The sequence below is a fragment of the Pyrus communis genome, chromosome 6 (genome assembly GCF_963583255.1).
Source record: "Pyrus communis chromosome 6, drPyrComm1.1, whole genome shotgun sequence".
NCBI classification, from domain to species: domain Eukaryota; kingdom Viridiplantae; phylum Streptophyta; class Magnoliopsida; order Rosales; family Rosaceae; genus Pyrus; species Pyrus communis.
Genome location: NC_084808.1, coordinates 22,677,519 through 22,748,088, shown reverse-complemented (window position 1 = coordinate 22,748,088; position 70,570 = coordinate 22,677,519). Strand labels below are relative to the sequence as shown.

The 70,570-nt window shown below is 38.1% G+C and overlaps 7 protein-coding genes and 1 pseudogene across 7 annotated transcripts; 3 read left to right on the top strand and 5 right to left on the bottom strand.

Annotated features, from left to right (window-relative positions):
* The first annotated feature begins 16,324 nt into the window (after positions 1-16,324).
* LOC137737413 (glucose-6-phosphate 1-dehydrogenase, chloroplastic-like) lies at positions 16,325-20,008 on the top strand. Its single transcript, XM_068476872.1, has 8 exons — positions 16,325-16,751; positions 16,892-17,124; positions 17,220-17,314; positions 17,917-18,031; positions 18,249-18,725; positions 18,815-19,044; positions 19,140-19,337; positions 19,516-20,008. The coding sequence occupies exons 1-8, from the start codon at positions 16,553-16,555 to the stop codon at positions 19,763-19,765; spliced, it is 1,797 nt and encodes a 598-aa protein (XP_068332973.1). The 5' UTR covers positions 16,325-16,552; the 3' UTR covers positions 19,766-20,008.
* Positions 20,009-24,809: 4,801 nt separating this feature from the next.
* On the top strand, positions 24,810-26,328 carry LOC137738049 (transcription factor TCP20-like). Its single transcript, XM_068477653.1, has 2 exons — positions 24,810-25,786; positions 26,158-26,328. Exon 1 carries the CDS (start codon positions 24,944-24,946, stop codon positions 25,691-25,693), a length of 750 nt encoding a protein of 249 aa, XP_068333754.1. The 5' UTR covers positions 24,810-24,943; the 3' UTR covers positions 25,694-25,786; positions 26,158-26,328.
* Positions 26,329-34,814: 8,486 nt separating this feature from the next.
* On the top strand, positions 34,815-37,560 carry LOC137737021 (ACT domain-containing protein ACR4-like). The gene is made up of 7 exons (XM_068476365.1): positions 34,815-35,113; positions 35,279-35,324; positions 35,455-35,569; positions 35,680-35,747; positions 36,102-36,698; positions 36,801-36,905; positions 36,994-37,560. The coding sequence occupies exons 1-7, from the start codon at positions 35,040-35,042 to the stop codon at positions 37,336-37,338; spliced, it is 1,350 nt and encodes a 449-aa protein (XP_068332466.1). The 5' UTR covers positions 34,815-35,039; the 3' UTR covers positions 37,339-37,560.
* A 2,885-nt stretch (positions 37,561-40,445) lies between these two features.
* On the bottom strand, positions 40,446-43,169 carry LOC137736723 (photosynthetic NDH subunit of lumenal location 5, chloroplastic-like). The gene is made up of 7 exons (XM_068475961.1): positions 43,010-43,169; positions 42,688-42,909; positions 42,428-42,578; positions 42,229-42,317; positions 41,398-41,452; positions 41,072-41,157; positions 40,446-40,837 (listed from the first exon to the last, which is right to left on the bottom strand). Exons 1-7 carry the CDS (start codon positions 43,031-43,033, stop codon positions 40,685-40,687), a joined length of 780 nt encoding a protein of 259 aa, XP_068332062.1. The 5' UTR covers positions 43,034-43,169; the 3' UTR covers positions 40,446-40,684.
* A 918-nt stretch (positions 43,170-44,087) lies between these two features.
* On the bottom strand, positions 44,088-51,153 carry LOC137737241 (uncharacterized). Its single transcript, XM_068476668.1, has 11 exons — positions 50,850-51,153; positions 50,151-50,213; positions 49,956-50,029; positions 48,819-49,667; positions 48,643-48,736; positions 48,437-48,562; positions 47,574-48,332; positions 45,305-47,479; positions 45,136-45,208; positions 44,874-45,016; positions 44,088-44,675 (listed from the first exon to the last, which is right to left on the bottom strand). The coding sequence occupies exons 1-11, from the start codon at positions 50,923-50,925 to the stop codon at positions 44,359-44,361; spliced, it is 4,749 nt and encodes a 1,582-aa protein (XP_068332769.1). The 5' UTR covers positions 50,926-51,153; the 3' UTR covers positions 44,088-44,358.
* Positions 51,154-52,961: 1,808 nt separating this feature from the next.
* Positions 52,962-54,763, bottom strand: LOC137738364 (BAG family molecular chaperone regulator 6-like). The gene has a single exon (XM_068478000.1). The coding sequence runs from the start codon at positions 54,376-54,378 to the stop codon at positions 53,362-53,364; it is 1,017 nt and encodes a 338-aa protein (XP_068334101.1). The 5' UTR covers positions 54,379-54,763; the 3' UTR covers positions 52,962-53,361.
* Positions 54,764-55,401: 638 nt separating this feature from the next.
* On the bottom strand, positions 55,402-56,950 carry LOC137736254 (probable sugar phosphate/phosphate translocator At5g25400; annotated as a pseudogene).
* A 6,542-nt stretch (positions 56,951-63,492) lies between these two features.
* Positions 63,493-64,660, bottom strand: LOC137738393 (indole-3-acetic acid-induced protein ARG7-like). Its single transcript, XM_068478028.1, has one exon. It carries the CDS (start codon positions 64,172-64,174, stop codon positions 63,713-63,715), a length of 462 nt encoding a protein of 153 aa, XP_068334129.1. The 5' UTR covers positions 64,175-64,660; the 3' UTR covers positions 63,493-63,712.
* Between the last annotated feature and the right edge of the window lie 5,910 nt (positions 64,661-70,570).

Genomic DNA, 70,570 nt, shown 5'->3' with positions numbered 1-70,570 from the left:
CACTATATATGCCTCCTCGTTTTACCTTCTTTATGTTCAGTCAGATGTGAATACAATTCCTCACTATATACCTTAACATAGACAAACTATCCATCTAAATTCCTCATACTTCCATTTGAGGAGTTAATGGATCCAATCAAGGCTGAAAGGCTTCGCGCCATGAAATGCCACAAGAAGAAGCAGACCTACTACAACAACAATAGTCAGTTTCTTTACAGTCTTTTTGTTCATTCCCTTATTGCAGTGACATGCAGTTTGCTTTGTTCATACTCTTATTCGTTTCCTTCTCTCTTCACTATCAAACACTTGCTATTTATGTCTCTTCCGAACTTTTGCTCGGGGTTTATCAACCCCAAGTGCCTCTTCATTGTGGTGAATTTTATAATCGTATTCCTTATTGGAGAATCAAGGCTCAGCGGTGGCAAGCAATTGTCTCCAGTCACCGAGATGTACAACGAGTATATTGAGAGAAGTCGAAGTCTCAGGAGACCACCTTCCACGTTTCAAGGGAAGAAAGAGGAGGGGACCGTGCCGGAAATGTTGAATCCGATAAACGAGGGCAATGCGGAGAGTAATGAAGATAAAGAAGTTGATGAAGGTAAAGAAGATGATGATCAAGATCATGAAGAAGAAGAAGACTTTAAAGAATGTGGAGATAATGATGAAGAAGAAGGGGAAGAAGAAAAGGGGGAAGAAAGAGAAGAAGAAAAAAAGGAAGAAACGGAGGAAGAAAAAGAAGAAGAAAAAAAGGAGGAAATAGAGGAAGAAAAGGAAGAAGAAAAGGCTGGAATACCTGCTGAGGAACTAAACAAAAGAGTTGAAGACTTCATTGCAAGGGTTAATAAGCAAAGGTGGCTTGAGGCTAGATTTTTGGTTTGTTGTAAAGCATGACCAATATGTTGAAGTACCCGAAAATTGGAGACTCGGTTAATGTAATAGATGAGGTATATAGTTATTCTATGGCATTAGTGGCTTGAAGCATGATTCTTGAGAAGAGGGGTTTTTTTTTATTTGTTCTTTTCTTTTGGGTACTTAAAATGTAATGTTATTTAATATTTGATTACAAATTTACAATAACAGTTTCTTGTGGTAATGTCACTTGAGGTCATGTATATTTAGTTATTGGAGAAATCAAGGCAAATGAAATGGGAAAAAATAACCACTACAACATGAGACGCCTCATGGGATCGATGCTCTGCCTGCATAATAAAGAAAGGATAATGCGCGTGTTCCTCTTGCGATGGAAGTTACTTGTCTCTCTCTTTTATGTTTAACGTATTTTCATCATATAAATATCATAATTAAAATTGTTTATTCTTTTTATCATCATGGTCTAAAAATTATATCTGTTAAAATTTATTCGATTTGGAGAGTCATTCATACGTGTTAAACCAATCAACAGTTTTGATAACAAGTAGCACCTTATGATGAATCGTCCATTTGAAATGCATAGAATTGCTAAAACATCTCTAAATTGAATACATATATAATCTTTAGATGAATCCTCCATTAGTTGATACTTGATAAGTAAATGCTTTCTTGGGACGAAATAAACACCAAGTTGATGTTTCTTTCTTGTGCGTTTTATTTGAATCATAATTGTCTGTTGCAGTCTTTTCCCCTCAATAACGACATGCTTATTAATAATTTTGTTGTTGAGATTCTTAAATTTCTTGAAATTAATGTTTAAATACTTGTTCCATTACCCGAACCCAAAAAAAAGGAGGAGAAACACTCAGACAAGTCATACTTCCTGTGTGCTCATTCTAATTTGGAGGAAAAAACAGTACTGTATTAGATTAGGGAATTTTGCAGGCTTTAGGGTGTCAAGTAGAAAGTAGCAAGTACCCTAACTACCACAGCACTCAGCACTCAGCACTCAGCATTATATGCATGGGTTTGATGTTGACGCTCATGTCCAGGGCTGAAATTCCTTCCTTAGCTCCGAAGAGATGGAAAAAAAAAATGAAGAAAACCAAGTTGTGAGAAGCTGAAAGTCTGCCTACCTTCTTACTTTTTTTTAACCAAACCTACCTTCTTTGTTAATATATGATAATTTACTCGCTGTGACATAGTCAAATACCTAATCAACATATAATTAAGCATCATATAATTCATGTGCTCGTGGAAATAATGCATGAATTTAAACCTTAAAGTTCTAATTGCGAAGCCCGACTGATCATTCAGGCGAAAGGCATCAGAACTTAATAACTATATATAGTCCAAAGTTAGAGAGTGAAAGGGAGAGGGAGAGGAGAAGGTGGGAAGTATAATCCCCCCGCACTAAAACAAAGAAACTTTAGTAATAAAATTAAGAAACTAAAGTTAAGAAATGAAAACGTCATTCATGTGCAGAGTCCCTTTTTTCTGAGACTCTGAGATATTTGATATATTTGTAGTAGTCTATTTTATCTAACAAGAAGGAGAGCGCCGGCGGCAAGGGGAGAGAGAGGAGAGATGTGTTTGTAGAATCATAGGGTAAGTGTATTGAGGATGTGTTATCCCCCTACGTAGTGCTTTTATTTATAGTAGTAAAAGGAGAGAAGAAATCCTTCATCCCCAAGGAATACAAGTCCATATAGGAAAGAATAACTAGAATCAAATCTAATCTAGGATTTACACAATCACACTTAAACTAGAAAAGTTCACAACACTTCCCCTTGAGTGTGTAAATACTCAAGGTAGATTCAACATCATGTAGAAGTTGAGGAAGTCGACTCGTAGGCACTGATTCTGGGAACAACGCTTATTCTCAATAAGGTAAGAACTTGCATAAAGAAGTAAGTCTCATAAAAAAACCCTAAGGCTATGGCAAAAACCCAAGTATGGACAAAATCCATAGTCTAAGGAAAAATGCGTGAGAAATGCAAAAGTCAAAAGAAACGTCTATGGGACGTCATCAAGGATATGACCAGCCCAAGGTGCGTGCCTCGTTAAAACCTAATTAGGCAGCAAAAACCCAGTAGGAAAAATGCTCCTAATCGTAGGGAAAAAGAGTACATTAAGATCAAGCAAGTATCTTCAGGATACTCCCCCTAAGTTTGACATAATTCCAAAGAGATTAGCTTCTTTGGTAGTGATTTGGTGAAGACGTCGGCCAGATTATCTTGTGAACGGATTTGTGTGACTTCAATCTTCTGATGTTTTTGTTGTTGATGTGAGAATAAGAACTTCGGCGCAATGTGTTTGGTGTTGTCTCATTTGATGTAACCTTTCTTAAGATGTTCAATGCATGCTGCGTTGTCTTCAAAAATCGTCGTCGGGACGTCTACAACGGGGTAGAGATCGCATGAGCTTCAAATATGGCTCATAATTGCTCTCAATCAAAAGCATTCCCGAGTTGCTTCATGTAAGGCGAGAATTTCAGCATGATTAAATGAAGTGGCAACTAAGGTCTATTTAGTTGACCTTTAAGAGATTGCGATGCCTCTAAAGGTAAAGACATAATCTGTTTGAAACGCTCATTGTGCAGATCAGATAAGTTTCATGTGTCAGTATAACCAACAAAGCGAGAATTGACTCGAGAAGCAAAGGGTGCGGCATCACCCGAGGATCCATAGGTATAGAACAAGCCTAAATCTGTAGTACCCTTAAGGTAACAAAAGATGTCTTTCACGCCATTCCAGTGTCTGCATGTTGGTGCATTATTGTACCTTGCTAAAAGATTAACAACGAAGGAGATGTCAGTTCTAGTGCATTGAGCTAAATACAATAAAACGCCTATCGCACTTAGATAAGGAACTTCAGGTTCCAAAATCTCTTCACCATCATCATTCGGATGGAAGGGATCTCGTTTTGCATCTAGCGATCGAACGACCATAAGAGTACTCTAAGGCTTTGTTTTATCCTCGTTAAAGTGGCACAACACCTTCTGGTTATAGTTCGTTTGATGTACTAGGATTCCATTTGAACGGTGCTCTACTCAAGACCGAGATAGTATCGAGTCTTTCCTAGATCTTGCATCTCAAATTCCTACTTCAAGTGCGCGGCAGTTCTTGCAAGCTCTTCAAGAGTTCCGATAAGGTTCATGTCATCGACATATACTGCAACTATCGCAAATCTGGAATGTGACTTCTTAATAAGCACACAAGGGCATAATTTGTTGTTCACATATCCCTGCCTAGTTAAATACTCACTCAGACGGTTATACCACATTTTTCCGGATTGCTTTAAATAGTAAAGTGAACGCCACACCTGAATTGAGAGCGTGTTCTGGGGTTTGGAAATATTTGATCCAATCAATGTAAGTCATTCGAGAACTTTCATATAAATTTTCGTATCAAGATCCCCATAGAGATATGCAGTTACTACGTCCATTAACTGCATACTCAGTTTTTCGGAAACTACCAAACTGATAAGGTAATGAAAACACATCCATAACGGGTGAATAAGTTTCATCATAATCAATCACGGGGCGTTGTGAGAAGCCTTGTGCAACAAGACAAGCTTTGTAACACACAATTTTGTTCTTTTCATTACGCTTCCGAACAAAAACCCACTTATAGCCAACAGGCTTCACTTGTGGAGGAGTATGAGTTACAGGTCTAAACACTTTACGTTTCGCAAGCGAATCGAGTTTGACTTGGATTGCTTGTTTCCAGTTTGACCAATCAGTTCTATGTCGACATTCATCAACGAAACGAGGTTCAATGTCATCGCTCAACATGATCACATTAGTTACTGCATATGTTAATACATCATCAACGATCATCTCATTTCTACACCACATGTCATCTAAGCTAGCATAATAGACTGAAATCTCACGATTCTCGGGATGAGGATTCGTCTCTTCAAGGACGCTTCCATAATGTAGAATTTCCTCATGAGTTAGATAGAATGAGTAAGCGACAGTTGGATTCACGGTAGGCTCTTCAGGTGCCTGTGCCATGGGTTTCCTTTTCTGAGGGTGTGAATCCTTTGAACAAAGAAGTCTGCAACGTTTTCGTTTAGAGCCAGATGTTTGGCTAATCGCTAATGTATGTGGATCACCAAGATTGGTGTCTCGGGCCTCAATATGAGATCTTGTCACGGGCATTAGATTGGTGAAAGCATCTGGCATGCTCTAAGTTATGCTCTAAAGATCTAATATGTGCTGCACTTTAGTTTCAAAATGAGCGGTGCGGGGATCTAAGTAAGAAAAAGTGAGAGTCGTCTATGATGATTCGCGCCGTTCTTTAGGAACGGTGACGTTCTTATCTCCCCCTAACGACGGGAAGATTGTCTCATAGAAGTGACAATCCGCGAAACGAACTGTAAACAGATCACCTGTCAAAGGTTCTAAGTAACGAATAATCGAAGGAGAATCATATCCGACATAGATTCTCATCCTTCGCTGAGGCCCTATTTTTGTACGCAAGGGCGGTGAAATTGGCACATAGACCGCATAACCAAAAACGCGTAGAAGTGATATGTCAAGTTCGTATCCGATAACCAATTGAATGACGTTATATGGTTGGGTCACAACAGGCCTCAGGTAGACTAACATAGCTGCGTGCAATATTGCATGGGGTACTGAGTGTTCAACTTCAACCCTAACCGACATGCAATAGTCATTAAAAGTTTTAGATATGCAATCATTTGTAAGTGCTTAATGAATGCCTCTACTAGGCCATTCTGGGTGTGAACATGGGGTACTGGATGTTCAAATTCAACCTCAACCGACATGCAATAGTCATCAAAAGTTTTAGATGTGAATTTTCCAGCATTATCCAATCGAATAAATTTGATTGGATAATCAGGGTAATAAGCCTTGAGCTTGATAACCTGAGCCAACAGTTTGGAGAATGCAGCGTTCCTTGTAAACAACAAGCACATGTGTGACCACCTTGTGGAAGCGTCAACCTAAACCATAAAATATCTAAATGGTCTGCATAGATGGTGAATCAATCCATAAATGTCCTTCTAAATCCGTTGTAGAAAAATGGGAGGATTCGAACGAATCTTGTCATAAGAAGGCGTAGTAATAAGTTTTCCCATAGAACATGTTTGACATGCGATTCCTTGAATCGGGTTAATGGATGCTCGTGTGATGATTTGAGGATACGGAGCATCGCTATTCGTCCAAGATGTCCCAAACGGTCATGCCAAAGTATAATTTCGTGCGCGGTCCTAGAGGTAGGGCCGGCCACATAGTGGCATTCTATGGGGCATATGGTCGTAGTATACAGACCACTCGAGATATGCTCTATCTTTTCTAGAATACGTTTCTGGCCATATTCATATGAAGTTATGCACAGAAATTTAACTTCATTTTCTACGTGGGTTTCAGTTTGGTAATTATTATCTCTAATGTCCTTATAGCTCAGCAACGTTCTTCTGAAACATAGAGAATAAAGAGCCTCATTAATGGTCAAGATTGTACTATTGGACAACATTGTACGCAATGTTCTAAAAAATGCTAGGCGCTAGTCGGGCGGTAGGCAGCGGTCTAGGTGGATTTAGATAAATTTATTGTGTATATTTTAACTTACAAAAAATTATACTTGTATGAAATCCATGGATAAGATAATAAAAGAATGATAAATTAATTAAATTTACTATATAATATATAAATAATATATCTTTTCTTTTAAAATAATATATGTTATGTTAGGGTTTAAATACATACTAATGTAAATGATCTTTACTAGTTTGTGTAAATCGTCTTAAAAGAAATAAAAGAATAAAAAAAATTGGTAAAAAAAGTTATTAGGACCAAGACCCGTGCAATCAAAAGAGAGGACATGGTGGGACCATAAAGAATTCACCTCACCCGTCTGTTTAAACTTTAAATTGAAAGTTAATATGATGGTCCCCACCTGTTCATCTTCTTCCTCGCGACCTGCTACATCATTTTTCCAGAAATATTTTCAAATCCCGGCGTCTTTTCATACACCCGCCTAGGCCCGCCTAGCTTCTGCCCAGACCCATATAGCTTCGCCTAGACCCGTCTAATCCCACCTAGGCATCCGCCTAATACATTTTCTAATTTTACGACCAATTAACAATTAATCGAAGCGGTCGGTCACCATCCAACGCCTAGGTGGCCGCCTAGGCCAATTTTTAGAACACTGATTATACGTGTCTTATTGTATCCTTTGATCAAGTTGGATGAGCCTGAAAGGGTTGTCAAAGGTGCATTATTAGGTATGAAGTTAGTGAAATAGGTGCGTTCACGTAAAACGGTGTGCGTGGTTGCACTATTTGCCAGACAACTAAGTTGCACTATTTGCCAAACAACTAACTTCCCCACTAGTCATACCTAGAATGATAATTAATTTGAATTGGTCACATGTATAAAAGTTCTAAAAACAAATATCCATTCAAAATAATTTTAAGTATTCAAGGACGGAAATTAATTTAAAAACTTAATATCCAAAAACAAATCACCAACAAATAATCTAAACATAAACGTAAGTTGTTCAAATTTAACCAAAAAACAAGGAAGGGTTCGGCCACTAGGTGGAATTCGGCCCCATTGCCTTATTTCAACTAAAAAAATAAGTCTATGTAGAAGATTCTAATCTTCCATATGTGTGATAGCCTCTTGAAAGTCAGAAACCTTCATCTTTGTACTCTCCAGATCGTCCACTTGCACAAAGTTTAATTCAAACTTCTTACAACGAGAATGATATTCAGTTACAACCTTTTGGGGGAGCTCGGCAAATACGGGACCAATGGTTCTTTGAACCATAGCAATAACACATATCTGCATTCATGGTTTTAGGTGCTTTGCCATTATTCTTGAAGTTTGGGGCCTTGGGAGCGAGGTTAGGGCTCTTCTGGGCTTTGTTCCCTCCCTTAAATGGGCCTTGACTCTCTTGACCTTGGCGATGTGGCTTCTGGTTGCCCCTACCACGCCTCTTTTGGCATTTTGGGCGTTGGTTTGTGTTATAGTGTGCTTCAGGCTCAGCAGTTGCCCCAGTAGGTCGAGCTTGATGATTCTTCATCAATAACTAGTTCTACTTTTCAGCTAGAGGTGGGTTGAAAAAAAAAAAAAAACTAGACCGAAAACCCAACCGAGACAAAAAAAAACCAACCAAAAAAAAAAAAATTGAACTGAATTTGGTTGGTTCGATTTTAGTTTCTAAGGTTCAAAAACCGAACCGAACCGATATATGTAAGTCATATATAAATACCCAAAACTTAGTGGCATGAGGATTCGAACCCTTTCCTTCTAGGTTGGGGATAGATGCTTCAAGCCAACTTGACTGTAGGCTTTGTGTTGGTATAATTGTACGAGTAAGTTATTTATAGGTATTCTAATCTTTAATGCTTTATAAAATTTCTAAGGTTTACAAACCCTAGTCGTCACTCCCATTTCAGTTTTCTTTTGATTTTCTCAAACACACACACTCTCTATCTCCCCTCCGCTGCTTTCTTCCTCTCTACTTCCTTAATCTCTCTCTCATTCATTTTTTCCTCAAAATCATTCACTATCTCCTCTCTGTTACAGTGGGGTACTGCATGAGGGAGCTAGGGTTTGGGAGATCCGATGAAGGGCACATAAGGGCCAGAGCATCATCGTACGTGAACGCCATGTTCGTGATCGATAGGCTTGAGGTCCTCCACGACGTGTTCTACTTGCTTGAAGATTTGGCCAATTGGGTATTTCCCCTTGATACTGATACAGAAGGAGATGGAAGTTTGGGGCTTTTGTCCTTCAAGATTCCGATCAAGGTAAACTTGCTTTTGATTCAATGTATAGTCTTTTACTTCGAATTGATTCAATGTAGAAGCTTTTATATGGAATTGATTCTGTCTGATATTTGTGTGAACATTGAGAGAAAAAGATTAAATTTTGTATTATAATTTGTATCTATTTGGGAAATTTTTAAAGAAAGTTGCAGACACTTCGTTTATGTAGTCTTCGATTTTTCATATTTATAAGAAATTTGATACACTGAGTTCTGCATATTATAATCTTCCAATTTGGTAGCAAGGAGAGAAAGCTGCCCCCAATCCACCATCTTTATTCTCGGTGCAACCATGGCAGCAAGGAGAAGAAGTTGCGCCAAGTTGCAACTAGTGAATGAGCAAATGCATAGGTGTTGCCATGGCTGACAAGAGGTTTGGATATGAGTGGGCATGTTTGAGAGAAATTTAGGTTGGATTTGAGATCTGTGTCATGGTTGAGGATAAGAGAAGGACGGATGAGTGGAATGTAGGGGAGATTCGTTGTTTGGTTACAGGTTTAGAGACATTCTCCTTACTATGTGAACTGACAAAAGTTTAAAAAAAATTAAAAAAAAATCAAAATCGAACAAAAAAAAAAATCGAAAAAACATGAACTGAACCGAAGCAAACTGAAATTTCAGTTCGATTTTAGTTTTGACAAAAAACCGAACCATTTTGAACCGAACCCAGCCCTATTTTCAGCGAGAAATAAAATAGAGATCAAATTCGAGAATTTAGTGAACTTCTGAGCTCTATATTGTTGTTGCAGGAAAATATTAATAGCAAAGAAGGTCGAATAAGTATTCTCAAGAGATTCTCTTCGGTCAAAGTTTCATTACAAAACTTGAGAAGTGTTCAGATTCGACAAACTTCAAAATTATATTCATTCATAGAATTAAAGTCTTAGAAGCACAAATGCTGCCAGTCGTGTCTTGATTCAAGCAAGAATATGTCATTTTGGTGATCAAAGCGATCAACCAAAGCAAACCATAGTGCACATGGATCCTCTTCAGCAAGATATTTAGTTTGCAGGGTATTATGGCTATGTCTTCGGATGAAGATCATAGCGGTGGCTTTCTCAGCTTTGCCAATAGGGTTGTCCGTCTCATCTTCAATGGCAAGACGCAAATTCTTTGCAGTAAGGTGGAGCTTCACATCTTGGATCTACTTGAGGCAATTTCTTCCAGATACCTCCAAAGCCTTGAAGTCAAGTTTGTTCAAATTCGACATGTTCCTATCACAAAATAAAGGGTAAATTACATTTTCATACCTCAGGTTTAGGGCATATTTCAACTCCTTACAACATCTTCAAAACATTTCACTTTCATACCTTAAGTACTATTTTATTTTAAAATAATACATCCATTTCATTTTCCATCCACGAATCCGTTAAATGCTGATGTGGCTGCCACATATATACCACGTGGCTGCCAAATGTCTGCCACGTTGCAAGTAAAATATTTTTTTAATTTTTTTTTTTTTAAAACTTGAATTTTCTTCTTCTTCTTCTTCTTCTTCTTCTGGGTTACAGGGTAAGGGTGGGCAAACGGGCCCTGGGCCCGCGGGTAAAGGCGGGTACTAGCGGTTCGGGATGGGTTGGGGCGGGTCCATATTATGTTATATACAAAACGGGGCGGGCGGGGCGGTTCCAATTTTCTAAAGACACGGGCCCCCGGCCCGGACCGTATCTAATGAACTAAATCTCCTCTCAGTTCACTTTCTTGAAGACTCCCAAACTCAGACTGAATCTCTTCTCTCTATCATCCCTCTTGTATCTAGATTTCCTTCCTCTCGATCTTTCTCTTCCAGAGTCCAGAATAACTCTCATCCCTGTCGATTTTCGGTCTCTTTCTATTGAACTCGAAAGGAAAAATGACAAACTCAGTATCTTTCTCTGTTGAACTCGAGGGGGCGAACAACGAAAGACAGCGGGCTCAATTAGATCAGAGAAGACGAACGTTGCAAGGCTTCAAATTGGAGAAGACGGTGGGCTCAAGCAGATCAAAGAAGACGAAGGTGAATAACTGGGCCGATTTTGTGGCGCTCAAACAGATCAGAGAAGATGAAGGTGAACAGATCGGAGTTAACCACTCAATCTGGTTCGACTCGCCAGATTATGTGGCTCTATTAACTCGATCGATTTCATTGAGCTTCCTCTCTCCGCCATTGACGGCTTACCTGAATCCGTCGAGTCCACCTTCGAGCTGCCAATCAACAAAGCCCCCTACCTCAAAATAGCCTACAACTTGCTCAAGCATGCAGTCACACATTTCGTCCAACACTCGGGCATCAAATTGGTCTTCCACGACTTGTTCTCAACCGTAGATTCTCTTCTATGCTGAGGAAGACGACCTCAACGAGGTCATCCCTCACCTTATGTGTTGGACAAAAAAAAAATTAATTGGTTGCAGTTGTTGATCTGAGGATGGACGCTTGCAGGATTTTCTTGCAGCGCCTAAGGAAAAAGTTTGATTTGATCTACGACGACGCCCTCTTCCCGTCCTGATTCGATTTCGAACTCGAATTCGGTTGGGAATCTGGGTTCTGGAATGCTGGAAATTAGAAGAAGAAAAGAAAAAAAAACAGGGTACTCGTAGGAACCGGCCCGTTTTATATGGGCCGAATTAGGTCCGGTTCTTAGTTTTAAAATAGTAAAATCCGGCTCGGCCCGGCCCATGCCCACCCCTATTGCAGAGGGTTCCTTTTTTTTTTTTTTTTTTTTTTTCTCTTCTTCTTCTTCTTCTTCTTCTTCTTCCTCCTCATTCTCCTCATCTTTCTTGTTCTTGTTCTTGTTCTTCTTCCTTCTTCTTCTTCTGGGTTGCAAGGGGTTCGGGTTCCTTCTTCTTTTCTTTTTTTCTTCTTCTTCTTCTTCTTTTTCTTCCTCTTTCTCCTCCTCCTTCTTCTTCTCTTCTTCTTCTTCCTCCTTCTTCTTCCCCTAGCGACCCACATCCCTGAAGAACGCAAAAACTTGCAAGAAGAAGAAAAAATAAATAAAAAGGGGACCTGAACCCCCTGCAAACTAGAACAAGAAGAAGAAGAAAAAGAAGGAAAAAGAAGGAGTAGGAGGAGGAAAAAGAAGAAGAACACAAAAAAAAAAAAAAAAAAAAAAAAAAAGGAACCCGAACCCCCTACAACCTAGAAAAAGAAAAAAAAATTGGAACTCAAACCCCTTGCAACCCAAAAGAAGAAGAAGAAGGAAGAAGGAAGAAGAAGAAGAAGAAGAAGAAGGATAAAAAAATAAAAAAAAACCCTCTGCAACCTAGAAGAAGAAGAGGAAGGAAGGAAGGAAGAAGGAGGAGGAAGAAGAAGAAGAAAAAAAAAAATTTCAGGTTTTTTAAAAAAATTAAAAAATTATTTTAGTTGCCACATGGCATATATGTGGCAGACACGTCAGCATTTAAATGATCCATGGATGGAAAATGTAATGAATGTATTATTTTGAAATAAAATAGTACTTAAGGTATGAAAGTGAAATGTTTTGAAGATGTTGTAAGGAATTGAAATAGAATCCAAACCTGAGTATGAAAGTGTAATTTAGACAAGATGTGATTAGTGCAATGGAGAAAAAAAAATCAATCCATTCACATAAGAGTAGAACATTCATGTTCTAATAGACAAGTATTGGTTAATATTCGCATGGAAAAAAAAAAAAACAACTTTGGATTTTCATGGGTGATTTTTTTAATGAAAAACTTTAGGTTTTCAAACATGGCATGTTTTTTTCAAAATAATTATGAACTTGAGGTTCATATGTTCCCCCAGGTAAACATAAATATACGCAAATATATACACAGAAATATGCAGCAAGAAAATATGCAAATAGAACTTCGGGTCTAAAATTATATTTGAATTAATTATTTTGACTTCAGGGCAAATTTAAAGTGTAGGCAAAAAATATAAAACCCATTGAGCCCAAAATAATTAGGCATGGAAAACTCGGGGCTCAAAATGTCGGACCGTGTAGCCCAGGCCCAAAAATTGGAATGCGGGTGTCTCGGGTGGGACTACAGGCCCACAGTGGAAGAGGAACAAAACGGGCCAGATCAAGAGAGGAGCCTAAACCTGACAATTTCTTACACGACATGTTAACACGACACGAAAATAACGGGTTTCGGGTCAACACGATAAATAATCGGGTCATTATCGGGTCACACGATAATAACTTGTTAATAATGGGTCCTTAATAGGTTTACACGAGAGTGACACGCTGGTAATGTTACATCCCGGCCCGGGCGGAACCCCATCCTTGGCCCGACTCCACTACCATAGCACGATATTGTCCGCTTTGGGCTTACCATTCCCTTACGGTTTTGTTTTTGGGAACTCACGAGCAACTTCCCAGTGGGTCACCCATCATGGGATTGCTCTAGCCCCCTTCTCGCTTAACTTCGGAGTTCCTACGGAACCCGAAGCCAGTGAGCTCCCAAAAGGCCTCGTGCTAGGTAGGGATGGGAATATACATTTAAGGATCACTCCCTTGGGCGATGTGGGATGTCACAATCCACCCCCCTTAGGGGCCCGACGTCCTCGTCGGCACACACGCGACCAGGGTTAGGCTCTGATACCAAATGTCACATCCCGGCCCGGGGGGAACCACATCCCTGGCCCGACTCCACTACCATAACACGATATTGTTCGCTTTGGGCTTACCATTCCCTCACGGTTTTGTTTTTGGGAACTCACGAGCAACTTCCCAGTGGGTCACCCATCATGGGATTGCTCTAGCCTCCTTTTCGCTTAACTTCGGAGTTCCTACGGAACCCGAAGCCAGTGAGCTCCCAAAAGGCCTCGTGCTAGGTAGGGATGGGAATATACATTTAAGGATCACTCCCCTGGGCGATGTGGGATGTCACAGGTAACCTGTTTCGACACAATAAGAAAAAAGTTATTTTGATGATTTTAATTTTTTAAAATACTAAAAAAAACTTACTATAAAATAAAATAGATATAATGAATATGTATATATTGTTTATTAATTATTATTCTATATAAATTTTAAAATTTAAGTTTTATTAATTTATTTATTTTTATAGTATATTATAGGCAAGGATTGAGATTAAAAATCATAAAACACATTAAAAATAAAAACATCAAGTAATTTGAAAATACGAAACACATTAAAAAAATTATAATAATTAATTTACATGTACGAAAAATAAAAAAAAATATGCAAATGCTTGTAGTCGCATCCTCTATGCTTTAAGGATGGGTATATGATCGTTTGAATTTTTAAAACCATACAAACTCTCATGAATATTATTTTTAAGGGAGTTCAAAATAAACAAAATTCATAATCATTAATGTATAAGTCTGAAAGATGTGAAAGCATAATAAACGTTTATAATTGCATCCTCAACACTTAGACGATGGTTACATGGTCTTTTATATTTTTAAAACCCTCCAAATCTCATGAACAATGTTTTTTATTTGAGTGCAAAATTAATAAAATTAATAAAAATTATTGTGGAAGTGCGAAAAATGTAATCACTCGTAATGAAAAACTTTACAACTTTCATGAAGGGGTCAACTCCGAAATTTAGTATGTATATACTAATTTAGTATTATGTTTTACATTTTTTTGGATCAAATTATGTTTTTCATTTTCATTTTTATTGATTTAAAATATATTTTTCTTAACGGAGAACGGGTCGAGTCATATTACCAGATAATATTAACAGGTTTATTTCGGATTGGGTCATATTACCCGTTTACTTTAACGGGTATTACACGACACGACCCGTTAAGCTATTTGGTATGACACGAAAACGACACGAACACGAGAAGCACGACACGAATGTCAGGTCTAGAGGAGCCCATGAAAATGGTCTAATCATGTGCGGCGCAAACAATGAAACTGGGGGGAGGTGCGATCCTGTGCATCGCAGTGTATGGGACACCGTAGCCCTCGGGCTGCTGTCACGCTTGGGCCGAGTTTCAATGTATGGGCTGCAATCTAGGAGCCCAGATTGTTATGTCTCTCCAATGGGCTTCAAACAGAACACCAAAGCCCAAAAGGCTGGTGTTAAGACCAAGTGCAGCCAAGTAGGTTTGGGTCATAACCAAAACATCCCAGTGTTTGCTGGGTAAGGTCGCTGGAGTGCCACCACTGTTAGTGGCCATGTTCTGGGTTGATTTTGGTCGGGAGAAGCACGAGTTCGATCTGGAATCTTATATTGAACAAAGAAAATTCAATTTCTCGACGTTTGGGTGTGAAAAATCATAGGGATTTCAAATCAAAATCCTTGAAAACCTAATGAAATTCAACGGGAATTTCAATAAACATTGTCGGAGATGATGAATTTGTCCAAAAAAGCACAACTTTAGGTTGTGGTTTGCCACAGAGGTAGGCATTGTTGCCATGACTTGGTTACGGGCGAGTGAAGGTTTTCTGGGGACGACGCCATGAACGATGTCATGTTGGTTTTCATGGAGAGGGAGAGCTGCTAGCACTCAGCTGGTGGCTCTCAGCCACACAAGTTGCGGGTCTGGGCGAGTCGAGGTCGTGGGTTCGAAGAACCCTAGCCACACCGATTGGTTTGTTTCCCTTTTTTTTTCACAATGCAATTCAATTTGATGCATATGCAATTTAATTTAATATTTTAATGTATGTACATATATTTGATGCAATTCATGGCAATATCAAATTCACATAATTTAATAATTATGAATATAATGCATACACAATTTATATAGAATCTAAAATTCGAAAAACGTAGAGTTGGGTCATACATTATGGTGAATGTTCATGCTATCAGGGCTGCAAAAATATCAAGATAAAAACCATTGTTTTGGAAGAACCTGATTGCGTAACAATATGGATGAACTGGTTTGAAGCAGAAAAAAAAAAAAGCTTCAACGTTTTAAGCACCACGGTAGGAGCGTGTTGATAATGTGTTGTAGTCTATTTCATCTAACAAGAAGGAGAGGGCCGACGACAAGGGGGAGAGAGAGAGGAGAGATGTGTTTGTAGAATCGTAGGGGAATTGTGTATTAAGGATGTGTTATCCCCCCCCCCCCCCCCAACATAGTGCCTTTATTTGTGGTAGTAAAAGGAGAGAATAAATCCTTCATCCCCAAGGAATAAAAGTCCATATAGGAAAAAATAACTAGAATCAAATCTAACCTAGGATTTACACAATCACACTTAAACTAGAAAAGTTCACAACAATCTTGTGATTTTCCACCAGATTTTGTTTTAGTCACTCTGGTTCCTATTTTTAATTCCTCATTCTTTGCTTTTTGTGAGTTTTCTTCAATGCACATCAAAGTCGCACATCTAGGTTATATAGTAAAACAAAAGCCGATAAATCATGTTGCATAATTTAGCAAAAATCTTGTTATGATTTACAACTTAAATGTGCACTTTTAACGTGAAACGAAGAAAACCTCTTACTTTCTAAAACCACTGGGTTGAAATTTCTCTTGAAAAGGAATTTGTCCATAGGAAAAAGACAGAAGCTAGGCCCACTACTATTTTTGGGCCAACAAAAGAGTTTGCCATTTGAGACTCGGGCCTACATCGCTTCAGCCATCAACTTTGCATTTTGCACTTCCCTGCAAAACTACAAAACTACAAAACTTATTAATTAATCATTTAATTACAAAGTTAAAACCTAATTAGAACAAGGAATCAAAGGGCAAGCAAAACTTGTCTATAGTTTGTCTTGGTAAGCTGTACGGTATTCCGCTCCTTGCAATCGTTGGATTGCTGGCACACCAAAAGACAAAACAGCCTTTCGGAGATCTCAAGGGTCCTCCATTACCCCGACCCTTTCGATACTTCCCATGTTTCTTCCTTGTTAACTCTCTCCGACCTCCTCACCCCAAAACCCAGCACCCCATTTCTCCACTGAATTCCGATCCCGACCAACAAACTAAAAAGCAGAGAGAGAGAGAGATGGCGACTCCTCCTTCCACCCATTTCTGCCACACCTACTCGCCGCCGCTGCCGCCGTCATCATCGTCGTCATCTGTTTCGTATTTACCTGTTTATTCATCTGTACACGGACGCCTACAACGCGTTTCAATTTCTTCGATTCCGAGACGTTTTGTTTCAGCTAAGGTTTCTCAGCAGAATGCTGTCGGCTTGCAAGACGGTAAGCTCCTTCAGCCTTCTAATCTTAATTTCATTGATTTGGATGTCATCAGAAATCAGATTTTTTATTTTTGTTCTGTCCTTTGTTTAATTTAGTTGTAAATTCACAGTCTTTTAATTTGGGTTTTTCCATCAATGTAGGCCCGCCGGCGCCGGCGGTCAACCCAATTGAGAACGAAGCTCCTTTCGAGAAACTGAAAGATGGGTTGCTTTCAGCTCCGTCTTCGAAGGAATCTAAAGACACGGCCGTGTTTAATGTTAATGAAAGTGAATCTACTGTCAGTATCACGGTGGTTGGAGCCTCCGGGGACCTTGCCAAGAAGAAGATTTTCCCCGCACTTTTCGCACTTTTCTACGAGGATTGCCTCCCGAAGGTGTGGACTATTTGTTCTTTATCTTTCGTTTGATTACTTGATTCTTAGATTTCGATTGATTGGCGAAAAATGAGTATGTAAATATTTTGTTGCAGCACTTCACTATTTATGGTTATGCTCGGAGTAAGATGACCGATGCCGAGCTCAGAGACATGGTTAGCAAGACGCTTACTTGCCGAATCGACAAGAGGTGAGCCAAAAGCTTTGGCCTTTGTTGTGAAATGTGGTTGCTTTGCATATTATGTATTGTTTGCTGAGAAAATTAGAATACATAACTATAATATCTAAGTGTTGGAGGGACAAAACAAGTAAACAAATTACTATATTACACTCACAAAATATTACAACATAGAAACTCTTGAAGAAAGGAGATACATAATACATAATACATTCTTTCTCCTATTTATAGGCTTGCTAATCCGACTTAATCATTGCTAGAATTTTCTAGCTAGTGCATTGATCATGCACTACCGCCGACCTAAGAAACCGCCATAATCTTGCGAGAGAATTGTCTAGCATAGTTAATATGCATGCACTGGTCGCTTAAATCTCATGCATGTTTGAACTAGAAAAATCTGGTTCCTTTGCACCTGACCAAAATGCAGTCTCTAGAAGGCACTGCCTTCTAAGCTTGCTGCTATACTTTGCCAGAGTTTTGTAGCAGAATTCATGCACCAACTTTGCGCTGGTGTTGATCTTTCAACATTGTTTGAAAAGATGGAAAAGTTATTGCTGGGTGTATAAAGTTTGAAGTTGATTAATGTGTGACGAATTGTTTTGTTGGAACTTCAGGGAGAATTGCAGTGAGAAAATGGACCAATTTCTTCAAAGATGTTTCTATCATTCTGGTCAGTATGATTCGCAGGATCATTTCGCAGAGCTGGACAAGAAGCTAAAGGAACATGAGGTAATAACTTGAGTGTATACCCTAACCTTAGTGATAGAGTGTTGAATACGATTTTATACTTTGCCTTCTGTTCAAGTTTTCTTGGTGCTGTTGTCTGTGGGAACTTTAAGCACTCTCTGTACTTTTGGACATTGCCCGTTTGAATGATGTTCAAGTAAGCTATTTTCTGGGTCTTGATTCTGCTTCCATTTAGATTGACAAGCAACTACATGTGTAGGCAGGAAGAGTTCCTAATCGCCTGTTTTATCTGTCTGTTCCTCCAAACATATTCATCGATGCTGTTCGCTGTGCTAGCTCGTCGGCTTCATCTTGTAATGGCTGGACTAGGGTTATTGTTGAGAAACCCTTTGGCCGAGATTCAGAATCATCTGCTACTTTGACCAGTGCCCTCAAACAGTACCTAGAAGAGGATCAAATTTTCAGGATAGACCACTATCTGGGCAAGGAGCTTGTGGAAAACCTATCAGTTCTCCGCTTCTCCAACCTTATTTTTGAGCCCTTGTGGTCAAGGCAGTATATAAGAAATGTACAGTTAATATTCTCTGAAGATTTTGGCACCGAAGGACGTGGAGGGTACTTTGACAACTATGGGATAATAAGAGATATAATGCAGAATCACTTGCTTCAGATACTGGCTCTCTTTGCAATGGAAACCCCTGTCAGTTTGGATGCAGAAGACATCAGAAACGAGAAGGTTTTACGAATACCTGAAATGGGGCTGCCTTCGTACTTTGTATTGCTTTCCTCTTTATTCTGATATTTATAGTGCTTACTTGTTGCCAGGTTAAAGTTTTACGCTCTATGAGGCCACTACAACTTGAAAATGTGGTCACAGGGCAATACAAGAGTCATGTTAGAGGTGGTATTACTTACCCGGCATACACTGATGACAAGACGGTACCCAAAGACAGCTTGACTCCAACATTTGCGGCAGCTGCTCTCTTCATAGACAATGCAAGATGGGATGGGGTGCCTTTCTTGATGAAGGCCGGGAAAGCATTACATAATAAGAGGTTTGTTCAATTAGAGATAAGATTCTCGTTCTTGTTTACCAGTCATGGTTTCAGATATACTAATTCATATTTGCTTCTTCTTCTTTTTTTTCCAGGGCTGAGATAAGGGTACAGTTTCGGCATGTGCCTGGAAACTTGTATCGAAATATTGGAACGGATCTTGATCGCACGACAAATGAGCTTGTTATCCGAGTACAGCCTGATGAAGCTATTGTCCTGAAGATCAATAACAAAGTCCCTGGTCTTGGAATGAGGTTGGACAGGAGCAATCTAAATCTCCACTACGCAGCCAGGTTAGGTTTAAAAAGTTGAAAGTTTATGTATAAATTGCACGAAAGAATTTAATGTGTCAATGAATAATCGTAAGTGTAATTAGTAATATAACATGCACCAGTGTGTTATCTTCTTTTGTACCCTTCAAAAAAATGATGAAATACCTAACCAAATTCGTTTGTTTTTTGTTATTTGTAGATATTCAAATGAGATTCCGGATGCTTATGAGAGGCTTCTGCTGGATGCTATTGAAGGGGAAAGGAGGCTGTTTATTCGGAGTGATGAACTTGATGCAGCTTGGGCACTCTTCACACCCTTATTGAAAGAGATTGAAGAGAAGAAGGTTATTCCCGAATACTATCCTTATGGAAGCAGAGGTCCTGTCGGGGCACACTATCTTGCAGCAAGATACAAAGTCCGGTGGGGTGATGTTGGTGTGGAGGTGTGAATTTGAGGAGGCCGGCCTCATTGCCATTGTTATCATAGCCAAACAGGGTAAGGTTTTTGTTTTGTAATTTGTTCACCGTAGATTAGGGTTGTGTTGTTTCCAGTCAACAAGAAATTAGAAGTAGGATTGAATTATCCTGGAGTTTTTGCGAATTCCTCTCGTTGTCAACGTAAAGAAATTTGAAGCAATTTCACTTCAGATTTCTTCATTTGAGACAATAGATGGAGTAGTTTTTCGTTGTTATTTTCACACTGCCACACGTTGACATCAATACAACCATGTTATCAAGTGTAGCACTTTATTAATAATAAATTCCAAGTCTTTGGCACGACATTCATTTTGTCCGCCAAAATTAGCAACATTGAGCGACAATGTCGCAAGTTCGGACTAGAAGACGGTGAACTTACAAACCTACAAATTAATAGGATATACTCGGATTCTGAAATTGTGAAGAGTTAACTGGAAACTTGACTTCAGTTATTGAAATTGAAGGTATTTTCATTGACGAATCGAGTTCGATTTTGCTCACCCCTTTTAACTCCAGTCGAGTCGCCTAGAATCGGTACACAAAGTTTACATGTTCATTTAATTATTGCACTACACAAACGGGATGTCTGAATCAAAAACTCGACGTCCAAATTTGTCGATCGAGAATAGACCACTGTTTACAAAGTTTAACGAAGTTGACAGACAATTGCTAGCGTTGTCGGGACCGTCATACATACCTGAATACAAATTCACAAGGAGGGATTGGCAGAGTAACAAAATCTGGCTCAAACATAGGAGGACAGACAGATTAATCGAACTAGTAGCCGTATACCTTTGGTGTCATTCGGTCTTTCGATTCTCTCAGTTATAGCTGTGCCAGTAGTTGATCCTGCCTCACGCAAAGATGTCATCCAAAGCATTATGGTCTGTTTAAACTCTTCCTCGTCGCGCAGATACACGAGATGAAGTCCACACTTTTGTACCCTCAAGCTTGGGCGATCACTTCCAGTTGAATCCTCCAGAACGCTACGCTCGTTAAACAACTGATCGGATTCCAGTTGAAACCACCCTCGCAGTGTGTTGGACAGCCAAATGAATCCTCCCAGCTCATACAACCACTCCAGTTCCTTATTACGCATGGGCAGGACGTTCCAGAAATGACATATAAGGTGGTGGCGGACGGTGGTGCGAAATTCCAGCTGGAATAGCCAAATTCTCTTCCTCCAAGTACGCACACAAGTAGGGCAATCCCAGCCAATGAGAACCGCCATTAAACAGATGTAGTGGCAGCGGCGTAGTGGCAGCGGCATTGTTGCTGAGTGACCAGTGCCGTGCTGCCCGAACCATTCCAGAATTTCGTCACTTGGAGGGAAGCAAGAATTGTATATCAACGGCAAAGTCCTGCAAAAAATACGTGTTAGGGACAGAGAGAGTAACACTTAACGTTGTATAATTGACATGAAATGCAACGGAGTGGTGGCTTCCCATTTAAATTGCTCTCCTGGTGAGAGATGAAATGTTTCAGGAACCAACCCAAGCATGTTCGGTGTTGGCTCTTAAATGGCACATGAGTTTGTAAGAAAGTCTTGAATCCAAAGTGTTGAGAACAGCAGTAGGATGCTCGATGGCTGAAAAAGGCAACACATTTATTATGCCACACAGAGAAAAAAATAGTATAGTTGAATTTGTTAAGATTCTCAATTGCATGTTCACTTCATTTAATTGCACCTTTTTAGTCAGACTGGTCTTGACATAATTTCATATTTTGGTCTTTGTTAATGAAAATCAATAGAAGTGGTCTCTGAATTTGTCCATTTAAATCATTTCAGTCACTCCGTGATTTTGTTAATATTCTCGTTAAGTAAAGATGTTGGTTTGACAAAAATACCCTTAAAAATGTTGTCACGTGATCGTTCACGTGACAATTTAACAAGAATATTGACAGATTTATCACGAAATGAGCAAAATGATTTACGGTGGACAAACTCAAAAATCACTTCTATCGATTTTCAATGTCAGGGATCAAAATTTTGACTTTTTGAGCTACTAAAAACAAACCATGTGAATAAAATTGTATGCATTGTTTTGTCGTAGTAGTTAAAGACACAGTAAACCCGTAGTAACAATGTACTTGTCTCATATAAGTTGTTTTCTCGTTTTCAATCATGGATTAGCCCTCGTCATACAAAAATACAAAACGATCCATGTGTCTGGGTGTTTGTCCGCAAGTCATGCACTAGATTTTATTTAAAAAGAGATGTAAACATGATCCACAGGTGTGAACATTGGTGTGAAAAGGAGAGAGGATTATCGCTGGATTCTTTTTGTGAGGATTTCGGGGATCCTCCAATTACATATGTTCATCATACATCGTACGACCAGTTTTTGTTAGGCATTGTTTATATTCAATTTTAAATATAAAAATTTACAATGATTTCTGACCGCACGATGTACGATGAACAGATGTGATTGGAGAATCCCTAAGATTCTTACAAAGATGATCCAGCGAGTATCCTCCTACGTAAAAAAGCTCTCTTAACTTCAAATGGAAGAAATTGATTGGATAATTAATGCTTTTAAAAAGAAAATTAGTGGGACAATGACGACGGATTTATCTTTAAACCTACTCATATCTAAAGCGTAAGAAGATTACCATCAACTTTAGAATTTGTGTGACTTTTTTGGGTGATTTGTCAATGCCGATATTATCAAAGATCGCTTTTGTCTCCTCCATGGCCAACACACGAGAAAACAACACAAGAATCGGACACATTTCTTGTACAACCTACCCATTCATTTCATTAAACTAAAATCATTTTGCGGAGCTCATGTGCTTTACTTACGCTAGAAATTATTAATTTTCGTCAAACATAGGATGGGGCTTTATTGTTACATAGTACTTAGTGTTATAGAGTGGTACGGATGTTTTAGCAGTTAGGTTTGATTTGCACATTTGTTAATCTTTTATTTTCAGTTTTAAATGTTTATTCTCTGTACCACTTACTGTTATATACGGCTAAACAAAAATTGCAAAAGCATACTACATTTATATATATATATATATATATATATATATATATGTTGTGATTTAAATGCGTTTGTAATTTATTGTGATTTAAATGCGTTTGAAATATAAATTACATAGATGGAGGTGATGAAGTATAAGATATGTTCAAATGCACCGGAATGCAACGATATATTGTAAAAATTCCTAAATTATATTTTAGCACAATTTAAACTTTTTGGCAGCAATGATAAAGTAATGAAATTTACTATAGTATTATAACAATAAAATTTTGGGGTTTCAATTATTTGCAATTGAACACCAAGCAAATTTTCACACTATCTGCTATGATTATAAAGTCACGTCATCTACTCATTATCGGAAATATTTTTGTTCACTATTATCAAGTGATGACGATGATTATCATTTTATTTATCACTATTATATGAGTTTAAATTTTAAGACTTGTGTAGTGGATAAACATAAATCTCAATATTTAAACTCATCTAATAATGATAAATAGAATAATGAGCATTACCACCAGTAGCGGATACATAATTCTAACATCGGGTGGTCTAATTATGGTACGATAAGCGCTAGTCGAGCGGCGAGTTAGGACCTAGGACCTAGCCCCTATGCACCTAGTATTTTAGTGAATTTTATGGTATGAGATGAATACTCAAGTGATTACGAGTTCAAGTACTTTCAAAATATTTTCTAGAGATTGTATGAATTTATAGTAAATTTATAAAAATAACGGTGTCAAACATATAGTACAAAAAGTGCTGGTTAAGTAATACACTATTTTTTTTATTAATTAAAATGCTAGGTGGCATAACTTGATTGGACAATCATTAAGAAAAATAGGAAATTGGTCACGTGGAAAACGGAGAGAGTCTTTCTTCTTAGTTGGAACCAAGGTTCAAGAACATCAAAGTCATAGTGGTCGTCTCTGTGTTCCTCTTCGTTTGAAAGTAAATATTTCTTCTTGGTTCAAAGCTTCTATTGCAGAGCATTTGCACAACCATGATGGTCTTCTCTCTTCCACCATCTGCTCAAACCGTTAAATGGTCTTCGGAGGTCCTCACTTGTGCTTCTTCGAACTTTTGGGTGGGCCCGAGACAACTCGGGTCCATATATGTATCCGCCCCTAATTAGAGTTTTGAGCAAAAATGCACCCATTTAGATCAATGGAGCTTTGGCCTTGGCTGTATCTCCCATTTTTTGAAGATTGAGTTGTCGATTAGTAAAAGAAAATAGGGACAATAATGCCTCATTGAAGAAGGCATGGCCTACTTAATTATTATTTGCACCGAACACTTTGACCATTCTGGAACCATTGTGTTGAGTTAGGTATTGTCAGTCTGGAATAGTCGGTACTCTGATGTTTCATTCATGTAGACTGAGCGACTGACCGTACATTTGCATTTACTAGCATGCCAAGCCAATCAGTTACTAGTTTTCAGGCACAACAGACGGAGTGATTTTTTGGTCTGATCGCCGCTGGTACGTGTTTTTATTAATTTATTCATGTTATAATACGTAAAGTTTCATTACAAAGATAAGAGATGCTTACATAAGAAGCATGATCAAAATAAATTGGATCAAGATTACCTGTTAAACTCAAGTTGGCCAGCTCATTAACAACAAAGTTGATCTTGCGATAAATATTTTTGAATTCACATACTCAATTAATGTGTAAACGATCACGGCAAGTGCACTCGCCATAAATTAGGTCTGATATATCTCACTATGTCATGTATTCCAATCGTAACATGTAACTTGATAGTATAACTGTCACACTCAAAAACTTTTCTAGACAACCTCTTATCGTTGCCAAAAATTCAACTAGAAGACGGTGTGACAATGGACTATAAGACTTACAAATCACCAGAATCTAGTCGTTGATCTACAGCTGCAAATTACGACATTGTGAGATGTGGCATTACAAGTAGCATGAACTTTACTTGGGAACTTTATGGCTTCAATAATTGAAGTTGAAAATATTTCCATTGACAAATCTAGGCGTGCCAATAAAAATACAACCCCACCTTCAAAACCCAAAACTCAATCACCCCCAAAGTTTCCACTAAACCCTAAGAGCTTAGGGCTTATCATTACATCACCGTCCACGAAGAGGTGCCCACCATTTTCGGGTCCTCAGCACTGATCCCACAAAAGCAGACATGGCAGAGAACAACAAGCCTCCAGCACAAATCAAAGACCTACAGATTATGATTGCAAACAAAGAGAAGGATGAAAGCAAGAAGCAATTAGCACCAAAGAGGAGCTCCACCAAGGACAGGCACAAGAAAGTGGATGGCAGGGGGAGAAGAATAAGGATGCCGGCGCTCTGCGCTGCGAGGGTTTTTCAGCTCACCAGAGAATTGGGTCACAAGTCCGACGGTGAGACAATCCAGTGGCTTTTACAGCAAGCAGAACCGTCAATTGTTGCTGCTACTGGCTCCGGGACCATGCCGGCGTCAGCTCTGGCAGCGGCTGCAGAGTCCTCTGTTTCTGAACAGGGGAACTCTGTTTCCTCTGGATTAATGAGCTTTGGCCATCTGGGGAGATCTAATGCAGCAACTGGGATTTGGCCTTTCGTCAGTGGGATTAGGTCAAGTTTTGATCACAATTCTGGTCAGCAAACGTTGAATTTTGGGGGTGAGAACTTGAATTTCATGCATAAGTTTGGTTTCCAAGGATTTGATGCTCCTAGTAATTTGGGATCAATGAGTTTTCCTACAACTCTGAGTGGAAGCAATCAGCAAGTTCCAGGTCTGGAGCTTGGACTTTCTCAGGATGGTCACATTGGGTTGGTGAATTCTCAAGCTTTGAGTTTGACCCAATTTCTTCAGAACAAGGTGCAGAGGCCTAGGGGTGTTGGTTCCTTCAATCAGCAGCAGCAGCAACAACAATCGAATACGAACGAATGATTTTCGAGGAACGGAGACAGTAGAGAAGTTCAAAATAGCTAAGATACTGGCTTTGCAGGGTTACCCTTCTTTCAACATTCTTCATTTTATCAGGTACTGTACTTATCTCGTTCTTCCAGGCTACATTTAGCATGTAGGATCTAACACGATTAGCTAATTCGCTAGTTTCAAGGTACGTTGAAGCGAGAAATGAAAGTCTGCTTCCAAATTTTGTCCAGGTTGAACGAATAAGACGGATTAGTTATAAGGTTCTGCTATCTTACCATTTTATGCATACTGGAAGGATAAGCTTCGTCCATGACTAATCCATTTTATCTCTTCAACTTGAATAAAATTCGGAAATCGAGCATTCATTCAACGTACTTCGACTTAAAATCTAATCTTAGATACCAAGCGTGGCCTCGAGTCTTCCTCGAGTTCTTTGTTCGAATTTAGGTTTGAATGTTTAATTTTGTGACATGCAGGATAACTATGGAGAAGAAAATGGCTTGGAGATTGGGTTTGCTTTCTATTTCTTGTTGATTTGTTTAGAATTATGTGTGCTGCTGGCTTGCATCAAACAACAAAAAGTTGTAGAATGCTGAGCAATTATATAGTAAATGGATTTCGTGCAGGTATGCAATTTCAATTAGATATCATGATCTGGATTTTGTATTTTGTATTTATAGAGAGCTTTTTCTATATGTGTCCCATATAATATCCCATGCTGAGCATTATCTACTAAATAGGGAGCTTTTTTACTCTAGACGTTCTCCCTCTACTCTCTCAAAACGGAGAGCTTTATTGGCTTGGGTTGTCCTTTTTTCTTTCTGCGTCTGGATGAGTTTCTGAATACCACGTTGCAGCTTTTTGCAATTTCATTTTGTAAGTTAAAAGAGTTATTTTACTGCAAACTTGGCAATGATGTTTTTTCTTCTTGACAAATGATAGAGTAATTACACTGAAGAGAGTTTTTTTACTCTAGACGTTCTCCCTCGACTCTCTCAAAGCGGAGAGCCTTATTGGCTTGGGTCGTCCTTTTTTCTTTCTGCGTCTGGATGAGTTTCTGAATACCTCGCTGCAGCTTTTTGCAATTTCATTTTGCAAGTTAAAAGAGTTATTTTACTGCAAACTTGGCAATGGTGTTTTTTCTTCTTGACAAATGATAGAGTAATTACACTGAATTCATTTAAATTTACGGGGTGAAATTTCGAACTTCAGTGTAGACGGTGGAGCACATTGTTGTAGCCAGCATAGCTTAAACCCTAATCTGTAAACTTGGCAATGGTTTTACACTTGCTTGGAAGTTTTGGTGTCTTTTTTTATTGTTACATAATAGGTGTTAGTCTTGGATTTGTTGATAGCCGAAGTGAAGTCAGTAATCAGCATTAGTTTGGAAATTAGTCACAGGATAATCAAACCATTGTTAACAGATCTCCCTAAACATTGTAGTGTTTAGGTTAAATGTTATTTTTCAAACACAATTTTTCGTAACGCAAAGATATCGATCAAGTACATTCGTGTATGGTATGTTGGAGTTTTAAAAACATGTAATTTACAAATCGATAAGACATCTACGAAAAATATAAATATTTTTAAAAAATTATGTACATATATGTTTAACACGCAAATTTTCTAACTACATTTTGAAACAAACAGCAGCAGGGCCGTCAACCCAAGTTAGGGTCCCGATTTCTCCTTTCAGCCCAAAGAGTGAAGCATAAGATGCTCAACGGACCCAAACCCATTTCAGACATTGAGCGTAACGTTGCCAAAAAAAAAAAAAAAAATCCCTCCTTGGCAGCATGAGGCTGTTTCTCATGCTCAAATGGAGAAATTTTGGTATAGTTGCTTATTTAGGACAGTTTTCACGCCGAGTAAGGACGGATGAAACTAAAATACGGAGAGTCATATTTTTGTGAAACGTATTCAAGGAACGTGATCGGACACTCTTAGCTACTAATGTTTTACAGCACACATTGACGTGTAAAAGTTTCACAAGTACGGACGATACGTTGCAATTGTGGCAGTGAGCTTAATTAATTTAATAGACAAAGTTTAGATGGTCCACTCCAAGTGACTTATTGGACCACCCCAGCATCCAAATCAAATATTGGGTGTGGTTCCAGCTGCAGCCAGTGCTCAAAAAAGCCTCCAACCAAATTTGGGAGCCATGTAAAACTGTACGGACTATAAAAGTAATCCATTCACAATCCATAAAACGAAATAAATATAAAAAATGTGAAGGAGATTTTCTTAAAAATGAAAAATTTTATGAATTCTTTGTCGCCTTATATTTTTTACACAATCCAACATTATAAAATATTGTATCAAAAATATGAAGTGATAGAAAGTCAATTGAGAGTCTCATTTTGAGAGAGTCTTCTTAGCATTTCTCAATAACTAGATGCTCGTCAGAATTTTTATGGACTCTTTGCCACCTTTTGTTTTTTACACAATTCTCACGCCAACATTATAAAACATTGTGCCAAAAATATGAGATGACGAAGAGTCAATAGAGAGTCATATTTTGAGAGTTTCCTTAGCATTTCTCAATAAATAGATGCTCGTCATACCCACATTCACCTTTTCTATAATTTCTTTGGCTGAAATAAAAAATATGTGACTTAAATGTTACGTATCACTCAATGTTATGAGTGTTTTAGTAATTGGATTTGATTTTTACAACTGTTGAGATTTTATATTTTTGCTCTTAGTCATTGATTTCTCGTATTATTCAATGCTACATGCTAAAAAGGTAGGGTCAAAGAAACAAATTTTATACACTTTTTGTCACCTTTATCCACCCCAATAGTATTCTAGTGCACTTGGGACTCATTCGGTGGGCTAGATGAGATTGAGTTTTAGTGATAAGATTTATTGACAAGAACATGTGAGACATGACTAGTAACCCATGTATAAGGATAAGTTAGATAACTCACTCTATTGTGGATTCATAACTTATCATGTCTAATCTTGTCCATTTCACATCTTAACATAACAAATAAAGGACTAGGCTCAAGTCCATTTTAATTGTCACCCCATATCTCAACCAGCCTACCAAACAGACCCTTAAAATTATTAAGTAATTAATGTAGTCCCATCATATAAATTTTTGTTTGTTATATACTAAAGAAAAAGGGTGTAAGTATAAAATATAATTAAGCATAAGTCAATGTTATGAGTAGCATCATCATTCGCTTTTCTGCGAAATTGTTTTGTTGTTGGTAAGCACCCGCCCGGAGTCTCGGACTTGTGGAAGATGCATGCAATGCAAGTGGAGCACTGAGACATGAGAGAGGACCGAAAGGAATTAGGGTTTAACTAGTCTGCTGAGTGGGCGTGCACAACCCGGCCAGGGCCACTGCGTGCGGTTGGATGAGCTTTTGTCTTTGTGATGCATGTACGTGTTTATGCCGTGTAAATGTATGGATGATACCAGTACTAATAATTCACTTGAATATGGTATCATCAACCATTTGCTAAATTCACTTGAAAAGCCATATGATTACTGTGGGGTATTGTTGGAAATTCACAGAGAAAGTATCAAATTCTTCTTCCACATTCCTAAACCTTCTTACTGAGAGAACCACACATAAATTCGCCAGAAGTCAGTTTTCTGGTGCTGGAATTCTAACTTGATCGTTGAATCCTGGTGAAGCAGACGTCAGTAGAACTACAAGCACTGAGTAGGGATGAAATTTCTGTTTCAAGGACATTGTGGTACTCAAACCTCGATCTTCAATATTTCTGTTTAATATTATTTCATTGTTCATACATTGTTAATTAGTTGTTCACATTTATTATTTATTAGCATATATAAATTTATCACATATTGTTGACATATATCCAACAATTACAACCCAATCAGTCCAGGGGACATTATCTATTTGATATGGAGCACACGTGGCCATTGGACTTTACACATGGCTCAACTTGCTCTAATACCATGAAGAAGTTGAGGTTTCACCATAAACCAATTAACAATATGGGGAGTAACACAACCTCTCATAAGTCATTCGATGGTTTGGTCTCTTACCAATGTGATGGGACTTTGTCCTCACATTCTCACATTTATATTTTGATTTTAATAGAGTAGGTCATTATGTAGGATTTAGGGAATATTAAGTCCTAAATTTACTAACACTCAATGAATGAAAAAGTAGTTCAGTCCCAGGTTAAAATTAAGCATGCTAGACTGTCTCCAACTCTGGGTGGGAAAAAAAAATTCTCAGAATTTGGGTCTACTTCTTCTCCGAGGGGTGTATTTTGAGGGTGGGGAAAACAAATTTTGGAATTGGGGTGGGTATTTGGGTCTTGTATCCATCCAGAGTGGATAAGATTTTGGATGGAACTGGGAATCATTGTGGCAGTGAACCCATGTGAAATAGAGGGACAACAGAGCTCGTGCGTCAGTTTTATTGACACGAATGATGGATGAAAATGTGCAAATGTGATTTTATAACCGCATCCATCGGTTGTCGCTTCTCTTGACTTTTTAAAGTCTAACGGCTCAAATCCAATTTAATTAATTTTAACGGTAATAAAAAAAATCCTACAACTTTAAATCTAACGGTCAAAATAATATTATTAATTAATCCAAATTAGAGCCGACACCAAAACTCTATAAATACCCCTCCATTGGTGCATAATCCATAAAGATTATTAAAAAAAAAAAAAAATTCTGCAGTTTGAATTTTTTTTACATCAAAATATTCGTAAAATAAAACAAGATAGATGATACAAAACCTAATTCCAAAATCGTGAGCAGACATAAAAAATTAAAGAAATACAGAAGTTTAACAAATTATAACACCTTGGGACGGGTAATATAGGTCATTGCCCTTGGAGGAAAAAAAATGGCTAACCTTATATGTATATATGAAGAGTAAAAAACACGAAGCTATATTTTAGAATTTCACTCTTGGTTAGAGATGGTCTTACCAAAACAACTAGATACGGGATCACCAAAAAAGTTGCTTATCTCATATACGAATAGTCAGGTATCATTCTCTTTCTGACTTCTATTAAGTGAAATAAGTAAACTTGCTTTATAAATAGACAAGAATTTCATTCCAACAAAACTTAATTCGGAAGCAAAACTACAGTCTGGTGATATTCCTCTTCGCTTAGAAATGAAAGATCTTAGGTTCGAATCTCGTGAATAACGAATTCAATACCAAATTAGACTGCTCATTAGACGGTTTAGTTGAACTCACCCTCCCTTTAATGTAAAAATATCAATTCCCTCAAAGAAGAAATAAAAATAAAAAATCGAAAACCAAACGCCACTTAATGCTCCAAACTCTAAAAACATAAAGAAAGAAAAAGTTGCACTCAATTCAATAGATGATGATTGTTTTTTTTATTAAGTATGATTAACATTTTAAAGAATGTTTTGCATTTAAAATGGAGTTTGCTTGATTGTTGTATTTTATTGGGAGGTAATTATCTAATAATAGTTGGTGCGGCGGGTGCCCCATGTCGCATACGAAGATCCCCCATATGATGTGTCACGCCGTGGTGAAATCAACGCTACGAATGATATGATTAAGGGCTGATTTAGTATTACCGTGCTTTGAAAAAAAAAACTGCTTCTGCTGTACTATGAGAATAAGCTCATTTTTGCTGCTTCACGTTTTCAGTTTTTTTTTTGCTCAAAACTATGAAAATAAGTTGTTTTAAAGTATTTACCAAACACCTTTTTGAACTTAACTTTTTTTTATACCCATTTTTTTTATAAAAGCACTTCAGTACCAAATCAGTACTAACTTATTCGCAGCTAATCTATTTGCTTAATTTAATTGCATACAAAATTGGCAATGCCATGCTTCTTTAAATCTTGCTCATGTCTTGGAAAAATGGCCGATCCCCTGCCGATACTGCCACCGCAGCTGCCTCTCTATCAACTCTTTTACAAGCAGGGTGTGAATCACAAGTAATAAGCACTAGCAGCTACACCGCTGGAAGCTAAAACATTAACAACTTGATTACCTTTCTAATAGGAAAAGCACACCACAAACTTTAACGATAATTTTGGTGACACTCATATACAACACAGTGTGATCGTTACACTCAAAAGTTTCTTGTGTGGAAAATTGCACAAGTAAATAGGGTTTAGGCCCACTTGGTTTATTTAAGTGCCTCCTCTGGTTGTGCTTTTTCCATGTGTGTATCATGTGCAGGTCCTGCAGAATAGTGGTTATGGGAAGTGGTATGTTTTTGTATGGCCCTGCTCTCCCTTTTAGTGCGTCCATGTGATTTTCATTTGTTTGACTAGTTTAATGTCTTTGCCAACCCAAAATAATACGCAATGATATTCACACACTTATTTAGTTTTTTGTTCTTTGATCGAATGAATTAAAGATAATTAATGGTTAAAAAATAATAAGAGTGTGAAAAGTAAAAATAGGTGACCAAATAATTAATGGATTTGTTTTGAGGTGCTTTTAAAATAGTTGAAAGAGCTTTTGGTGAATTTTTTTTTTTAAACCAATTCTTAGTAAAAATTCAAGTAGATTCTGAAGAAGAAAAAAAAAACACTTTAAGTGTTTCTTGCAAAAAACATCAAAAGAAGCACATATTTGGTGTTTCTTGCGATAACACTTGAGTGCTTTTGAAATCCAATATCAATATTATAAAAAATATTATTTATCATTTTAAAATCATTTACGAACGAGCCTAATATCATGTACTTGCAATGCAACTATATAGATTCATAGATATGGTGGGTTGGTTCAAATAATCCATATTTTATTCTATCGCCATTAAATTAAGGATGGGGCCCTCTACTCCTCGTAGGCAGCTGAAGTTCCTAGCCGTCAAGGGGTCCGGTGTGGAATTTGATCCGACGGTGCATACTGCAAGAATATGAACAAGTTTGGCAAGTATTTTCCAGTAAACATGTTGTCGAATTATAGACTTGATGTACAATATGCCAAAGTTGTGGGGGTGGGGAAGGATGCCCATAAGTTCGGGTAATATTAAAAGAAATACATTTCTTATACCAAAGTTTTCTAAAAGCGATTTTGTTACCTACAATAAAATAATCTTGAATATTAAAGTACTTATATTGTTTTTGCTTCAAATGTTGTTGGAAGCGTTTCAGGTCATTTCAACAAAAAGTGTCAAATGAGCTATTAGTTAAGGTTGCTAAGTCTCGTGCTATTTTGGTGTACTATTCTATTTCTTGAGTTTCAGTCCCCATTTGCAGAAAAGATATTTGATTACTGTACTTGCCTGTTAATCACTTAAACTGTGAAGAACTATGACTATATTAAGATTTTGGATACCAACAGCTGACGTTGACCTTCATGCCACCTTGACTATCACTTGCGCGTTTGCTCACACCTGGGTGCTTGTCGTCTCGACTCTTGTACTGGTGTTGGCTTTATTCAATGCCAACGTTGTCGGTGATTTTTCCGTTACAAAATTAAGAAAGAAATTAAATCAAAGAAGCATTTTAAGATATTTCAGAAATTCATAAAGGAACATAGTGGTAAGAAACTAAAAAAGTCATGATGTGTTGTAATTTTTGTTTATATCAAGAATTGTAAAGTACACTAGACATTTTAACTCGACAATACCTATCACTCAATCTATCATATGACAAACGTTTTCCAATACAATGACATATTAAACATATGTTCGTTCTTATACTAAAGGTCAAATTGGGTTGCGAGATGGGTTGGCAATGAGATGGGCAGGCAAGCAAATCAAATCCGAAAAGGGCAAATTGAGGTACAAAAGGGGATCCATCCAGCTTGGGACAGCCCTACTAGAAGCAAAAGGCTCTTTATTTAATTCTTTTTTTTTTTTTTTTTAACTTCCCCTCAGGATTTTGGGACAATAATACAATGAATGAGAGAGATGAGACGTGCAGGTTTCCTTAAAATAAATAAAGGCCAACAAAATTCTTCTAGATTGGAAAAATGAAAAATAAATCCAAAAAATCCCAACAAAAAATCCTCCTAGATTTCGAATAATTAAGAAATAAGGGTAGGGTTCCCTAACTCGGAGGGACGACGGATCCCCTAAAGCTGAAAAGCACAGCATAATCCTACTAGATTTCCATCTTATTAGAGAGAGAGTGTGTGTGCATAGGCAAAACACAAAAGGATAAGGTTTGACCCCAAAAAATAAAGACAAAAGGATAAAATAGTAGATTAATCTAATCCATACACTAAAACCAAACGAGCCTAACCCTAATCATTTAAAACACGTCATTAGTACCAGTCTAATTTGTACGACCAGTTTATTGGCGGCTAAAAAGATCAATTTAAAAAAATAAAAAAGATGATACGAATTAGATCGATTGACATTATACTATTTTTCTCACTTTATGCTCAATTTCGATCCTCAATCTCCTTCTCGTTGACAATTTGAGTTTGAATCCGTCTTCCCATGTATTAGAGAATCACATAACGTCAAGAAATAGTAAAAATCAAAATAAGAAAGAGAAATTTTAGCCGCCTTCTTTTCTTGAGAATGAACGAGGGAGAATAACAGGGAAAGACCAAGTTTATGAGGGTGAGATTGGCCCCACTTGGCACTGACTCACTTAATACTTGCATGCGCCTCTAATTTTTTATTTTTTAATATTTTGTTTCCATTTCGATATTTTTCAATTTTATAATAATTTCAATGAATAATATCTAAATCACCTGGAATACGACCATACTTATCATCTATTTGTACATTTTTTCTAACTACAGTAAGTTACCAATACATATGAGTCCCATTTTTATTAGAGGTGGTACAAATAGATGGTAAAAATAGCATTTTAGATCATTTATTAACAAAAAAAAAAAAAGATGGGAATAACAAATTAACCCTGTCAACAAAGCTAAAAAATATAACAAAAAGAGAACTATATCAGTTGCCCGCATCTTCTCTTTTGCGTTTTTTCCCAAATAACATACACTTTTAAGAACAAAATAGTTATTCAGAAACTTTTTTACCACCGCTTCAGTGACAAAAAGTCGTTTGAATATCATGAAAATCTTAACGACCATTTTATATTCTCTCTCGATGTAAATTTTGTTTTTACAATGTTGATAATCAGACATAGTATCTGTGCTATGGCTAATATAAATTATTATAATATTTTTGTTAATTATATTTTGTTGTTTTGTCCCTCCAAAACTCTTGGTCCAGCTCAAGAGCCACGGCCACCCAACCAACACTTAACACACAGCCACACATAAAACCACCGCCTCCCCCTCCCCTCCCATTACATTTTTATGAAGCTACCCAGAGACTGAGAGAAGAGAGAACAAAAGCTCCAACCCTTTCTCTTTTTTCCCATCATTTTTTACCGTTCTGGAATCCCAATAACTGAATTACCTCTCTCATTTCCTTCTCCCCAATGGATTGTTGGTCCCCTTCTCTCGCCGTCGACGACGAGTTCGAGAAGCTCGCCATGAGAATCAACCCCCCGATGTAAATTCACTCTCCTATTCGTTTCTGGGATTTTTCGGGGTCGAATTGTCTGCTGTAAAAAATTGGGTTTTGCTTGTTTTCTTGAAATATCAATGTTTCTTGAGCTGAAATTCTCCATTTTGCACTGTTTTCTGATTTGTTTTCTTGCTGATATGGGAATTGTAGGGTTACAGTTGATAATGCATCAAGCAGTAAAGCCACTCTGATTAAGGTATCTGACTGAATTTCTTGAATTGTATTCTGCAAGGAATCCAAAAGGGTCACTATTTTCTTAATTTTTTATATTTTATTTTATATAATTTTAAACAATGGTTTTTTGTTTGTTTTTGATAAATTTGTAGGTAGACAGTGCGAATAAGCGTGGGAGTTTGCTGGAGGTGGTTCAGATTCTGAATGATTTGAATCTCATTATAAGAAGGGCTTATATTTCTTCTGATGGCGAATGGTTCATGGATGGTGAGCTTTTTTTTTTTAATTTTTTATAATTTGAGTTTTTCAGGTACTGTGTTATCCCAAATTCGTAATATTTATGATTGAATTTCTTGTTTTTAATGAATTTTTTGCAGTTTTTCACGTCACTGACCAACAGGGGAATAAGCTCTCTGATGACGGAATCGCGGAACGCATTCAACAGGTAGATCCCAGAAACTAATAGCTCTGTTTCTTCTAGTTTACCAAATATGGAATTCCGGTGTAATGGCGAAATTGAGAATGGGGTTTAGACTGATATTTAATAGGTGGAATTTACAGCAAACTTGATTAATCGCTGCGTCTTCTAGCTTTATCATGGTAGAATTTGCCCCAGTCTTGTTGCATTTATTAACTAAGTATTAGTATCCATTTGCATATGTTCGCATTTTCTTTGTTGGCGGATGACAAAGAAGAAAAGTGCTTGGTTTTTGGGTTTGTGCTTGAAATAATTTGCAAAATTATCTGTGAATCCATGTAAGTTCTAAGTCATTTTGATTATTGAACTCAAATTTTGCAGTCACTGGGACCAAGAGCACGAAGCTTCCGATCCTTGAGAAGGTCTGTGGGTGTCCAAGCCGCCGCAGAACACACTACTATTGAATTGACTGGAAGGGACAGGCCAGGCTTGCTTTCTGAAGTTTTTGCTGTTCTTTCGAACCTCAAATGCAATGTGGTTGCCGGAGAAGTCTGGACTCACAATTCAAGAATGGCATCAGTTGTGTACATCACCGACGAGGAAACTGGGAGGCCCATTGATGATCCTGAACATCTTAACAAGATCAAACAGCTTCTCCTTTATGTGCTCAAGGGGGACAGAGATAAGCGCAGTGCCAACACCGCTGTTTCTGTTGGTTCCACACATAAGGAGAGGAGGCTTCACCAGATGATGTATGCTGATCGTGATTATGACATGGATGCTGCGGACCGTGGAGCCAGTGATCGTAGCAAACCACTTGTAACCGTTGAAAATTGTGTCGATAAAGGATATACTGTTGTGAACTTGAGGTGTCCAGACCGTCCTAAGTTGCTCTTTGACACGGTGTGCACTTTAACAGATATGGAGTATGTGGTATATCATGCAACTGTGATTGCCGAAGGTCCAGAGGCTTATCAGGTTTGCCTTATTTCCCTCAAGTTGTGGTTGGTTTAGTTAGGTTAATTTGATTATTGGAATCAACACATCTAATGCTTTTAACGTTGTAAATTTGTGTGATAGGAATACTATATAAGACATACCGACGGCTGCCCTATTAGTTCTGAAGGAGAAAGGCAGAGGGTTATCCATTGCTTGGAAGCTGCTATTAGAAGACGGACTTCTGAGGTATGGGCACGCTGGAATTTCTATTTCGAAATATACTTTTCCCAGTTTCACATAGCATTTTGAAGTTAATGCATCATTTCTAATGCAGGGTATAAGACTAGAGCTTTGTGGTGATGACAGAGCCGGCCTTCTTTCTGATGTGACACGCATATTTAGAGAAAACGGTCTTTCAGTCACCCGAGCTGAGGTTACAACCAGGGGCTCCCAAGCTGTGAATGTATTCTATGTGACCGATGCATCTGGAAATCAAGTCAAGAGCGAGACAATTGAAGCGGTTCGGCAAGAGATTGGCTTGGCATTACTGAGTCTGCAAGACGACTTCTGTTCAAAATCTCCACCGCAGGAGAGTGGGAGATTCTCTTTGGGCAATCTCTTTCGCACTAGGTCGGAGAAGTTCCTTTACAACCTGGGTTTGATAAAGTCATGTTCTTGAGCGTGTCATTAGGTAAACTAGGTCCGTTGTCTCTGTCTAATGTCTACATATGTTAGGATGCTTTTCGGTTAGTTGTTCATCGTGCTCTCTGAAACTGCAATGCAATGCAAAGCTTCCGGTCAATCCCTTCGTTGATCTCGAGTCCGGCCTGGAACTTGTAAATCAGAATTCCGACGTGTACGGTTTAGTGTATAACTGTACATACATTTCCCCTGCTCTTCATCCTTTGCCTTCTAAAGGTTTGGTAAATACATATATTCTACTGCTACAGAATCTCAAACCTGGTATGTTGGGTAATCTGGAATGACTGAAAGTAAAAGCAAAACTGTAAAATCAATTTTCTTTTTGAGGGTTTGAGTAAGCGCCAAGATTGACCTGCTGTTGCAAATATGATTAAAGAAGTGCTTTTTTGACACTGCAAGAAGTGCTTTTTGTGACACTGCACATTTGGACATGGTTGGTAATTCAGCTTGAACGAACAGGGGATTTTTAGTTAATTGCTGCCGTGGCAGGTGTGCTTGAAAGTCCTGGGTGTGCCACATAGTGCTTTGAGTCGTTAAGGTCACTATGGGAACATTATCCTTTTCAAGAATCAACCAATATCTGGCCTCAAAGGCATCAATCACTACTAATTACTATCCCACCTAAAAAAAAAAAAAAAAAAAAATTGGATTGGGGTTTTCGATTGCATCATTTGTTGTGAAAATCGTCATATCATACAACTTTATTGAAGTTTCTCTCGTTTGAACTTTAACTGTAGATGAATGAGCAACCGTTGATGCAATGTGATTCCGTTTTCTTGAACCCTGGTTGGAGTTTATTATTCAAGTAGCTAAATCCCACTTTACTTTATATAGTTTGTACCATTCTGCAATTATAATATGCTTCACAATAATGTTTAAAGAAGAAAATTGGGGAATAAATGCCATTGAAAAGGAAATTGTGAATATTTATGAAAAGAGGGACAAGCAAATGATGAGGGAAATCAAACATCGTTATGGTAATTAACACGCAATTAAGAGTGACTGATTGATGTGGATAATGATTAAGATAAGCACGATGATTCTGTCATGGGAGTTAAAAACGACATGAGTTTAATTCAATGAATCAAAAGTCCAACTCCGACAGGATCTCAACGGAGCAGAGTGGGGAGGCGTCACGAATCTCCACGCCCACATGATCCGTCGCTTTCCGATTTTACTGTTGTTTTTTAGGCTCTTTTTATAGCTGTTTTTGCTGGTGATGGTTTCGGACTCTACCCGCGACGTGGCGCGATCCTGGCCGACACACAGCCGCCAGTACATGTGGGACCCCGTTGCTGCATTTGATGGCAGTGGACCACTGGCCGGGGCTGCCATGCATGCAGGGAGTGGGCCCTGAATCGAAACTGAGTTTGGGAGGAGAGATTTTTTGGGAGTTGATGGACGGAGATGATCCACCACAAAGGTCACGTGGTCCGGATCGTATCGAATCCACCTCGACGCGCGTGCGACAAGGTATTGACTATTAGATGAATAAAAAAAATACTTAACAAGATTCGTTATTATGACATACATCTTCTTCTTTTCGGCCCATTAAAAAAGGTTCTACGATCATTTTTGCATAGTGAGATGCCTTTTATTAATATTATTTGTTTATGAATTATGGTTAATTTCTTTGTTACCCCCAGATGTTTTTGGTTTTTCTACTTTGGACCTTCAACGTTTTCTGGTCTTTAAGTTGGTGTTTTGAAAGTGTGAGAGAGCGTTGGATAACGGGTTAATATTAGGGTATGTTCATGGTACTATCGTAATAGAAAAAAGAGTGTGCTTAATAAATGTCTAAAGCGGTTTTGTTTGCAAAATTAATTGAATAACACGTGATTGCTTTTTAAAGACATTTCGATAACACATCTACTTTAACCAAAATGCCCTTAATACATGGGTGTACATTTAAATATATCTTACTTAAGCGTTTTAAAAGTTTTCAAAACACCTTAATAACATAGAACATTAGTCCATTCTTTTTCTCTCCCTCGTTATGCGCACACTATTTCGAGCTGTCTCTCTCTCTCTCTCTCATCCATTTTCACAGTCTACAAAAGTTGTGACATTTTTGGTGCCAATCTGAAATGTTTTTTTTGTTGACGTAGTCAACACTTTGGTTTGTACTACTAAAAAATCAATCAAACTTAACTACACTCATCACCAACGTTATCAACTTTTATAACTGACGTTACTTAGTCCTTATTTCATACATTCTTAAGAAGTTTACGTGAAAGCAAAAATTGAGGCCCAAAGTGAAACAATCAGTAGAATTCAGAAGGCAACAAGTTATCATGAACAGAAGTTTTTTTATTTTTCATTTTTTAGCAATCAGTATCAGCCTACCATACATCAATCATCGTTGCAATGGGAATTTGCTTTAAAGAATAAAGCTACCTTGGTCTCCCCTTCCACGTGTTCAATTCCGAAACGAGATAGATTTTTCAACGTGCCAAAATACAAAATGAAATATCGTATGTTATTATATAATTAAAAGAATTTTATGAAATGTTCTTCTAATTGTATTATGACATGTGGTATTTTGTTCCGTGTTAACAGAATACTGAAAAATCTCTCCCGAAACAAATGCCAACAACACGTAGGCCTCAATCACTCACCAGCCACCATAGCTAGCTAGCTTGTAGGCATGCCTGCGCATCTAGCCCCGTGTTTGCTTTAGGCTTCTTTTTATCTAAAATGTATGAAATCTTTAACGACAGTTACATGCTTTTTTGTCGGGATGCCTGCCAAAATCAAATATATTATTCTTCTTTATTTAAGATATTATGTATAATGTAGATCAAAATACTGAAACATATCAAAAAGCAAGAAAATATCGGCGGAAGCAAACTAGTTTGTGAATTATGCAATTCACTAAACTTGAATCATACCTACAACATTGGGAAAAAAAAAATTCAAGGCAGGCTTGGATGACACCTACCCCATGGGATAGCAGTAAACTTTTGACCTACTGAGTCAAACGGTACGCAAAAACAAAGATGGCGAGCCCAAGAAATACATCCATCGGAGTTTGAACGCCAAACCTAATATTGTTAGAGTAAAGAGAAGATCAATCCTTCATAGTTCAGACATTCAATAAGAAAATATTATTGCTCCAATTGGCCATCGTTCCCGGTAATCAAACTCTACTGTTAACGAGTACAGAGATACATGAAAAAATGATAACGTTTCGTGCTGCAGGACTAATCCGCCAAACAAACTAAAAGCCTCTCAACGGGGTACATAATACTAAAGGCCACATTTCCAAAACGGAGAAGGGATTCAAGGGAAACAGTAGTAACTAAAACCGATAAAAATCCGCATTAGGCCACTGGCAGCTCTCCACAGTCGGCGATGACCACCTTCTTTGTAGGGCGATCACCTCTGTCTGTCTCTTGAGACTCGATTAGTTTAACAACATCCAGGCCTTCCACCACTTGCCCAAAAACGACATGCCTGTTGTCGAGCCATGGTGTCTGAAACAAACAACAAAAATTACATATAAACATAATCAAGTGACAAAATGCCCCCTCTTCTAAGCCTTTAACCACCTTCTGAGAAGAAACTAAGACATCCAACTTTCCAAGCAAGGGAAAATTAAAGTTTAGACGTTTTTGCTTTGGACCGCAATGTTATGAGGCTTCAAACAATCATGCCATAGCTTTCTCAGACAAATCGATTCTATGATATAGAGAATGAATGACTCGTACCTTGACCGTGCATATGAAGAACTGGCTACCATTGGTATTGGGCCCTGCATTGGCCATGCTAACAACTCCAGGGCCAGTATGAGACACTGCAAAATCACGCATTCAAGAATTATGATTGCAATGACATTTAAAAAAATATATAATCTATAATGTCAGAAGTGGTCGCTACCATATTCAATATGTAATATTACATCAGAAACAAAATCTCATGTCAATAAAAGGCAGTTCTTAGAATGCTGGAGTGTTCCTTGATGCAAAAGTTCGAGAAATACATCAATGACCATTAATAACCTACTATGAGGCATGAGAAGTCAAGAATAACTTACACTTGAAGTTCTCATCCTTGAAAGTACGTCCGTAAATGCTTTTACCTCCGGTGCCCTGCAATATATTCCAGATTGTAAATTCACTGTCATGTCCAACCAAAGGGATAACCTCAAAGAAAAACAAACTATGAAAACCTTCCAAATAATTAAAAAGAAAAGCATGAGAAAATGTTACAAGTACACAGTTAAAAAGAAATGAAATGGCCAATAAAAAGTGCAGGGCAAGTCTTTGGAAATGAAAGTGAGGCTATTAGATACTAATGAAAGGCCAAACTGGGTACTTCAAACAACCCCTGTCTAGCCACTTCCGTAGATTAGTCAACTGCGTCCAATTGTCAATAATTCAAGCTCTTTTTTACTAGCAGGGAGAAAGTAACCTTCATTACCAGCATTTATCTAACCTATGTACCTTTGAGAACGAGAGTAAATATATACAGGAAGAATTTGCTATAACTAATACTGGATAATTAATATGGTCAACCAACAACATATGTGGGAGGCGATTTCACAGCTGTTTTTATGATTCAGTAGAAATGTCCACTGCAAACTTTTAGACTCGTAAGTTTTTATGTAAACTGAAAAGTTTGGGGTAGAATAGACCTACTCACACTATCATTAGAATTTTAACAAATGCCGATTGTTTTTCTGCTTTCATATATTTGACCTTCCAAACATTGTTTGCTTAAAATAATCTATCAAACCTTGATGTCAAATGAATCATGAACTAGAATAACTATAGCAAATATCAATGTCAAGTGTATAGTCAACCAAGGCTGCAACTCAACAATTAACTAGAAACTATGAGCCTAAAAGACTGGAAAGAACACCCACATTGCCTTTGTCAAAGTCCCCTCCTTGAATCATGAAATCCTTGATCACACGATGGAACGCGGAACCCTTGAATCCAAAGCCTTTATCACCTAATAAACACACACAATACATATGAATTCAAAACACATTCAATCATGATGTCAATTATATTAATGACACTCGATAAAGCCATAAACAAAACCCAGAAAAATCGTAAAACCTGTGCAAAGAGCACGGAAATTCTCCACGGTTTGGGGCACATCATCGCCATACAATCCAATCACAATCCTTCCAGCAAGCTTCCCAACTGGGTTCCCAATGCTAATATCAAAATACACCTTATGGGTCACTTTTGATTGTAAAGTTGCTTCCTACAAATCACCAAAAGAAACTCAAAATTAAGTTATAAGCTCACTGAACGCGGTAAATTTGAATTTTTACTAAATTAAAAAGGTAAAGTCGGAGTTTTCCGATGCTAACCTCAGCACTGGCGCGGACTGAGCTAGCAAGACGGGTCCTTTTCCCGGAACTAGGGTTCGAAGAGAATGTCAGAGGGGACAAACGCGACGACCTGGAGAAGAAGCCGCAGGACAACGACGCCGTTTTGTTAGATGACGATGGGAATGTGATGGAAGAACAGGTAGGGGTCAGAACTCTGATCTGAGACACGCTGCGAGAAGCCGGAAGCGAACCAACATTTGACTGCGAAAGAAAAAGCGCAAAACAGAGAAACTTTTTACTTAATTTTCCCTTCGGGTTTTCTCAGGAAGCAAACAGAGGAAGAGAGAAGATGGGTTTGTACCAGGGTGGTCAACGGAGCCGCCATTGAAGCTACCTTGCTGCTGACGCTGCGGAAGCTTTTCTGTGCAGTGTGGTGATAAGGCTCAGTGCGGTTGTTGGTCTAATTTTATGGATAATCGCATATTCCCTTCTTCCTTGCAAAGAAGCGATGAATTCGAGTGTGTACACCAACCCACAACCAACACCAATCCAATGCCCGTGAAATTACCAATGTAATGCCAACTTTTCCGAAATACCAATTGCATCCTTTTGACATTTGCATAGCTTCAAAATTTTCAATTTTTGTTTGAGCAATAACTTGACAACTATATATATATATATTTTATTTCTTAAACAAAAACTTTAGAAAGATATTGGTTACTGTCACCACTAGCGTCATCACATACACAACCTTGAGCCAAAAGAATTTATGCGTGACACTTAACTATTATTGATATAGATTTACGTAAGAATTTATAAATAATGTATTCATGAGGACAGCTGGCAACAGGACTGGAACATTGATAGAGCGACACACAAAACAAAAACCTTACCAATTGAGTCAACTCTTACTGGCACATGACAACTACAACATTCACTCAAGCTTTGTGTTGCAATTTGGAAACCGTGCTCTTCGTTAGGATCTCTTTTAAGGGTTATTTTTGTCAATTACTTGGATATTCGAATAGGTATTGAAACCTGTTATTTGATCCTAACGTACATTTTCTTGCGGCGAAACATGTGATGATGTGGCCTCTTTTCTTTTTTTTTTTTTTTTTTTTTTTTCTTCCTGAAAAGGATCAAGCAAGGATCCTGCAATTATAACTGTTCATCGTACATCGTACGATCAATTTTTGTTAAATACTACTTATATTTAAATTTCAAATAATTTCTGATCGCATAATGTACGATGATGAAAGAACATAATCACGAGATCTCCGGATCCCCAGAAAAAGGATCCCCGGCGGATCCTTTTCCTTTTTTTTTCCTTAAAAAGCTCCAACACTTTTTTTCTCTCTAAACTCATCAAATATGTACTCCATTAGAGAGAAATTACAGGATTGGGTTTGAAAAAAGTGAGTATAAAACAGCACAAGGAATACGTTTCTGAAAATATATACAAATATATCATCGGATCACTATCCTTGAAAACCCTGTTAGTCCGGTACAAAATTTCAATCCCATTCGCCGTTGCTGCACACTCAGGTCGCTGATCAAGCAATCTTTTACCAAAACCACCTAAGATCTAGAAGGGGAGAAAAGAATAAAAGAATTTTCACCCGCAGATGCTTTACATCGAGTGTTCTAAACCTATGCGAGACTAACTATCATGAAATCGAGATTTACAAGGAACTTACACAACAAGTGGGGCTAATCATCCATGCGTTGGATTTCGCCTCTCATTATCCGATTGCTGGTAACTTTAAAACCGAGGAGAGCGGGATCAATTTGCCTCCCTTTCTTCCCCTTCTTTTTGCCACTTCGGTTCCCTTGCATTGCATCTTCTCCTGCTGCCGCATGGGCATCCATCGGAGCTATCTTCTTGGTATTACTCTTAAGCATATCCATAAACGATGCCTCTGACACATCAGCATCGCTGGTGGATGAAGTACGGTGAAAATGCATTTCTTTCTTTGAAGATGGCGGCAAGGCATCAGAACCGTGGTTTACTGGATCTTGCCTCCCCCCTGAATATTTCATAAAACAAGTATTTGTCAATCTGAATGTAAATTCAGAATCCCCCCCCCCCCCCCCCCCACATTACCACAAAAGGTTGGCAGGAAGTAGGTGTAGCTATAAAGTTGTTAAACCTTTGAAACAAGCGAGCGGACCGACAAAATGGTCTTACCAAGATAAGAAACTACTAGAGAGTTAGATGTACATACCATCTGGAGCAGCACTTGCACTTTTTCCACGGAAGACTGGATTAGGGAGCAGTTCTGACAATCCTTCTTGGGATGCTGAAGCACTTGAGACAGGAGGTCGCCTCAGCAGAATATTATCTTGACTTTTGGATGGGGCTGGAACCCTGGCATTGTACCGGAAAAAGAAAGAAAAGGAATTACTTCTATACATGCTCTGAGGAATTTACACAAGAATTTGGATGATAAAAACAAGGGACCGATAAGAGCAAGGTCATATATGTACCGTTCCCTGGTCGTTTCTTCTGCAAAGGAATTACTTCGGCCAATCTTGTCGCTATGAAAGCCTACATTACCACCTGGGGACAAGCAAATTTAGAAAACCACGACTCTTACATGAACAATTTTGAGCACTATGCAGTGAATCAATTTTGAAAAGAAGCAACAAGAAATACCTGAAACACCAGATGACGAAAGCATGTTAAGGGCAATTGCTGACCTCTCCTCATAATCTGGAGCACCCAACCCTGCTTGTTCGACCATTCGTTCTTGAATACCAAACGCTTGGCCCCTAATGATCCCCTCACTCTTCGTTCCACGCTTCCACCCGTCCAACTCCAAAACCTCTTTATTGATGGATGACTTAATAATCATGTTAGAATTTGTGTAAATTGGCTGACTCGTAGCATTAATGCCATCCAAGAATGACTCTCTCTCAACCAATGCTCCAGAATCAGATCTGTGCATCAGCTTTTCATTGCTTTCCACAATGCTGGCCCGCTCTTCCTGTGGAATTTCCATATGATCTGAACCATAGGATCCTACTCGAAATGAATTATTTAGACCTGCTTCATGGTCTGCGTGAAGGCTAAATGGATGATTAGAAGAGCTTGAACCAGAGTACATGCCAGATGATGGCCTTTTATCAGAGAACATGCCATTATTGACATTCAATGACTCGGCAGGTTGATGGCCTGATTTTTTATGGAGTAACTCCATCAATAGTCTCTTTGAATGCTCTTCATTCAATCCATCTGACATCCATAAAGCTCGATCTTGAGAAGGAATTTTGATTTCTGACTCCCTTTTCTGCCGCTCAGCATTAATATGCAACTGCTGAAACCGAGAGTCCATCCAATCATTTTCTAGCTGTTCATTCTTCTCGGTCCAGTGACCCTCAATTGCATCCAACTGTGAAGCATGAAATTGGTTAGGAAGAGGGTGATGAGGATTATGAGAATGGATGCCGGATGAAAATGTTCCCAATTGACCACCTGATGGCATTCGTCCAAGGGAATCATGCATATCCAAACCCTGAGCACGAGCCATAGCATTTACAGCATCCAAATTCATCCCTTGAGCCCCAGCAGGCAGTGACATAGACCGCTCAAATGGATGAGAGCCAGGCTCATAAAACCCTTGCTGAAGTCGATCCTGCAATGAAAGATTACGGTCAATTTGACTAAGCTGCTCCTCATGGGATGGCCGCTGTTGCCTCTGATAAAAATCTAAAGGACTAAATCCGGAAGAGTGAGCTCGCTGAGCACCACCATGGGTCCTCAGAAACTGATTTGATTCATCTGCTGGCCAGACGGAACCACCGTGTCTCTCTTCTTCCACCCTCTGCCTCATTCCCACTGGTAACTGCCTGGCTTGCATCTGATCTTCCAATGATTGAATTTGTTCATGCTGCGCACGAGACAGTAGATCAAGAAAATCTGCTTGATGTCCTTGTGGTGGCGACTGACCAAACTTCGCTTGGATAAGCTGCTCCAAAGATGGATCAACATGCCTTGGAATATGGTGAGACCGTTGTTGGAGTTCATGCAGACGGCGCTGCTCTAATAGAACCTGTTCAAGAACGTTGTTTGCTCTGACAGGATCAACGTGTGGCTGCCTAAGCGCAGGATCATGCATTTGACCACGCAGTAATTGTTCCAGTAGCACCTGTTGTACTTTGGACTGTTGCTCCTGTAAAAGCTTCTGCTGTTGATGAAACTGCTGCTGTTGCAGTTGGTGATGTTGCTGGAGCTGAGCCTCCCGGTGCTGTTGCATCTGAAGTGCCCAAAGGTGATCCAGATCTGCTGAAGAATGGTTGGCTAACTGTTGGTGGATGAGATTCTGACCTGGCAAATGCTCTAATACTGCATCATTCAAGTGTCCAAAACTAGACAAAATATTTCGCTGTTGGAGTTGCTGTTGTCGATTTTGCTGTGGCGTAAGCAGCTCAGCTAAATCAAAATGATTGGGTTCCTGTTTCATCTGTGCCAATTGGTGAGGAGCTACCATGTCCTGATAGAGGTCTGTATCAGAGGCTGAATTTTTTCTATGAACATCAGACCATGCATCAGCAAGAACCGCTGGATCAGAAATTGCACCAAATGGAACAGCCCTCCCCATGCTAGAAGGCGTATTGGCTGGCTTGACATGTTTCGTTTGACTGCCTTCTAGCTCAGACCAAAGCAAGCCAAGGGGGTGCAACTTGTTATCATTCTGAATAGGCACACCGGATTCCGTCAACTCAGTTGGATGAAGGTGGCTACTAGAATTTGCAATAGAATCATGAATGGTTCCAAAAGATCTTGCAGTAGAATAGCCGGTGGTTCCAGGTATTCCTGGAAACACAATATCTGGAAAATTAAAAATGCAATAGGATGAGATGAGAGAAAAACCATCTGTCAGCACAATAAACAGACCAAAAAGAATTTATTGTTAAAGACAAACCTTCATCTTCTGCATCAAAATCATTAAAGCCTTGACCCCTGGAATGTGGCAGTTGTTTTGGAGCTTCAGGCTCAGAATTTCTAAGTTGAATATGCTGAGCTGAAAGGCTGTTTAGTTCAGGCAACGGCCGCCGTAAGTCATTCCCTACAAATGTAGTAGTCATTTCTGAAACTGGAGCGGAAGAAGGTAAGCTAGACTCTATGTTCCCTAAGGAGCTACTTGATTCTTCTATATTAGAAGTTGGATTTACAATACTCCTATGCCCATCCCAAGCTTTCAGATGTGGCATGACCTCCCCCAATTCTTTGAAAGGTGTTCCTTCAGGAGTATCTGCCAAGCGAACAAGCAAGTTTGTCCCAAAAAACCCTTGTTCAAACCATGAAATAATGTCTACCCCCAAATATGGTCCCTGAACCACCCCTTGAGGATCAAGGTAATACAAACATAAATCCTCAGGAGGGACATCCCTTTCTAACTCTTTCACCTGACAGTTGTTATTCAGATTCTGCTCAGATGAGCCAAAAGCATATAGAGTATTTGAATCATCAGGAAGTTTTGATATTATGTCAGAAGTGCCAAACTCAATGTCATTAGACAAAGAATGGACGGAAAAAGAAGAATCTGCAATTTGCCTACTGCCACCTTCAGTCTCAACATCACTGCAGATGCCATTAGTTTTCTGAAATGTTAAAGACAATCCATCACGGTCCTTTCCTGGACTAGATTTTGTTTCCCATTCTTTATGATTGGCATCTTTGTCTGCAATAAAATAAGTAGATTGTTCAGATGTTCCAGTCAACAATACCTGCATATAGTTCAATATAATAGACAACATGCAGAATTAGAAACAAACTGAAACTCACCATCTAGCACATTCCTTTGTGCACCAGAATTCTGTGAAGACCCATAATCATCAGCATTTGCAGCCTCCTGCAAGATATTGGGTAAAATACCCAGAACTCCATCAACAGCTTCCAAGTCTCCCCCACCTAAAGAATGAGTGTTTTAGTAATTAGACATCCCAGTTCCCAAAAAGGACACAAATTGGGAACTATTGAGTTGAAAATACCTGTGCTGTTTTCAGTTGATCTTCCCTTTCTAAATGAATTGTATGCTACCCCGCTACTTGTAATCTTTCCCTTCCATATATCACTAAGGATGGCCTATTAGCAATACATGAACCAGTTAGAAAGCATAAAAGAATCAGTACATAAAAGAAATATAATCCACATTCCTATTTCTTACCTCCTCTTCGCCATCAGGGGCAAGAAAAGCTAATGGTTCCATATAGCCTACTTCAGTTGTAGGGGGTGATTCTTCCATCTCATCTGGCATGGTAGCAAATGATAGATCAAGCTTTCGCTGACGATAAATGTCAAGAAGCTTTCCCCTTGGGTAACAAAAACTATCAGCTGAGTGCCTAGGTTTCCCAGGGATACTTCCAATCTTTCCAGAAGGAGCAGAGCCAATAACACCTGCAGATGATCTCCCAACGCCAGATGCCTTCCCTCTTCCAAGGGTAAATCCCAAATTTGAACCCTCTACCCTTCCTTTTTCAGTTCCAAATCCAGGTGCAGCACGGTAAGAATTTGACCCACCAGTGTGAACATCCCTATGGCGTGGCCTCCATTTATCCCGAGTATCTGACTCGCGCTCAGAAGCTGAACGGTTATTACCTCCAAGGGATTGGTTGTCACTGTTAATGTGATTATCTTCCTTCTCCACATCTGTTTTCTTTTCAGTTCGAGACTCCTTTTCTTTGTCTTCAGGACCCCACCTCGATGACCATTTGCTATCACGTCGTGCTTCATGTGCAGAGGTACGGCCATCATGCCACCTTTCAGATGCAGGCAGTGCCCTATTGTCAGTTGTGTCTCTCACTGGAACACTGTCGACACGGCGTTCTGGTTTCCTTCGGTCTCTTCTACCACCAAGCAAGCTAGTTTCTCTTTCCTCTTCGCGCCAACGGCGGCTATTTTCACTTTCAGTGGCAGGCCGCCTCCAATCTTTTTTATCATCAGATCCTTCCAAACGCCAACCTTCCTTCTGGTTGCTATCAGTGGAGTTTCCAAGGGAAATTGGCCCACGCATTTCCTGTAATATACAGCCAATTTATGACTAGTCAACTAAGTTGTAAATTTCCAAGTAATCCAGGGTTAAATAGCTGTAGATTAATTATGTAGTGAGTTGAGTTTTCACTATAAGCGGATAAAATCCAGTATGAAAAAAAGCATCTGAACAATTCCAGGTACAAAGTCTTTTAATAGGTTTTGATGATTGAATTAACTACAACTAATCCTGATTCAGGGAGATAACAGAAGCACATATACCAAATAAAAAGTTGATTAATACTAAAAGAAATCCAATCCATAGAGCACATACCAACTTAGACTCACTGGGTTTGGCATAAAGCCACTGGGGGGACAAAGGTATGCTGCTCTCTGAGGCAGCTGGATCTGCAAAATTTGTAAATTAGCAATACAAAATCAGATGAGCGTGAGACGAACAGAATATAAATTACTTAATGATTCTACAGTTCATGAAATTAATGCTAAAAACTTGAACAACAAAGCTCACCTTTTGAGTCATCAGATGACCCGATAAGCACCTTTTTTCCATCATTTCCTCCAGAGGCTTCAACTGCCAAAACATGAACACAAATTAAAACACAAATCTATGTTTATCCTCTCATTACAACGTCCTCTCAATGCCCCCACACTAACCCGGTACTAAAGTCGCTGACCCCGTAAACACTAGACGAAGGAACTGTACATATTTGTTAACTACAAATAAAGATTTAACACTGGAACTGCAACTCAAATAGCGTTTCGGGTGAGGAAAAAACTAATAATAGCAGCTGTTAGTGAATTCCAACAAAACAATCAAAACCGTGATAGCTCAATAACAGTAGTATCATCCAACATGCCGATAGTAAAACAACGGAAGGATTACAATTACAATACATTAGTGTTAAAGACCGAGTTCGAATGCAAAAATTACAAATAAAAATTGAGAGAAGAGAAAAACCGATCGGAGCAAAATCCGAAAGACGGAAACATTCAATCAAAACATAAAAATCCGACTAGCACAAGATGCAGGAAGCCGAAAAAAATAAAAAATGAACTGGTCCAATACATACTTAAACGCTACAGATCAGTAGCCATCCACCTTACATTAGCTTCACATCGACCAAACCCAATGAATACACAAATCTAAAGAAAATGAACTGCTAAAGAAATAAAATAGCAAAAATAAAAAAATGAAACGGCGAAGTACCTTTGGAGGTCCAGGACTGATCGGACGGCTTAGAGGAGAGGAGATCGTCGGGAAGATCGAGCTTGCCTTCCGCCATCGAAAAGTGAGGGAGTCGGAGGGAGGGGAGAAGGAGAGAGGGAGAAGAAGCGCGCAGTGGATTGGAGCTCCAATAGAGAGAGAGGGAGATGGCGAGGTCAGGACTGAATTTTGAATTTCAGAGAATCTAGGGTTTCGCAGAAGAGTTTTGTACAACGACACTGAGAGTAGAGAGAGAGAGAGAGAGAGAGGTGGGAGAAGAAAAGGGTGAGGATTTGGGTTGTGGTCAGAAGTAAGGATTTCAGGTTGCTTGATTAGTTGAATAAATAAAAGTTAATTTGAAATTAACCAAAAGTTTTGAATTTAATAATATTGAACCTTTTTTTTTTTTTGTTTTTTTGTTTTTCAGCTTCCGGGAAAAAGGTTTCGTGACAAAAAACCTCCCGATATTTTTTGTTTTTTATTTATTGTTTTTGTTTTTGAGCAATGGCCGTCAAACTGGATTGAACGCAATGTCGTTAAGTCCATCGGGGGTGGTTCGAGTCTTGCGTACTTATCCAAACCCAAAACCAGCCCTATGGGGCCCATGAACTCTAATTCATTGTTCATGTTGTGTCACATGTGACCCAGTTACAAGTAAAATTTTTAGGAAATATACGATATTCATTAATAAAGTATAAGGTGCATATAAACGGGTTCAATAAAAATTTTGTCGGATATTTCAACTTAGACGAAGGAAAAAAAAAAAGGTTCTAACACCAAAAACATTCTCTTGATTAGGTGACGACCAAAAAAGCAACCAAGAAAAAGGCCGCTCTAAATCAATTATATTGAAACATTAACTCTCGCTTTTGAAATTGTGTTTCATTATAAATTGTAGTACAGTAAATTTGGAAAGAGAGAACTTGTGTTTTCAAAATATTAATGTGTTTAAGTGCGAGTGTATTACATACTGCATACATGTGAATTGGAAAATGTAACTTATATTTTCCTTTTAACTTTGGCCGATTTGAATAAAAAAATATCGTTTTATCACATAATGTTATTCACAATTCTAAAGAAAAATAAATCTAATTATTTAAACAACAAATCTCTCACAATTTTAATTATTTTTTCACTTCAGTAATATTTCTCTTCTTTATGCTAGTAGATTCCTCAAATTAGGATTCCCTCTCCCAAAATAAAATAGAATCGATGGACCTCTCTACAAATTGCAAGCCAAATTTAAAGCCAACAACTTTTTTTTTTTTTTTTGGTCAAAGCTTGAGGTATTTCGCACCCCAAAAATTTGCGAGACTCGAAATGACTAAAATCATTTTAGTCCATTTCTGATCACAGTTAAATTTTGTTTTCAATACACAAAAATTAAAAGCATTTTTTAAAGCTTGTGACGACTTTTCAGTTTTTAATGTTGGAAGAAAAAAGAAACGACAAAACTCAAAGCCAATAATTTTCACCAGCTAACTAATCAAAAGTTCAAAAGTGTGCAACAATAAAAGTAGACAACAACCCTGTTATTGTTGGGTCTGGACAGTCCGTTTCAACATTTTTAGCTTCTCAAATCCCAGGCAGATATTTTAAGTGGATTCGCTGGATTGTATGACCCACCAATAAAGCAGTCTCTACAACGCGTTTGTTTGTTTGTTTTTTTTTGTTTGTTTTTTTTTTTTTTTTTTTTGTTTTTTTTTTTTTTTAAATGAGACCAGATAGTAGTTTCATCATGATAATTTATCTTTTCGAGAGTCAGAAGATTTTTCAACCTCTTCTTATCCACCATTGTACGAATTAGCAACGTCAAGAATCAAAATTCGGACGTGCCATGTAGAGTACAACCTAAAATTGGTCTCGACTATTAGACCACCCATAGTGATTCTACAAAAATAGATCATCTACTAAGTAATCCGAACATTTGAAATTGGATTCAAATCATCTAATTAAGTGATCCAGACCTTTAAAATTTGATCCAACAGCTAAAATTATAATAACTTTTAAAAAGACTTTGTTTTTAACCGTTAAATAAAATTTCAAAAGTCTGAATCACTTGACTGTGTGGACTAAGTAGAAGAGATTAAGAGATGACATCTTTCCTGATTCTACAACACGTCTTGTGGGTTTAAGATAACCAATGTCAACTACACACAATGACACAATCATTGATGATACAACTTTCCTAGTGCAAATACGAACATCTGCAGATTTTATATGCACTATGCACCCTAATTGACCAAATTAAATTTTATATGCACCCTCCACATGTCATCTCATCAATCGGGCCAAATGTGCCACAATTACAAGAGGACGTTTTCCTAGGTATTCACATCGAGTCCGCAAGTAGCTAATACACCAAAAGCATCAAATTTCATCAATCATACAATTCACGTTTCAAATCCTTTACAACAAATAACAACAAAACTTTTTCCCAATAATAAGATCAGTTATATGAATTCTAGAACGCGAAATCCTTACCAAAATGTAATTAGCAAAATGAAATAACTTGTTACTTGGACACGAAATCTGCAGTTGCAGCAGCATGCCTCCTCTTCCTTCTCCTCAACCTCTCACACACAAGCGCCCTCTCCAGCTGCTCCACCCTCTGCGACAGCGAGCTCAGCATCCGCGTCTGCATCTGGTTCTTCTCAAACAGCTCCTCCATCATTCCCATCATCTTCGCGTTGTCCTCCGCCACCCTCTCCAGCAGCTCTCTGCTACTGCTCCTTTTGTTCTCATCATCCTTCACAATCTCCCCAGCTCCCTCCTCCTCCGCCGCCTCCTCTCGTTCCACCACCTTAACATCCTCCACCCCATCCTCCATCGGGTTCGGCGAATCCTCACAAGACGATCCAGAGGACTCGCTATCACTCACAGAGTCTTCTTCCTCTCTGCACCCCCACGCATTGCCGTGTGGGACAGTTTCGATTTGGGGCTCGGCTGCCGATTCCAATTCCAGAGACTGCGAATTCTGAGTCTCATCCGAATTTACAGGGGATTCGGATTGCAATTCTAGGGTTTGGTCGATTTGGGGATTTTCAGCAACAGAGCTGTCCACCTTCTCCTGCAAAGCAATCGCCTTTTTTATCACGGCCCTCCTGACATCCCTAACCCCGGAATCGACGCCCTTCACCGAATCCAACTTCAACAGCAAGTTCATCAGCGTCTCGTTCACCTTCAGCCGCTCCTTGGCGTCCCTCCTCATCAATTCCACCGCCTCACGCTTAGAAATCCGCTTCTCGATCTCGCCGACCTCGACTCTGATCGCGGCGATCTTCCTCACGCTTTTCCTCACCAGGAACCCTCTGAACGCCTTCTGGATTTTCAGCGCCGAATCGGACCGCCTGCGCTCCAACCCGACGTACTGAACCGGGATCGAGACCACCTTCGGCGACGGGTCCGCTCGGCGCTGAACCGGGACTTGCCTCGCCTTCTGCGGGTACTGATGTTGTGGCGTGAAATTGGTCTGCTGGTACTGATGTTGTGGGGCGAAATTGTGCCAATGCCTTCTGAAGAATGGATCCATTGGTGACGAGAATCTGGAAAACCTTGAATCAAAACGACGACGATTTGAGAGCTTAGACTAAGACGAAGATTTTTTTTTCTCAGGAAATTTTTCTAATTTGTTGGTTGAGAAACGAAGGGTTTGGGATATTTATACTGAAAAGGGGAAATTTGATCGGCGTCGAGGAAGAGCGCGAAAGTTCCAGAAGTTTCAAGTATATAAACTTGTAGATGCTGACGTATCTCTGTTAACAGAGACGGAAACGCTGCCGTTTAGCCTATAAAGCATGAGATTAGGCTATCAGCGCCACTTTGATTAGTAGTCCAGCCGATCCTAATCCCACGTGGATTCCCAATCCTAATCAAATTTCAATTAGGGCATGTTTACGTAGTAGGAGTTGGAGAAGTTAGGAATAAGAAAAATGTATATTCATTCCTGACAAGTAAACGTGTTATTTTAATCCTAATCGAACTTATGAAAGTTTTAATGTAATTCTAATTGAGCTTGTCACTTAGCATTACGATTTAGTAATATTCATCTTAAGTCGACATCTGTTAATGCCGAGTTTGTAACCAAATGCCAATGTTCAACCTATTGTGTGACAGTTTAATATGTCATTCTTTAAGTGTAAATATATCGCTTGTATTAAAATGAAAAAACTCTAATTAAACTTAGGTGTAAAAAAATGGATAAACTATCCTGGTTTGATAGCAGTCAATTACAAACATAAAACAGATGGCATATATGATTTTTGACACTATGTTTCACTTGCAGCATCCCCTCCCCTTTTTTCTAGAGTCTAGGGCTAAAATTAAGGATATACAGAAGATAAAAAGCAGTCCATAAATCGCTTCTCATATTACAAATCCATGTTTCTCCTTTCAAGTGCCAATTATATATTTGGGTAAATTACACAAAACTACTTCAACTATTAGTCTCACGACTTTGTCATACCTCATCTTTTAAAATTGACAATGTTATACCTCATCTTTGGAATTTGGTTTAATGTTATACCTTCCGTTAGCTTGGCCTTGAATCTCTCAGTTAAGTGCTGACATGACTTGATTCGAAACCCAATTTCTATTAAAAAATTAATAAAATATTAAAAAATAATCATTTATCCTTAAAAAAAAAAAAAAAAAAAAAAAAAAAAACCCCAAACGCTTATCTTCCCCTTCCCTGCAACCCCCGACCCCTTCCCCACCCATGCCGAGGTCTTTCCGACGAGCAATAACACGACAAGATTCAGAGCAAATGCGTAGATAGAATTGGTCCCAAAAATCAAGAAATCGAAATGGAAGCTCGACGAATCGCGCAGAACTGGATACTCGACAAACATCCAGGGGACGAAGAGGAAAGCCAAGTAGCAAGGCGCAACAAAGTAGAGAGATGTGATAGGGTAAAGGTAATGCCTTTGGATGTGAGGAGTAAAATTAAGGATATACAGAAGATAAAAAGAGTGTCCATAAATCGCTTCTCGTATTACAAATCCATGTTTCTCCTTTCAAGTGCCAATTATATATTTGGGTAAATTACACAAAACTACTTTAACTATTGGTCTCACGATATTATCATAGCTTATATTTTAAAATTGACAATGTTATACCTCATCTAAAATTTGGTCTAATATTATACCTTCCGTTAGCTTGACCTTGAATCTCTCAGTTAAGTGCTGAAGTGGCTTGATTCGGAGCTCACTTTCTATTAAAAAATTAATAAAATATTAAAAAATAATAATTTATTCTTAAAAAAAAAAAAACCCAAACGCCTATCTTCCCCTTCCCTACAACCCAGATTCCTTCCCCTTTCCTGCAACCCCAGACCCCTTCCCCACCCATGCCGAGGTCTTTTCGACGAGCAAGAACACAGCGAGATTCAGAGCAAATGCGCAGATAGAATTGGTCCCAAAAATCAAGAAATCGAAACGGAAGCTCAACGAATCGCGCAGAACTCGATACTCGACAAAGATCCAGGGGGCGAAAAAGAAAGCCAAGCAGCAAGGCGTAACATAGTAGAGAGATGTGATGGGGTAAGGGTAATGCCTTTGGATGTGAGGAGGATCTGGATCAAGACAAGGCGGGTGGCCTCGAATGTGACGACATCAGCTGGAGGATGACGCCCCAGGTGTCGAATCGGGCCTCACCGTAGGAGGCGATGGCAACACTGATGGAGATGAAGATCATGTTGACCATGGTGTCGGTTTTGAATGACTCTTTTTTTAAGGAGACGCCGATGGAGTAGACAGCGACGGGCATAAAGGCCTTGAGCATTCGAAAGGCGGAGTTGGAGAGCCAGAGGGAAAGGGAGTAAAGGGCGTCAATGGGGACGACGGAGGAGAGGTAAAGGTCGCAGGACATGGTGACGACTTGATGAGGTGGAAGACGTCGACGAGGAGGAAGGCGAGGGAGGCGCAGAAGGACATGTGGATCATGGTGAGGGAGATGAGGAAGGGCCAATTGTACATCTTCTTGTCGAGGATGTATTTGTTGTAGATAATGACACTAAAGGAAAGGAAGATCCATATGGCGACATAGGTGTAGGAGAGGAAGATCTTTTTTATCACACTCTCGCTCAGGGAGCCACCCTTGCCCATTTTTGAGGTGGGTTTTCAACGGTGGTAGGCGTAACGGTGGCGCCGGTGGTAGTGGGGAAGAAGGGGAGAGAAGGGTGGGGGGTTAAGGAGGAGGAAGAAGAAATCATATTCAAAGTGATAGAAGAAGGGAGTGAGAACTTGATTTAAGTGAGAGAAATGGGGGAAGGGGAAGGGGTCGGGGAATATGGGTGTTTGGGTTTGGTTATTTATTTATTATTTTTTTAAGGGTAAATTATTATTTTTTAATAGAAAATGGGGCCCGAATCAAGCCATGTCAGCATTTAACTGAGAAATTCATGGCCAAGCTAACGGAAGGTATAACATTGGACCAAATTCTAAAGATGAGGTATGACGTTGTCAATTTTAAAATATGAGGTATGATAGTGTCGTGAGAACAATAATTGAGGTAGTTTTGTGTAATTTATCCTATATATTTTCATGAGCTATGGGCACTACATCCTAAAGTATCCATTCTATCAACAGGCACATCTTCACAACCCTTTTAAAGTTTCAAACCTCTTTCACTGAGGGACAATCTGATATCGTTTATGGCATTCGTGTCTCTCGTCTCTCTTCCCTCCTATGTTCAATAAACCGACATCTGCTACTTCAAGCATAGTAGCATACTGTCACGAAGCGATCCCTTCATCCATTGCCTCATGAGTCACGTGTGGCGTTTCTTCAGCCTAAAGAAAATTCATTCTGCTTGGCAATTGCTATTTTGATCCCTGCCCTCTTCGAAAGTTCTGTGGAAGCTTGCTTTGCCTTTGCAAGAACTTCTTCCTGTCCGGTTATAATTGGAACCCGTAAGTAAACAATGAAATTTGGGGCCTGGCTATCTGCCATTAATCTTTATTTGTATGTCCAATAAGCAAAAAGTATGACAGAATACCTCATCCACGTTCCAAATCTTCTTATCCTTCATAATCCATAGGCCATTACACATTACAGAAGCTACATTTTCATTAATCTACCTGAACAAAGGGTTGTGTTGCAGGCAAACAAGACGTGGATTTTTTTATACAGATTAGATTGGAACCAGATCCGCCGAAAAGCCAAAAACTTACTTAGAAAATCATAGTTCCGACAGATGGCCATACATTTATAAATCAATATCTATGCCATTGCTAATGGAAACTGTCAAAGTCTGTAAAAGAACATGAGCATGCCTTTTTCATAACAAAATGTGGCATGGATACACATCTAGTTGATCCTTATTCATCTGTAAAGTTTAAGGGTGTTGGGTAGAAATAAAATTACTGCAGATGATTACTTTGGGGATGGTCCTTCCCTGTCATGGAGAGGAACCATAGTCCAAGAGGAAGGATTGATAACAACCAAGTCAGCCCGCCAAAACATGGAAGAAGGAAGCTAATCAGCCTCGTGTTTAAAATCTGCTGGTATATGCACATATGTGTGTGGTTATGGCCTTAATTAAAGAGAACGTTATATGAGAGATGAAGCAGAAGGACAAGAGAAACTAATCGAGCTAGCCAAAAGTTCAACCTTTTTCCCGACCTCAATGGATCCTATGCCATCATCCCAAAGTACTGATTTTGCACCATTTATAGTCGCCAACTCGAGAACTGTTTCAGCAAGAAGAGCAGTAGGTCAGTAGTTCCATTTGTATCCCGTCCTTTGTTAATCAGAGAAGCCAGGCACATCTCATCAACTGCAAGGAAGTAAACTATCCATGAATTTCCAGGTCCAACCATCATTGTTCCAATGTGCAGACCCACATATGGTTCAAGTATTAAACAATGTGGATTCCAGTTTTAAGTTCCATGGCAGTGTCTCTTTGTTGCAAGCAGCAAATCATCAGTTGTTTTCATAATCTGCCTAATTCCTAGCCAAACTCTGATGCGCCCGTCCCCCGTGTTATGGTGCCTTGTAAAGCTGAGACTCTGCCCTTAAATGTAACTTAGAACGCAAGTTATGTCATTAGTGGACCGGCCTACCAGCCCAGGGAGGACGATTTGGCCGTTGAGATCGAAAACCCGACCGGCGAGGGAGAAGTTGCGAAGACTGACCGACGGCTCTGATTGCATCTCGCTCGATGACGATCCCCCCGGTTGCGGAAGACGCGGCGGTCGGTATCCATGGTGACGATGGTGGCATTGTGAAGTATAGTCATTGCTGCTGACTGTGAGCTCGTCGGAGCCGGCATCGGTGTTTCTCAATCTTCTCCGCCGTCGCTTTTGAATTCGTTGAATCGGATCAGTAATCTGAAAATTTGCACCATTTCTTCCCGATTGCTGAAAACCGAAACGGATTGGATAAAGATTACATTATTTTCTTTTTCTCTGAAAAGCACGTTTTTTAATTGATTTATTTTTTTAATGAATTCGATGTCACAGCTGTTAACTTGTTGCTGGTTGGCGGGGTTTTCAGTTGGATGATGTCACTGTCACGTCATTGTTAGTCAGGGTTTTTAGTTGGGCTACTCTTCTTATCAGATTTGGATTGTCTCTCCTTCCCATTTCATACCCTTCTCATTCTTTTTTATTTATGTGGTTACGATTAAAGTACGTTAATATTTTATATTAATTTTTTATATAAATAATAAAATAAAAATCAATAAAAATATAAAATATTAACGTGTCTTAACTATAATTACAGAATATAAAAAAGGATGGAAAAGATATGGAATGAGGAGGACAAACAATCCAAGTCCCGTCTGTTCGGCCCTTATTTCGGTTGGACGATGTCACTGTCACGTCATTATTATTCATGAAATCGAGCATTTTCAGAGTTTTGAACGTAAAATGCTTCCACTTGATAATGATTCTATGTTCTTATTTTTTTACTCAAAGTGATACTATTTTATTATATCAAAAAGTAGTTTGGTACAATTGGACAGTATTAGACTCAACGCCACGTCGTCCTCGTGAATTACAATCCACACAAACAATATATTATAAATAAAAGGTAGAGGCTCTTCAAATCATGTTTTACAGTCTTATGTGAAGTGCAATTCGAGGAAGGTGATGTGCAACAGCAACACCGTCGGCATGTCGATGAGCGTGGGTGAAGCCATCTCCGATGATTTAAAGTAACATTACATTCATGTCTTGGATAATATGTAAAGCCGAAAAAATATAGAAAGAATCACTCTTAAAAAAAAATATTAAAAAGTCTTAAAGTTATCACTCTTACGAAAGCTTTTGAGAATGATTATCAGATTTTCTTCTGTTACACTATTTCATTTTGATTTTTCAATTTAAAAGTGCAAAATAATCATTATAAAAGTAGCTTTATCAATTGAAGATTAGATTCATGAAAATTATATAAAAGTGTTAGCACACATGAAACTCTGGGGGTTTGAGTATTTGAAAATGCCACTTCAGTATAAATATAGTCAATCATGGAAAGTTGTACATTATATTATTTTTACTTGGATGAATCATTGATGCTTAATAAGCATTTTATCAAGTTGTACGTATTAGTTAGGAAGATAAGTTTGAATTAGAGTTAGGAAGATAAGTTTGAATTGGAGTATTCTAGAATGGGAAGAGTACGTGGGCTTTAGAGAGATGAATAAGAAAACAAATAGTGGGAGGTGGCTTAAATGTTTCAGTGTCTGTAATTCCAGCAAAATAGCAGAAAGTTGCATTATTTATCCATTGGTCTTGGTATTGTGTTGACACGTTTCAAAAGGGATAAATACTGATAAGAGGTTTAAGTATTTGTATATATGATTACCATTATAGCAGTATTCTTCATCAGTAAATGAGATGTTTTAGGTTCGATTCTCTGTAAAGATAAATTTGAACCACATTATTGCTAGCTCATTATGAAGCTAAGCCTAACAACTTCCTTTAATGTAGATAATATCGTTTGTTTTAAAAAAAAAAAAAAAATCAAACCCTCCGTATTTCACTATAAATAGGAGTTTGCTCCATTGGTTTTGCAGCATGAAAAATAGGATAGTGCTCACGTACAGAACAAGAGAAACTGAGTGAAAAAAAAAAAGAAAAAAAGAAGAGTTTTGGGGTTTGTGGAGTTTGATGTGTGGAGATTAATAGACAGTGTGTCTTGGTGAAGATCTAGTTATTGAGGTGAGTGATTTACGTAATGCATTATTTTGAGGGACTTCACACGGGGATATTAGTTAGGGTAGAAAGGCTATTATGGGTCATGTAGTGAGTTAAATTTGGTGAAAGATATAATGAACACAAAGGGAAGGATGATGTGATATGAAACTATGTGATATATATAATTTTATACAAATATCCTATTTTTTAGAGTGTGTAAAACGCCATCGCTTAACTAACATATTGCATATTCTTCTTGGTACTGGACGACAGTGATTGTTGCTCACCCCTCACCCTTTTATTTTATAAATGAGTTATTTGGTAAGACATGAACTAGACGAGCTGAGATTGTGTTAGTGAGAAAAAATTCAACATGTCATTGCTCAGCAAGCGAAGGAATTTATGAACAAAACCAGTTGTCTATTTTCCTGGGCTGACAAAGTTAGTAAATAAAGGAAAGAGATCCTCTCCAGGTATTTCCCTCCAAAGCCTAGGGGATCAAGTGATCCGTGTCTTTAAAATTTGATCTAACGGCAAAAATTTATTATAACTTTTAAAAGTTTTTACTAACTTCTTTATTTTTAACCGTTTGATCAAATTTAAAGGCATGTATCACTTGATCCCTTAGTTTTGGAGGAAAAGATTCGGAGAGGATCTCGTTCCGTAAATTAATTCAAATGCATTATAATAAACGAGTTTAACAAGTCATTGACGAATTAATAAAATGAGAAGCAGGAAATAGAAAAAAGGACTCCAATGTCAACTTTGATGAAAATGGGTTATGGGCTGGTGGCTAATGATTATGAATTGTAGTAAACGCACATGTGGCCGACGGGAGATCGCTCAACCGTGAAAGGGTACAAACTATTGTGGCGTGGTGAAGAGTTCCGTAATAAATAAATAAAAGAGAGTTGAGTGAAATTCTAGAACAAAGTCATGTATACTCCATTTGTGCCATCCCCGCATGCATTTGTCATTCGTTTCACGTACCCAAACCAAACAAGGTGGTGTGCGGTCAGTAAAAGCGGCGGCTTATGTGGTCTTATAGCGGCCATTTTTTTTTTCTCCCATCCACACCAGAACATGATTTACCTATCTATACCCAGTTCCTTCCTTTCAGTGCTCTCCCAGCTGCTGCTTCACAAACTAATAAAAAATGGTTTAATATTTTGACGCGGATGACCTGCTCTAATACTAATTGAGTAACGTAAAGTACGTATGTATGGCCGTTAGATTTCACATGTGACTTTAATTTCACGAAGAAAGTTGAGATTCCACTATAGAAAGAGTCACGCACTACTTAACTACATATGCGGTTTTGTATTTCGATGCTTTAAAACATAGTTTAGTATTAATTATGTACATATATATATATATATATATATATATATATATATATATATATATTATGTTTTGTTACTTAATTACGTGATCAAAAGCGTACACATATGTGTATAGTATCATGACTATTAGCCAAAGAAGATAAAGAAATGTTACTGTCAGCCAAGCCACCCATATATATCTATGGAGATTAAACCGCTGTGCTCACGGTCTACTTAGGTTGCTAATCAAATTTAAAAACAGCCTTTTGTTTTCGTATTACATAGTTAGAATTTAATTAATTGATCATTTGGATGGTAATAAGGTGTGAAAGACGTAGGGTTAAGCTCTCTCCATGTTGGAAAATTAGTTTTTTTATTTTTTATTTTTTATCTTTCTTTCAAACAATAAATTTTGTTAGATTAAATACTAGATTAGTCACCGGTGGGGTCAAACTCACGCCGTCATGCAAAAGCTCAACTCATTTCCACCACTGTAGTAAAGGGCCACTTGCATGTTGGAAAATTAGTTTTTTTTTTTTTTTTTTTTTTTTTTTTCAGTTTTCTCGTGGGATTATGATTCTTTACCTGTTAAGTTCATAATTTCTTACCCGTTAGAGATTAGTGTTTGCTTTCGTTTAATTCTATAAATAGGATGCTTTGCAACTCATAGAGTAATAAGTTAGTTACGTAGTTTCTTCGAATTTTGTAGCCTTGTTAGCAATTCTGTAGTGTTTCTTTACTTTCGATTAATAAAGTTCTATTCATAGTTGTATATTCTGTTTGTTCATCGAGTATTCTGATGTTCAACTCAGGTAGCTAGGTCCCCTCAATTCGTTGTTCTCATCTTATCCTTTCAGATCATACATACATATATATATACACACACACAGTGTATGATGACGTTCTTTTATAGCATATTCGCCGCTTAATTTGTTTGCAAGTTGCTACCAATATTATCAAGATACATTGGATTATAACCCTAATTATAGTATTCTTAGTTAATATTAATTTACCAGATATATTACGCACCAATGATGCATGGTTTGTACTTTTAGTGATCTTATTACACCAGTTCCATGATAACAACTTGTAAAACTAGTTGTTTGTAGATTTTAGCTTACCAAAGAGATTACATGCTGATTAAGAGCTAAGATAAAGCAACTAATTAAGCAGTTGAACGACAAGAGATGATTTAACAGATGGATACCCAAATTACAAAACATAACAAGATTTATATATATGAGAACTAATTATATATTACAAACATAGCTTGAATTTCTTTCATCCTCATCCTCTCCGATCCTAATATTTAACAAGGCTATTGTTAAATCCCAGAAATTATACATCAACCCATATGTATCATCATCAACCAAGCAAGCTATATCAATTTTACACATGCATGATAACTAGAACTGATTGATAGCAACCATCCGAGACGGGCTAAGAACACTGTAAGAACCATAACGCTTAGCCAAGCCCCACCCTCGAGGAACCTTTTGTTCGCCACAATCATCCATTTCCACCAAAACCTTGTAGAATATCTCAACGTTACAAGGAAGCACAAGAGGACCTCGACTGTCATACCCAAATTCAGACTCGGCTTCTTCAAGCAGCATCTTGAAGAGAGGATGGTTTGCGTGTTCCGTTTTGACCACGAACCTTTGCTTTTGGGGTCCGACATAGACTGTAAAGCAACCTTCAGGAGCCACTTGGCGCTTGCTCGCACGCTTTTCCTCAAGCATCCCGAGTTTGATATGTGGGCATGACTTGCTCTTGGTGGTCAGAGCAGGCACCATTCCATGCAAATTAGTAGGACGACCCCGGCCTATTGATTTGCACCGCTTCCATGTTTTGGTTATCAAACCCATCTTATCTTTTCGTGTACAAGACTTACTGAAACTAAACAACGGATAGAAAAAAAGGATTTATTTGTGGATGTTGGGTTTTAAAAACAAAACACAACACCACCTTCCATCAATTTAGTTTGAAGGAGAATTAGAACAAGATAAACAGAGGGCACGAAAAATTTGTGAAAGGATTGGATCAGATGTGTGTGGAATTAACCCCTGTCGTAGACCAAATAAACCATGACTTTCACTCGTGGAATCATCGTGTTACTCATACTTTCTCAATGAACAAACGAGTGAAGGATCATGCAAAATATGGATAAAGGGCTCGGAAAAGAATCAAGGATTCAAGTAGTGGTGGTTGTGTTGGGCATCAGATCGAGAGAGAGAGAGAGAGAGAGAGAGAGAGAGAGAGAGAGGGAGAAGGGTTTTCAGGAATGCCAGGAGGTGAGTGAGGATATAAAGGGGATAGGAAGCAGAGAAAAGCCTGACGAGATAAGCTCTCTGGTTGCACTTTGCGTCTCTGATGGGGCAATCTTGGCATGGAGGAGGTGGTATATAAATAGGATAATGCCCATAAAAACTATTATTTTATCATTACACGTTGGAAAGGGCGACTTATTTACTATCTTGGGCCAATAGCGTGATGTACTTTGTTGACATTATAAGTTGAAGTTCATTCCCGTGATATCCAGATGTAGAGATACTAGTTTACTCAAAGTATTATTATTGTCGTTACATAATAATTTGTCACGTAGATTAGATCTCTAACTATTAACAAGAATTGTTCAAGTTGTAGAAGTGATCGCAAATCTTGAGTAGTTGCAAACATATATTTGTTTTAAAAGAAGTAACCGTATATCAATGGGCTAGTTTGAATTTAAGATTTTGAGAACGAGTCTCATGTTGATGAGAGGAAAAACTTTGTATGGGCTTATAAGTAAGTTGGGTTACTCTTATATTGCCAATTGGTTTTATGATGGAACATCAATTTTCTTTATGGTATTAGAGCAGGTTGTCCCATGTGTGAAGCCCAATGGTCACACGCGCTTCATGTCATCGGAGTTGTATTGTCCACGTGTTAGACATGAAAATTCGCTACACGTGAAGAGGCATATTTAGAATGAATCCCACATTGATAAGAGGAAGGACCATGAGTTTATACATCATATTGCCAATTGGTTAAGTTGAAACATCAACTTTCTTGACTTTCTTCCATTGTTCGATACTTAATGGTGGTCTACATCAAAATACGCTTGAAATTGTGTGGGTGTGAGCTAGTTACAGTTTATACCATTACTGGCTAGCGGTAAAAGAGATTTTTCAGTGTGGCCGAAACACAAAGCGGTATGTCATAAGTTATTATACAAGTGGAGAAATTTTTTTGGAAGATAATTCTCTCCCCTCCTAATCTTTCTCCCCTTCCCTCCCCTCCTACTTGAATGGTTACGGTTAAGCCACGTCAACATCTTATATTGATTTTTTTTATAAAGGCAATAAGACAAAAGACAATGTGTGAGAGGAAGGGAGAGAATATGATGGAAATAGGAGGGAAGAGAACCATACTCTATTTTTTTTCCAAGCATCCCATTACTTGTGTAATGAGATATGGTATATGTCTGTGTTTTCAGGCACAATGAAAAATCTATCCCACAATAGTAATAATTGTTTGTTTGTCGACTTTTTCTTGCATTTTAAATATCTAATTCTCAATGAACTTATTGGGTTGACCTATTCAGTATTGAAAATAAATAAACACTAGTGTTCATATATGGCAGATAATCATTTGACTTAAGAAAGCTAGCAGTTGAGTTAGTAAATCTATATATAATGACGGCTCTGAATAAACTTTGCTCGAGCAGAAGATATATACCTCCATTCGATGAACCTAATCCATCCTATATATCACGTGAAAAATAAATATACAAACCTAGCCTCGCCTTAGCGGAACTATATACGTATGCAGTGCCTTCTAATTGGTTACCCAACAGAAGTTATATATCATTCAGTCTACTAAAAATTGGATACTTGTTAATTGGAATTACAATGTGAATCTTTTGTTTTTTTGTTTTTACTTATATAATGTGAATCTTGAGTATTATTATTTTGAGAATTCACCTAAATGAATTGAAACTCATTTATTTGATGATATGATTGGAGGCTGAAGCTAGAATTCGAATAGTTTGTAATAATTTATTAAGTTAGTTTTGGGGTGATGTACCCCTTATCTATACTATTATTAAGTGAACCCTCATTGCCAACTTTTTTTTCTCCAATTTTTTTCCTATTTTGCCCTCATTTTTGATACACACTATTGACAAAAGGAGGGCAAAATAGTAATTTTGTACCTTTTGACAAAATAACAATCATATCCCTATTTTTCCTATTTTACCATCTTTTTTTTTTTAGAAAATGACAATTATATACTTATTTTTCCAATTTTACCCTCACTTTTGATACACAATATTTACATAATGAGGACAAAACAGTAATATGCATATATTAAGAGAAATTGTTCACACACACAAAGTGTGTGCTCTCTGCTATCGTTACCGAAAAATAGTTGGACACTTGTGGTCACTAGTATTATAGATTAGTGATATATATTTTTACAAACTTTACTTATAAGTCTCAAATTTGACTTTTATAGATTACAATTTCGATACCTAATCTAATTATCATAAGTGTCATTTGGTGGCTTTGTCCAAAGTACGTGTATTTTATTACTATTGGCCCATGTCATTGGTTAAATATATGATGTTTTTACTAATAAGGAACCAAGTATTATACTAGTTTATTCCTCGTGCTATAGATAATTGGGACAAGTTTCATGTGATCGCTTTAACTCGTTAAATTTATTTAAAATAATACTGTATTTTGTACATATTTAGTGATCACACTTTGCTATGAACTCCCTGATAAAGAGGCAAGGCCAACCTTGAGAATTTGGAAGCCTTAGGAGAGTTTTTAAAGTGGGATTCTAGATTTTTTTTATCTCTGACTTCGACTTTTTGTAAATTGATATATATAAAAAAAAATTCACTAAATACATGAAAAATTATATTTCGACATCAGATATCATTAAAAATTAATATCAAAATAAGAAAGATATACAAAGGTGCTTGAGAGTTTTGGTGTTTTGTCTATTGAGAAAGGAACCAATTAGAATATGTGGAAAATGCCAAAGTGTTCTGCCGTTTAGAGTTTGGTATGTCTAGTAGTTTGGAGAGTGCGACATAAGAAGTAAATCAACATGTTTGTTTTTCAAGTCAATAAGAACATGTTTGAGTCGTTTAAAGCTTCACCTTTCACGTACAAAACATGTTTTTATTTATTTATTTAAATTAATTAGAATAAACAATTAAATCTTATAAATGTTGGATTCAGCTGCTCAACCCAATTGGCCGTTGTATTTAGACAAAGGCTTAAGGTATTAGACTTCTTATTTGAACGGATAGAAGGTTTGCAATATTAATATACTATTAATATATATATATATATATATATATATATATATATTCTAAAGGAGGCCTTAGGCCGTCTACTTCAGCTACCATGAAGGGCAACCGTGCAAAGAGGCAGACTCACCTGTATTAGAATTAGAAAGGAATTTTCACCAAAACAAAAGGAATTAGAAATGAAATGACCAATATAACCAATAAATATGTTCCAAACTGGATCACCCATTAGCTTACGGGTTTTTAATTCCAAACACAAGTAAAAGTCAATCCGTCGACTTTAAAAATCGTGAGGATTCAAGTACCTATAATATATTCCCAAAGAAAATAAGTTGAAAATCCTTCTACCATGCGACATCAACAAGAGCTTAAAATTAATTTGTACGTAAATATATTTGTCGGTCTGAAAACTGAATTGCCAAATTGTTGTCTTTAAAAATTGATTTGACAACTTAATAGCAAATTAATTACGATTGTTGAAGTGATCATAACAACTAATGTATCAAACATTATCGTGTTTATAAATTTACGATAAAGTGCCACATATTGAGTTAGATGATTAAATACTTGCCACATCTTATAGTATATTACGTCTTCAATTTTAGCTAAGTCAGACATATTCAAAATGATTTATTATTAAGTAAACAAATAATTTGAGAGACAGATTGCAGGGCCTAAATTTGGTGGAATAAGTTTGGTAATACGTTACATTCTTGCTTGTTAAGTAGAGGTACTATTTTAATAGTATGATGCATGCATGTCTTTGGATTTTTATGCCTCCACTGTAAAATTATTATTTAATAAAGTTAACAAGTCTACATACTCGTTTTGAGGACATGTGAGAATCAAATGCATATCAGTCACAAGGTTATATTAGTTTAGATCCAACTACTTAAATATTTGATAACTTAAAATTATTTTGAATGAATATTTATTTTTAAAACTTTTATGCATGTGACCGATTCAAATTAATTTTCATTCAAGGTATGACTAGTGGGGAAGTTAATTGTCTGGCAGAGAGTGCAACCATGCATATCGTTTTGCGTGAACGCATCTATTTCACTATCTTCATACCCAATAATGCACATCTGACAACCCTCTCAGGCTCATCCAACCTGATTGAATGATACGGTAAGACACGTATAATGTTGTCCAATAGTACAATTTTTACCATTAATGAGGCACTTTATTCTCCACGTTCCGGAAGAACGATGTTGAGTTTCAAGGACATTAGAAATAATAATTACCACACTGAAACCTATGTAGAAAACATAGTTGAATTTATGTGCATAACTTCCTACGAATATGGCCAGAAGCGTATTCTAAAGAAGATGGAGCGTATCCCGAGTAGTCTGTATATTATGACTATACACCCTATAGAAAGCCACTATGTGGCCGGCCCTACCTCTAGGACCGTGCACAATTACACTTTGGCATGATCGTTTGGGATACCCTGGACGAACAATGATGCGCCGTATCCTCAAATCACCACACAAGCATCCACTAACCCGAAATTTAGGTTCGATTCAAGGAATTGCATGTCAAACTTACTCCATGGGCAAGCTTGTTTTAAGCCTTCTTATGACAAGATTCATTCTAATCCTCCTATTTTTCTACAAAGGATTTAGGGGGACATTTGTGGACTGATTCACCCTCTCTGCGGACCATTTAGATATTTTATGGTTTTAGTTAATGTTTCCACACATTGGTAACACGTGTGCTTGTTGTCCACAAGGAAAACTGCATTTTCCAAATTGTTAGCTCAGGTTATCAAGCTCAAGGCTCACCACCCTGATTATTCGATCAAATTTATTTGATTGGATATGTTGGAGAATTCACATCTAAAACTTTTGATGACTATTGCATGTCGGTTAGGGTTTAAGTTGAACATCTTGTACCCCATGTTCACACCCAAAATGGCCTGGCAGATGCATTCATTAAGTGCTTACAATTGATTGCTCGATCATTGGTCATAATACTAAGATCCCGATTGCTGCTTGGGGCCATGCAATATTGCAAGCAACCATGTAGGTCCGCCTGAGGCCTTTGCGACCTAACCATCTAGAGCCATTCAGTTGGTTACCAGATACTAATTCGACATATCGCATCTGCGCATTTTTGGTCGTGCAATCTATATGCTAATTTCACCACCTTTACGTACAAAAATGGGCCTTCAGCAAAGGATGAGAATCTACCTCGGATATGATTCTCTTTCGATCGTTCGTTACTTAGAACCTTTGACAGGCGTTGTTTTCCGCTCGTTTCACAGATTGTCACTTTTATGAGACAGTTTTTCTGTCGTTAGGGGGAGATAAGAATGTCAACATTCCTGAAGAACTATGCGAATTATAGTATATGACTCCCACTTTGTCTCATTTAGATCCCCACACCGCTATAGTCTAAGACAGTAGTGCAACGTATATTAGATCTCCAAAGTATAGCTCAGAGCATGCTGATGTTTTCACTGATCTAGCGTGAATGACAATATCACATATTCCAGCTGTGAATGTGCCTGCAAAGATAGATGTACCAAATGTACGACAGACTTCCTTCCTGGAGGCCCGGGACACTAACTTTGGTGATCCACGTACATTAATGGCTAGCCAATCATTTGCCTCTACACAAAAGTGTGGCAGACCTCTTGGTTTAAAAGATTCACACTCCCGGAAGAGGAAACCCACGACACAAGCACCTGAAGAGCCCACTGTGAATTTGACTATCAATTATTCATTCTATCCAACTCATGAGGAAATTCTAGATTACGGAAGCGTCATTGAAGAGACAAATCCACCTCCCGAGATTCGTGAGATTTCGGTCTATTATGCTAGCTTCAATGATGTTTGGTGTAGAAATAAGATGATCGTCGACGATGCATTAACATATGCAGTAGCTACTAAGATCATGTTGAGCAATGACATTGAACCCCGTTTCGTTGATGAATATCGATGTAGAACCGATT

What these genes read in the sequence shown, in the direction of transcription:
- LOC137737413 (XM_068476872.1), top strand. Translation starts at nt 16,553, where the DNA reads ATGGCGACTCCTCCTTCCACCCATTTCTGCCACACCTACTCGCCGCCG. An exon ending in ACGAGGATTGCCTCCCGAAG is followed by an intron (nt 17,125 to 17,219) that starts GTGTGGACTATT and finishes ATTTTGTTGCAG; the next exon opens with CACTTCACTATTTATGGTTA. An exon ending in ACTTGCCGAATCGACAAGAG is followed by an intron (nt 17,315 to 17,916) that starts GTGAGCCAAAAG and finishes TTGGAACTTCAG; the next exon opens with GGAGAATTGCAGTGAGAAAA.
- LOC137738049 (XM_068477653.1), top strand. Translation starts at nt 24,944, where the DNA reads ATGGCAGAGAACAACAAGCCTCCAGCACAAATCAAAGACCTACAGATT.
- LOC137737021 (XM_068476365.1), top strand. Translation starts at nt 35,040, where the DNA reads ATGGATTGTTGGTCCCCTTCTCTCGCCGTCGACGACGAGTTCGAGAAG. An exon ending in TCGCGGAACGCATTCAACAG is followed by an intron (nt 35,748 to 36,101) that starts GTAGATCCCAGA and finishes CAAATTTTGCAG; the next exon opens with TCACTGGGACCAAGAGCACG. An exon ending in AAGGTCCAGAGGCTTATCAG is followed by an intron (nt 36,699 to 36,800) that starts GTTTGCCTTATT and finishes TTTGTGTGATAG; the next exon opens with GAATACTATATAAGACATAC.
- LOC137736723 (XM_068475961.1), bottom strand. Translation starts at nt 43,033, where the DNA reads ATGGCGGCTCCGTTGACCACCCTG. An exon ending in CGGCTCCGTTGACCACCCTG is followed by an intron (nt 42,910 to 43,009) that starts GTACAAACCCAT and finishes TTTCTTTCGCAG; the next exon opens with TCAAATGTTGGTTCGCTTCC. An exon ending in TCTTCATATGCACGGTCAAG is followed by an intron (nt 40,838 to 41,071) that starts GTACGAGTCATT and finishes TGTTTGTTTCAG; the next exon opens with ACACCATGGCTCGACAACAG.
- LOC137737241 (XM_068476668.1), bottom strand. Translation starts at nt 50,925, where the DNA reads ATGGCGGAAGGCAAGCTCGATCTTCCCGACGATCTCCTCTCCTCTAAG. An exon ending in ACAAAGGAATGTGCTAGATG is followed by an intron (nt 48,333 to 48,436) that starts GTGAGTTTCAGT and finishes ATTTTATTGCAG; the next exon opens with ACAAAGATGCCAATCATAAA. An exon ending in TTCGTCATCTGGTGTTTCAG is followed by an intron (nt 45,209 to 45,304) that starts GTATTTCTTGTT and finishes GCTTGTCCCCAG; the next exon opens with GTGGTAATGTAGGCTTTCAT.
- LOC137738364 (XM_068478000.1), bottom strand. Translation starts at nt 54,378, where the DNA reads ATGGATCCATTCTTCAGAAGGCATTGGCACAATTTCGCCCCACAACAT.
- LOC137738393 (XM_068478028.1), bottom strand. Translation starts at nt 64,174, where the DNA reads ATGGGTTTGATAACCAAAACATGGAAGCGGTGCAAATCAATAGGCCGG.